Source organism: Bos indicus x Bos taurus, chromosome 15 (genome assembly GCF_003369695.1).
Source record: "Bos indicus x Bos taurus breed Angus x Brahman F1 hybrid chromosome 15, Bos_hybrid_MaternalHap_v2.0, whole genome shotgun sequence".
NCBI classification, from domain to species: Eukaryota; Metazoa; Chordata; class Mammalia; order Artiodactyla; family Bovidae; genus Bos; species Bos indicus x Bos taurus.
The window spans coordinates 39,490,554-39,562,642 of NC_040090.1; the positions used below are offsets into that span (position 1 = coordinate 39,490,554).

General features: G+C 39.6%; 4 protein-coding genes across 4 annotated transcripts; 3 read left to right on the top strand and 1 right to left on the bottom strand.

The window, feature by feature from the left end:
* Window positions 1-17,924: 17,924 nt before the first annotated feature.
* On the top strand, window positions 17,925-18,875 carry LOC113904866 (olfactory receptor 491-like). Its single transcript, XM_027561952.1, has one exon. It carries the CDS (start codon window positions 17,931-17,933, stop codon window positions 18,873-18,875), a length of 945 nt encoding a protein of 314 aa, XP_027417753.1. The 5' UTR covers window positions 17,925-17,930.
* A 13,721-nt stretch (window positions 18,876-32,596) lies between these two features.
* Window positions 32,597-33,529, top strand: LOC113904867 (olfactory receptor 491-like). The gene has a single exon (XM_027561953.1). It carries the CDS (start codon window positions 32,597-32,599, stop codon window positions 33,527-33,529), a length of 933 nt encoding a protein of 310 aa, XP_027417754.1.
* A 3,651-nt stretch (window positions 33,530-37,180) lies between these two features.
* LOC113904868 (olfactory receptor 491-like) lies at window positions 37,181-46,310 on the top strand. Its single transcript, XM_027561954.1, has 2 exons — window positions 37,181-38,088; window positions 46,283-46,310. Exons 1-2 carry the CDS (start codon window positions 37,181-37,183, stop codon window positions 46,308-46,310), a joined length of 936 nt encoding a protein of 311 aa, XP_027417755.1.
* A 22,704-nt stretch (window positions 46,311-69,014) lies between these two features.
* On the bottom strand, window positions 69,015-69,944 carry LOC113905036 (olfactory receptor 478-like). The gene has a single exon (XM_027562074.1). It carries the CDS (start codon window positions 69,942-69,944, stop codon window positions 69,015-69,017), a length of 930 nt encoding a protein of 309 aa, XP_027417875.1.
* Window positions 69,945-72,089: the final 2,145 nt, after the last annotated feature.

Below are 72,089 nucleotides of genomic sequence, written 5' to 3' on the forward strand. Positions count from 1 at the left end.
AGCATTGCAATTAATATGCTAACAGCATTCATGGTTCCATAACATGGACATATAAAAAATTAATACCCATTCATTAAACTAGAGGTGTTGCCAAGATTGTGAGACCAGAAGGGCAAAGAGGGCTTTTTTCTGGAGTTCAGGAGCTCCCAACTCAATGTAAATACTGACACAACTTTTTAGACCATCTGAAAGCAAGACAGATTATAAAAGTCCTTGACTCAGTATAATGGGGTGAAACAAGTAAGGATTAGGAAACATAGAAAGAAGCAAATGGGATATTATTTATAATACATTGCTAAGTTAATTCTGCTAAGTATTGGGGCTTTTCAACTGTGGTATTGGAGAAGACTCTTGAGAGTCCCTCGGACAGCAAGGAGATCAAACCAGTAAATCCTAAAGGAAATCAGTCCTGAATATTCATTGAAAGGACTCACACTGAAGCTGGAGTTCCAATATTTTGGCCACATAATGCAAAGAACTGACTCATTGAAAAAGACCCTGATTCTGGGAAAGATTGAAGGCAGGAGGAAAAAGGGGACAACAGAGGATGAGATGGTTGGATGGCATCACTGACTCAATGGACATGAGTTTGAGCAAGCTCCAGGAGTTGGTCATGGACAGGGAAGCCTGGTGTGCTGCAGTCCATGGGGTTGCAAAGAGTCAGACATGACTGAGAAGCTGAAGTTAAAATGTAGAGTATCTATCATAAAATCGCAAAATTAAGTGGAAACATACAAAGGCTAAATGAAACAAGGATAAATTAAACATGTGCAATGATCAAATAATGGGTAAAGAAAACTTTCCCTAACCACAACACTCTTGACACCAACTTTGTGGTCTTTTCCTCCCATACCAACCAGCTGGAATACTGGTATGTTCTAAATATCCAGACATCAAACTGATGCTTTATTCTTTCATTCAATTGTGACACCAACTGCCTGGAGGTAGGGCCAGACTCCACAGGCTTAAGGCTCAGTTCCACAACTCTGCCCTCCCTTCTGACACCAGTTGCAAGTAATGGGTCCCCAAGGTACCCACACTTTTGTCCAACTTGGCTACAAAGTCAAGGATTGCCACAGGCCTCTTCCAGGTGTGAGAGTTTGCTAGAATGACTCAACAAAATTCTCTGAAGCATCTGCTTACCTTTACCAGTTTAACATAAAATATATTATAAAGGATAAATTAACAGTCAGATGGAGAGACACACCACACCAGGTCTGGAAAGGTCTCCAGAGCAGGAGTTTCTATCACTAGGAAGCTGAAATGTATAATTTGGAATGTAGAAGGAAATGGCAACCCACTCCAGTACTCTTGCCTGGAGAATCCAATGGACAGAGGAGCCTGGTAGGCTACAGTCCATGGGGTCGCAAAAAGTCGGACACGAGTGAGCGACTTCACTTACTTTCACTTACTTAACCCTTCTAGCACATGAATCTGTTGACCAAATTGGAAACTCCCCACCTCATAGCTTAGGATCTTTATGGAGGCCATGTAAAAAGTCTCCAACCTCTCCAGCCTCACTGCAGAAACACATGTGAACATAAAGTTCCAAGTTTCTAATCATAGTTTGATCTTTTTGGTGACCAGTCCTCATCCAGAAGCTGTACAGAATCCCACCGAGGGTCTTTTCATTCAAACAAAGACACTCCTACCACCTAGGAGGTTCCAATGGATTCAGGAGCCCTGTGTCAGGAACCAGGTTTAAAGAACAAATATTTGAACAAAAGATGCTTCTAGCACCCCTGTCATTCAGGAAATTACAAGGGTGTAGAGCCCTGTGTTAGGATACGGGAGTAGAGACCACAGATATTTCTATTATGTCACATTCCACCCCCTGCTATGTGGCTACGGAACCCTCACATAGGGTTCCATAAATGACCATAAAAGAATGAAGCTACTGGCATATTATTAGAATTCTATTGGGTCATTAATAACTATTCAGTTCATCATCATAACATATGAAAAGGTCCCCCAAAGTTAGGCTATTCAGATTTGCAGGCTTCCATTTTATCTTGTCAGGTTCTAAACACAGCAATACATGGCTGCACTCTTTCAGGCATCTGTTTTAATCGAGCTAGAAGTCAGAATTATCACTTGCTTTGAGTCTCTTTCAAGGCTTTAGTAGAATACTGAATTTTTCATAAATAACAGTTGCAATTGTCCTGTAAAAATCCCAAGTGCATACTGACTCACATGACTTCTGGAGCTTTAATTATGTGAACTCTCAAGTCCTGAATACAAGACTAGCTTCCCTCTGGGCATTTTGGACCCATAATTCAGAGGTCAGTGTGTTCATAGGTCTTTTGTATTTTACCTGAGTTATCATGTGAGCATTGCTAATTGGGAATTATGTGACAAACAATTTTGAGATCTGTTAATATCTATAGATATCTCTTGTCATATTTATTATGGTAATTCTAGGGAAAAGTTAAAGAGGAGACCTCAAACACTGATAATTCCCTGCCACAGTGACCTCCAACTACAAGAGGAACATTTAATCTAGGGTTTTTGGTTACTTTACATGTATATATGGGATAGTCAGGCTTCCCTGGTAGCTCAGCTGGTAAAGAATCTGCCTGCAATGCAGGAGACCTCGGTTCGATTCCTGGGTCGGGAAGATCTCCTGGAGAAGGAATAGGCTACCCCCTCCAGTATTCTTGCCTGGAGAATCCTCATGAACAGAGAAGCCTGGTGGGTTACAGTCCATGGGGTCACAAAGAGTTGGACACGACTAAGCGACAAAGCACAGCACAGCATATGGGATAGTCATTCATTCATTTATTTCAAAAACACTAGTTAAGCTCTTATTATACTCTAGAAACTGAGTAAGCACTGAAGATATTTTGATAAACTGAACAGAGATATAATGTGTAACAGATCAGAGTTCTCATGTAGTTTAGATTTTAGTGGCAGAGACACTAGGGAATAAATAAACATTATAAATGTAGAACACATTAGTGGATGGAAGAGACAAATCAATTGGGTTGATATGACTTATAAAAGGTAACTGCTGGTATGGGTGGTGAATCCTTAGTGAGTGTGACAGGGAAGGCCACTGGGAGGAGGTAGCAGTTAAGTAGAATGCTGAAAGATAAGAAAGACATATTGACATGGATACTGGGGAGAAAGTTGCAGACAGAAAACAGCACGTGCAAAGATTCTGAGAAGCTCAAGAAATAAAGAGGCCATGGCAAACCAGGAGGAGAGATACACAGAAAGGATCAATCATGAGGTGCTCCATTAGCCATGGAAAAATATTTGAATTCCACTATAAAAGGAATGGAAAGCCATTAAATGTTTTTTAAATAGTTCCAATGTGAATGTTTTTTAAAGATCATTCTTGTTGTTAATCATGAGAGAGATAAGGGGGAACAGGAAGCAATAAAGTTATTAGTGAAGATCTGAGATGCTGCCGCATTGCACTAGGGTGGTTGCAGTTTTGCTGGAGAGGAATTCACCTATTCAACATAGTTTCTGTGAAGAACAACACTGCATAAGCAGAAAGTGAAAGCCGTTCAGTCGTGTCTGACTCTTTGTGACCCCATGGTTTATCCAGTCCATGGAATTCTCCAGGCAGAATACTAGAGTGGGTAACCTTTCCCTTTTCCAGGGGATCTTCCCAACCCCTGGATTGGACCCAGGTCTCCTGCATTGCAGCCAAATTCTTTATCAGCTGAGCCACAAGGGAAGCCCTCTTTACCTAAACTATATGTTTATCCCTGCAATGCAGGAGACCTCAGTTTGATTCCTGAGTCGGAAAGATCCTCTAGAGTAGGGATAGGCTATCCACTCCAATATTCTTGGGCTTCTGTAGTGGCTCAGCTGGTATAGAATCTGCCTGCAATGCAGGAGACCTGGGTTCGATCTCTGGGTTGAGAAGATCCTCTAGAGAAGGAAAAGGCTACCCACTCCAGTATTCTGGCCTGGAGAATTCCATGTAGTATAGTCCATGAGGTAGCAAAGAGTTGAACACCATTGAGCAATTCTCACTTTCACTTAGGTAAAGAATCAAAAAGGACTTGCTGATGTGTTAGTGTGAGAGGTTAAAATTAAAAGGAGTTTAGAACTCTGGAGTTTGGGGGTTTAGATTATTTGGTGAATGTGAATGGTATATCATTTATTAGCTGAAGAAAAGTAATATGTAGGTTATGACTGCATGACAAGTCACTCAAAGCCATTTTATTGTATTATATTGTGAGTCACTTCACCTGCCCCACATGCATTTATAGGAGTCACTAGGTGATATTCAAGTGGCATCTGGTCAAGAGTCCAAGTAGCTTCACTCAGATGCTTGGTATCTTGGCGGGAAGGCTTAAAAGCCTCTCATTCTCCACAACTCTTACAATCTCTCTCTATGGTCTTACCAGCAGAGTAGCTGAATTTCTCACATGGTGTCTTAGGACTCTAGCAAGTCTCCCAAGAGAATAAAAAGGAAGGTGCGGTGTTTCCTATGACCCAACCTCAGGACCCCAGATGTTATTTACACTGTCATCTATTTGTAAACAAATTATTAAAGCTAGTTCAGATTCTAGAAATGAGGTGTGTGGGGTGTTTCTAAAGGATGTAGGATTTCTTTATCAGGTGATGAAACTGTTCTAAAACTGACCATTGTGACCGTTGCATATATCTGTGAATATTCTATAAACTATTCACTTGTATTCTTTAAATCGGTTAATTGTTGGTATGTGAGTTATATCTCAAGAAAATTGTTTTTAAAAACTTAGATGGCTTTCAGTGTGTCAAATTATAACTCATTCAATTAGATAAAGCCCTAAAGCCCATGCTCTGCAACAAGAGAAGCCACCACAATGAAGAGTGGCCCCTGCTCGCCACAACTAGAGAAAGCCCATGCACAGCAACAAAGACCCAGCAGAGCAAAAACAAATACAGAAATTATATTTTTAAAATAAATAAGCTATACAGCATGGAAAATACAGTCAAGATCTTATAACTTCAAATGAACATATAATCTATGAAAATATTGAATCACTACGCTGTCCTAAAACTAATACAACATTATAAATCAACCATACTTTAATAAAAAATAATAAAGTTAAAAGTAAAATCTTTAAAGGAAATAAGACATCCAAATGACCAACAGTAACATGAAACATGCTGTTTGCTAATTACAAAGGTGATGTGAATCAAAACCACAATGAGATATTATCTCACATCTCTTAGAATGGCTATCAACAAGAGATAGCAGCTGTTGGCAAGAATATGCAGATAAGGAAATCTTTGTAGACTGCTAGTTGAAATGCACAGAGGTATAAAAAAATTTTTTAATTAGAACTATGCATGATTCAGCAATTCCACTTTGGGGTATATAAGAAAAAGGAAATGAAAAGAGGAGTTTGAAGAGACATGTGCACTCCTACGTTTATTGCAGCATTACTCCACAATAGCCAAGATATGAAAACAAACTGACCATCAGCAGAGAAGTAGAGCTAAGAAGAACTTCAAACTGATTCTTAACACAATCAGTCAAAAGGGATGTGCAAATTAAATTGAAAGATTTAATGTTACCCACATATTAGAACAGGGTTTTTTTTTTTTTTTTTTAACTGACAATAGCAATCCTGGAAAGGACCCAGAGCAAATAGAACTTAAATACAAACCTGGTAGGAATGCAAATGATACAGCCATTTTGAAAAAACAAGTTATGCAGTATGTTATAAACATATACTTGGAGAAGGCGATGGCACCCCACTCCAGTACTCTTGCCTGGAAAATCCCATGGACCGAGGGCCTGGTGGGCTGTAGTCTGTGGGGTGGCTAAGAGTCGGACACGACTGAGCGACTTCACTTTCACTTTTCACTTTCATGCATTGAAGAAGGAAATGGCAACCCACTCCAGTGTTCTTGCCTGGAGAATCCCAGGGACAGGGGAGCTTGGTGGGCTGCTGTCTATGGGGTCACACAGAGTCGGACATGACTGAAGTGACTTAGCAGCAGCAGCAGCATAAACATATACTAACGATAACACACATCAATTACAATCCTAAATTTTGTCAAAGAGAAATGAAAACACACGACTACACAATGACCTACATAGAGATATTTAGAGAAGCTTTATTCCTAATTGCCAAAACCTAGACAATCCTAGAAAATGTGCATCACTGACTAAACAGGTAAAGGTGCTGCTTTCATGCAATGACTATGTTTGAAGAATTATAACACAGTCCAGACTATAACCTGTCCTTCACAATAGCCAGCACATCATTCAAAGTTGCTGACAAATTACAGATAAGAGAGGGGATATATTGTCTATACTCAAGATACGGATGAAAACAAACCTCAAGGAAAGACTGAAATCAGAAATGTAAGCTTCCATCTCAGGAAGCTTGAAAAGGAACAACAAACAAATAAGAAGAAAGCATATGGAATTCCTTGGCGGCACAGTGGTGAAGACCCATGTTTCCACTGTTGGGGTTATGGGTTCACTCCCTAGTGGGGAAAGTTAGATCCACAAGCCACACAACGTGGCCAAAAAAACATGAGTAATGAATAAACAATATAAATCAAAGAAATAGAAAACATGCCCCACAGAGAAAATATATTTGTAATTTAATTCATTGAAAAGATTAATAAAATTGAAAAATCCATGGAAATATTAATTAAGGAAAAGGTAAAATATTATTCAAATAATACTTGCGAAGAGGGATATAGAAACACATTCTGCCCACATATTAAGATGGTTAAAACAGATATTGTGAAAAATTTATATTGATAAATTTAGTAATTTAGTAGGATGGCATCACCAACTAAAAGGGCATGAGTTTGAGCAGGCTCCAGCAGTTAGTGATGGACAGGGAAGCCTGGTATGCTGCAGTCCATGGGGTCACAAAGAGTTGGACACGACTGAGCAACTGAACTGAACTGAAATTTAGTAAACGATGAGAAGTAAATATTTTCACACTTAAATTCAGACTTAAAGATTCATTTTGATATTTGGCAAAACTAATACAATTATGTAAAGTTTAAAAATAAAATTAAAAAAAAAGAATAGAAAGGAGGAATATCTCGAATAAAAACCTGGTTAACAATCCCCCAAAGAAAAAAAAAATAAATAAAGCCATTCTTTTAAATTCTTGGAATGAACCCTTCTTGGCCATGTGTATTATTCTCTGTATCTACTGCTAGATTTGATCTATTTGAACCCTTTTTTTCTTTTTTTAGGTTTTGATATCAGTGTTATGTCAGCTTTGTAAAATAAATATTAAATTGTTCAAAAAAAAAAAAGAAAGAAAGTAGGGAAAACCACTAGACCATTCAGGTATGACCTAAGTCAAATCCCTTACGATTATACAGTGGAAGTGAGACATAGATTTAAGGGACTAGATCTGATAGACAGAGTGCCTGTTGAACTATGGTCAGAGGTTTGTGACATTGTACAGGAGAGAGGGATCAAGACCATCCCCAAGAAAAAGAAATGCAAAAAAAAAAAAAAAAAGCAAAATGGCTGTCAGAGAAAGCCTTACAAATAGCTATAAAAAGAAGAGAAACAGCAAAAGAGACACAGATGTATAGAACAGTCTTTTGGACTCTGTGGGAGAGGGAGAGGGTGAGGGTGGGATGATTTTGGAGAATGGCATTGAAACATGTATAATATCATATAAGAGACGAATCGCCAGTCCAGGTTCGTTGCAGGATACAGGATGCTTGGGGCTGGTGCACTGGGATGACCCAGAGGGATGGTATGGGGAGGGAGGTGGGAGGGGGGTTCAGATTGGGGAACACGTGTACACCCATGGCGGATTCATGTTGATGGATGGCAAAACCAATACAATATTGTAAAGTTAAAAAAAAAAAAAAAAGAATTCTATCTAAAATATATAAAGAATTCTCAAAACAAAAGCAGAGGAGAAAAGGAAAGATATACCCATTTGAATGCAGAGTTCCAAAGAATAGCAAGAAGAGATAAGAAAGCCTTCCTCGGTGATCAATGCAAAGAAATACAGGTAAACAGTAGAATGGGTACGACTAGATATCTCTTCAAGAAAATTAGAGATACCAAGGGAAACACTTCATACAAAGATGGGCTCAATAAAAGACAGAAATGGTATGGACCTAACAGAAGCAGAAGATATTAAGAAGAGGTGGTAATAATACACAGAAGAACTATACAAAAAAGATCTTCATGACCCAGATAATCATGATGGTGTGATCATTCACCTAGAGCCAGACATCTTGGAATGTGAAGTCAAGTGAGCCGTAGGAAGCATCACTACAAACAAAGCTAATGGAGGTGATGAAATTCCAGTTGAGCTATCAAATCCTAAAAGATGATGCTGTGAAAGTGCTGCACTCAATATGTCAGCAAATTTGGAAAACTCAGAAGTGGCCACAGGACTGGAAAAGGTCAGTTTTCATTCCAATCCCAAAGAAAGGCAATACCAAAGAATGCTCAAACTACCACACAATTGCACTCATCTCACATGCTAGTAAAGTAATGCTCAAAATTCTCCAAGTCAGGTTTCAACATTATGTGAACCGTGAACTTCCAGATGTTCAAGCTGAATTCAGAAAAGGCAGAGGAACCAGAGATCAAATTGCCAACATCTGCTGGATCATCAAAAAAGCAAGAGAGTTTCAGGAAAACATCTATTTCTGCTTTTTTGACTATGCCAAAGCCTTTGACTGTGTAGATCACAATAAACTGTGGAAAATTCTGAAAGAGATGGGAATACAAGACCACCTGACCTGCCTCTTGAGAAACCTATATGCAGGTCAGGAAGCCACAGTTCAAACTGGACATAGAACAACAGACTGGTTTCAAATAGGAAAAGGAATATGTCAAGGCTGTATATTGTCACCCTGTTTATTTAACTTATACGCAGAGTACATCATGAGAAACGCTGGGCTGGATGAAGCACAAGTTGGAATTAAGATTGCTGGGAGAAATATGAATAACCTCAGATATGCCAATGATACCACTCTTATGGCAGAAAGTGAAGAAGAACTGAAGAGCCTCTTGATGAAAGTGAAAAAGGAGAGTGAAAAAGTTGGCTTACAGCTCAACATTCAGAAAACACAGATCATGGCATCCAGTCCCATCACTTCATGGCAAATATATGGGGAAACAGCGGCTGACTTTATTTTGGGGGGCTCCAAAATCACTGCAGATGGTGACTGTAGCCATGAAGTAAAAAGATGCTTACTCCTTGGAAGAAAAGTTATGACCAACCTAGAAAGCATATTAAAAAGCAGAGACATTACCTTGCCAACAAAGATCTGTCTAGTCAAGGCTATGGTTTTTCCATTAGTCACGTATGGATGTGAGAATGGACTATAAAGAAAGCTGAGCACCAAAGAATTGATGCTTTTGAACTGTGGTATTGGAGAAGACTCTTGAGAGTCCCTTGGACTGTATGGAGATCCAAACAGTCCACTGAAGGAAATCAGTCCTGAATGTTCATTGAAAGGACTGATGTTGAAGCTGCAACTCCAAAACTTTGGCCACCTGATGCAAATAACTGACTCATTGGAAAAGACCCTGATGCTGGGAAAGATCAGAGGCGAGAGAAGGGGACGACTGAGGATGAGATGGTTGGATCACATCACCAACTCAATGGACATGAGTTTGAGTAAACTCCTGGAGTTGGTGATGGACAGGGAGGCCTGGCGTGCTGCAGTCCATAGGATCAGACACAACTGAGCGACTGAACTGAATTGAAATATTTTCTAGAGAAACACAGTTTGTGGGACTGAAAAAAAAAATCTTGTCATTCTTCAGTCTGTGAGGACATAGAATAATCTATCAAGAAGATTAGTAGAAAACATTATTACTTCAACTTTTATGCAACAATTTTAACAATGTCATAATGATCTAATTTTTCAGTAATTACTGCTTTCTTACCAACAATATACCCAAACCTGAAATGCTCTTCCCATCTAATACAAGAGACATTCAAATGTTAAACTGTCATAATTTCATGACAACTTTCAACCTCAGGTTAGTCCCTCCTCTTAATCTCACCACCGAATCATCAAACTGTCCAGAACTGAACTCCACGACACCTAATCCCTTCTTGGTATCCTTCAATAAGAATCCAAACCTTTCAAAAGGCCATGTGCCTTCTATCCATTGTCAGGAGACATGTGGTAATTATTTGGTGAGTTCTCCCTTACTGTGCTTCCCTGATGGCTCAAGTTGGTTAAGAATCCTGCCTGCAATGCAGGAGACCCAGGTCCAATCTCTGAGTGGGGAAGATCCCTAGAGAAGGAAATGGCAACCCACTCCAGTATTCTTGCCTGGAGAATCCCATGGACAGAGGAGGCTGGTGGGCTACAGTCCATGGGGTTGCAAAGAGTCGGACACGATTTATCAACTAAACCACCACCCTTGCTGTGCTGACCCAAAAAACTTGATTTGTTGCACTATCGGTTTATTTCTCGTGGCCTTTGGCTGGTTAAGCTTTAACATGGTCATCACACGTTTACACTCAAGTTGTGGAACAAAAAAGACAATTAGTGAAATTTATGAATATGATAGGTTTCATAAAGAGACTATGGATAAAATTATTAGAATCAAGAAATGAGAAGAAATTTGAGATCAAGTTGTCAGTTGAGATATTCAAATGATTAGAAGTTGCCATTGCTCATGACAAAGACAGAGATGGAGAGGAAAATGGTCACACAGGTGCTAAATTCTCAGGGGATGAGCAGCAGGGATATCAATTAGGGTTAGGTACCAGAGGTGCCAGAGTTGGAATGCCCTGAATCTCAAAGGAGGAAGTATCTGGGACTGAGGATAAAATAGAATAAGTTGCAAAATGTAACATATCCAGGAGCTTTGTTCCATTTGTCACATATGAGACACAACAATAACTTTAGGTAACTTTTCTAGATAATTATATGTTAACTCTGAAATCTCATGAATAGCCTATAAAATGTGAGCTTTAAACCCCATTTTACAGGTCATAAAATTGAGTCTCAAAGAAGTTAAAAACTTTCACTCAATTCATCCACCTCAAACTGACCCCAGGTCTCCTGGGTACAAAAGCCACATCTAGTGTTTCTCAAACTATTTAAAATAAATAAAGGATCATTTCCCCTGGGTGTCCATGGGTCAATACTTGTTAGGAAAATAGTAAAATGAGAACTACTAACAAAATAAGAAAAACTAAAATACAACAGAATAAACCAATTTTAAAAAGTTACTGGAGTCAACACACTTACTCTCTCAAATTGCTATAAAGAGTACAAATGGTTCCCCACAACCTCTGTTCTTATTTGGACCTGGACTGACAATAAATAATTTGCCAACCAGAACCTGCCCAGGGACTATTAGCATACTTTGAGTAAAGTGGACTCTGCTTTCTTCTGCTTACTTTCTGCTAACTGACCCATATTACTCCAGGGCTTTCCCCACTACCTGATGTTCTCAATTAAAGAAACTGTTTTGTCTATAGAGAGGAAATTGGAGCCCTGGTGACACTGACTGTGGTCCCCATTGCCCACCAAATTTCTATTTCAACAGTTTCTCCTCCTGGTCTCTGGACAAAGCTTCCATCAGGATCCTCAGAAATATACCTTTTGTTGGGAACTGGACCTTCCATTTATGCCACCTTAATGAGACACCTGGCTCCATGAGTCACTTCTGGAGAACAGTCCGAGGAATTTACCTCAAAGGGGCAAGTAACAATAGCCCTGGGAATTCCATTAGAGCCTTTCTTTTCCTCCCAATACACACAAAAGACACTCATCATCACAGAAAGTATGTAACTGTGTTCCTAAACGGAGGAGTGCATTCAATGGTTAACACTGTCAGAGATTCAGTGCACAACTGCTATACAAGTAAGTGGAAAACATCTGCTTTATAAAATTCTCTTCAAAATTCAGCATAAGTAAGTCTGGCTCTAAAAGGAGAATGCAGTAGTCACAGATTTTATTTAAATTTTTATTTTTCAATGAGAAACTAAAATAATAGAAACTCAACTTTATGATTCCTGTGGAAACTGTGGCCTCAGCAATATTTGCACTGCAGAGAATAGAGACACAGACATAGAAAACAGGCATGTGGACCCAGCAAAGGGAAGAAGACTGAGAGAGTAGCACTGAAACATATACACTACCATATGTAAAACAGATAGCTAATAGGAAGTTGTTGTATAACACAGGGGCCTCAGCTCAGAGCTCTGTGATAACCAAGAGGGGTGAGATGGAGTAGGGGATGGGAGGGAGGTTCAAGAGGGAAGGGACATATGTATACTTTTGGCTGATTCGTGTTGTTGTATACCAGAAACCACACAACGTTGTAAAGCAACTACCTTCAAATTAAAAAAAAAATTAAGAGCAAAAAAAAAAAAAAAAAAAAAGATTTTCACCATAGAATGATCATTCTGGGCACCCAAAGAAGACCTTCCCAGGAGAGCCCAGAGAAGTATGGATTGTCTTTGTCAGGCAAAGCCACTGCTAAGCTTGTGTAACTGTAGCTATGAAAAGGAAATAAGAAAGAAATGACTTGATATGCAGGTTTATGGGGCTTTTAGCCCTATGCCCACTGATCGTCTTCAAATGTGACCTATTTGTTGAGGGAAAGTATTGGAAAGAGTCAGAATCCCTGAGCCAGATAGGGAAGCATAAGTGGGATGCCACTGAGCTCTAGGAAGACCCATAGGCAGCCAGTAGAGAAGAAGGGAAGGGCAAGAATCAGCTGTTATATTATGCATATGACTACGAATGACATGGTCCAGAACCAAGAAAGCAACAGATGCTATACTTCCTGACTTCTTTTGGATTTGTGAAAAATCTTCTGACATGTGTTAAAAGAAATCTTATACTTCGCATAAATATTTTAAATAACTTAAAATCTATCCACTCTTCATTTTTACTTAATGAAAAATAGTTACTTAGCTCTAATGTATGACCAAACACCTTTAAATACTTTGCAGATGTCATTTCTTTTAATCTCACAACAATGATGCTATATGGGGACAATTATTCTCATGTTACAAATTGAAAAAAAACAAACTGGAAGTCAGGGAGATTTAAGTGTCATGTGCAAGTGTCACTGGGAGTATCCGAGTTTTCTTTCTCCAATATCCATGACTACTGTCAGCACAGATTGTGCTCACACTGTGTGCACAGTGAATGCAGGATTGGCCTCCCTTAACTCTGCTTGAGTCAGAAGGCAAAGAGCACACATGCTGCCCAGTGTTTGGCTCAATCCTCAGATAAGCGTATGTTCAGAGGCTAAGAGGAGAAATGTAACAGATGGGAAAAGCATGCCACAGGTAGAATGGGCAGAGATTCTATGAATGTTAATTTTGGAGAATGGAAGGCAGTGGAGGTGTGCCGGCTATATTCAAGTATATTGGTGTTTTGATACTGAAAGGAGATGATTTGTGCCATTAAAACTCATTGAGGATCAAATGATAAAACTAAAAACATATTTTTCATGATAGATCTAACACCCCTGGCAGTAAGCTTGCTTGTCACTAGAGTAATTTAAATGTGTTTAATGTAGACCAATCAGAACACATTCTTTAATGAGCCATAGATTCTCAACTATTGGTTCACTATATCTCACAATTCATTCTGTAAAACAACTGAGTTCTGCCACTTGAAATACAAAATACTTTCTTATTGTAAAGTAAGAAATTTTTAGGAAATTAAGAATTCTGAAGACATTTGTACTGATATTTATCATTTGTGTTAAATATTTAAATCTTTAAGAATTGAAATATTGTCAACAGAAAATTTTCTATGAAAATTAGAACCAATAACACTGAATAAAAAATGTCATTGTTATATGACTCTTAAAAGCACAAGTTAAAGGAAGCTAAAGGAGATGTTTTATTTATTTTTTAGATATTATTTATTTATTTAGATATTTATTTTTAAGCTTATCATTTGGATAAATATAACTTTCTTTTATAATTTTCACTCATTCTTTAGTAACCATGAAAATATTACAGTGGAGTGTAGTAATTTGTTTAGTCTCTTATAATTTATCATTAATTCTGTTTTCTCAAGACTATCTCAAAACACAAAAACTTTGCCTTTGTCACAACACAATGGCAAAACATGAGAAGGTACTAAGCTCTTTACTGAAACTACAGCCAAGAAGTCAACAAAACAATGAAGATAGTTTAACAGGTTGATTCAGTATTTTCATTATTGTAAATCATGGGGATACTCAAATTAGAGCACAGAATATACTTTTGAATTATGCCTTATATATCTAGGAATGTGTGTTTTGTAATGTTATCCTCCTGATGTTTATCCAATTTGTGGGATTGCAACAGTTTTGACAGTTAAAAGTTGTGAACAGTTACGTGTCCAAAATTAGTGGGTGATTAAATTAAGGGCTAGTAACTCATTATCATCATCTCTAGTAACTCACTATTACTAGTAACTTCATTATCATGAAGATCTCAAATATCATGTGAGGAATTATAATGTGATAAACTTTTTATGAGTTTCCCTGGTGGCTCATTGGTAAATAATCTGCCAGCCAATGCAGGAGACACAGTTTAGATCCCTGGGTTGGGAAGATCACCTGGAGAAGTAAATGACAACCCACTCCAGTTTTCTTGCCTAGAAAAGTCCTTGCACAGAGGAGCATGGCAGGCTACAGTCCATGGGGGCATAAAAGTGTCAGACACAACTTAGTGACTATACAACAACACACCTTTTACATGAAATGCAAAGAAAAATAATGACATTATACTTCCATATACAATATCATAGAAGTTGTATTAAAATATATTGTGTGTGTGTGTGTGTGTGCTCAGTCACTTCAGTCATATCCAACTCTTTGAGACCCTATGAACTGTAGCATACCAGGCTCCTCTGCCCATGGGATTCTCCAGGCAAGAATACTGGCATGAGTTGCCATGCCCTCCTCCAGGGGATCTTCCCAAACCAGGGATTAAGTGAAGTGAAAGTCAGTCATGTTCAACTCTGTGTGTCCCCATGGACTATATATAGTCCATCGAATTCTCCAGGCCAGAATACTGGAGTGGGTGGCCGACCCCTTCTCCAGCAGATCTTCCCAACCCAGGAATCAACCAGGGTCTCCTGCATTGCAGGCAGATTCTTTACCAACTGAGCTATCAGGGAAGCCCATCTAAATATACTAGAAGAAAAAATTCATAGGAATAAATACCAAGTTTGTAATAATTAACTTGTGTAATAGTAGCCAGATTTCAGATGAATGTTTCTTTTGAATTTTCAAGTGTTCACCTTCAATGTAATTATATGATTTTCATTTAGAAACAGCACAGTTATTTTACTTACACCTTTTATACATTAATAATATGTTTAATGTCTTTCTTCTCTACAAGACTTGGTTTCTCTCAACAAGGAACCTAAATTTTATTCATTTCTGGTTCCCCAGTGTGTTCATTGTATTGTACAAATCACGCATGAATTCATTTAGCAAGCTTTGCTTTAGCACAGTTTGTTCCCAAGCACTACTTATCTGTGACACACGGATAAAATGCATCATTGTTGAGGAGAATGTATATTAATTGGGGGTAGCAAAATGTAAAAATGCAAACAACAACAAAAACCATAACCCAGGTATAAACAGTGGCAAACTAGACAACTTCAAAGTGTGATATCAACACCAAGGGAAGTTTTCTGATTGTCCCTTAGAAGGCAAAGAAACCTTTGCAGATAAATGAATCTTAAGGATGAATGAAGTCATCCAGGGTAATGACAGTGGGAGACTGGAGAGCCATTCAAGTGAGAGAGCAAAGATTAAGGCCAGAGAGGGTAGAGTGCACTGAGGGGACTCTAAATAGTTCAGGAAGTTGGATTAGTGCAAGTGTTGGATGGAAACACCCTGAGAGACATGCAAAATGTTTGAGGCAGGGGACACACCAGAAAGTGTACACTGTCCTCTGCTAAGATGGTTAGGTTTCCTCCTGCAGGTTGGAGAAACCATGAGAGTCTTAAAAGCATGCCTTCGGTATCACCCTTTGATTTGAGCAAGAGATCACTTTGGCAGATGTATTGTGAATTATAAGGATACAAGAATGAAGACAAGGAGGTAAATAGATGAATAAAATAAAGAGGAAAAATGAACACAGTCTCAACTAAAGCAGGGACACTAGCAGTGGAAGTATGGAGATGGATAAATAAATGGGGAACAAAACTGTAGATAGAATCATTAGGATTTTATTACATGTGGTCCAATGTGAGGAATAAGATGAGGACCACTTGCATATTTCAGACACAAGAGATTGGGTGGATTGTGGTATCATTCCACAGATACAGAACACAGGAGGAGCGGTCCAAGGAAGGGATGGGTTTGGTCTGGAGGAGGCTGAGTTAGGGTATTTCTTGGATCCTCAACTGGAGACTTCCAAACAATTATTGAAACTATGTATCTGGATAGTAGAAGAGAGTTCTAAGATTCAGAGTTAGAGAGGTGTTTTAAAGTAAATGGTGGATAAATAAAAGAATAAAATTGAGACTGCCAGAGAGTGAGGTTAAATCATTCTTTTTATGTAAAAAGCAAAGAAACAAAAAATCAAAACATCATCTACAGCATCATAGTTACAGACCGGGCAGAGGAAGAAAACACTATGAATGGCTCCAAGGAATAACCAAATAAATTCAGGAACAGCTAAGGAAAACTGGAAATGTGTAGGAAGAAAGCATAAAACAAGTGAATAATGTCTTCCTATGGAGCAAAGTTAAGAATGCTTTTTTGTTTGTTTGCTTGTTTTGTTTTCTGGTTTTCTCTTTTTGGCTGCACTGGGTCATCATTGAGATGTGAGGTTTTCTCTAAATGTAACGCTGGGGTCTTCTCTAGTTACTGTATGCAGGCTCTCTAGTTGCCCTACAGCATGTGATATCCTAGTTCTTTTGATCAGGGATCAAACCTACGTCTCTTGCATTGGAAGACAGATTCTTTTTTTTTTTAGCATATTATTTTATTTATTTATTTATTTTTTGTAATTTTATTTTATTTTTATTTTTTTATTTTTTAATTTTATTTTATTTTTAAACTTTACATAATTTTATTAGTTTTGCCAAATATCAAAATGAATCCATCACAGGTATACATGTGCTCCCCATCCTGAACCCTCCTCCCTCCTCCCTCCCCATACCATCCCTCTGGGTCGTCCCAGTGCACTAGCCCCAAGCATCCAGTATCGTGCATTCTTAACCACTGGATCACTAGGGAAATCTCAGGCATTTTTTTAAAGTACTTTATGACTGGGGTCTATGAAGCACAGGTTTTTACGCTGTGAAGCCAAAGTACTACATGCATAGCATCCACCTTGGCCTACATCTCCCTGAGTCCCATAGGACTTCAAAAACACGAGTAACTGTTGGGAATAGAAAGTGGCTGCCAGCTATGCTGTGGGTAAAAGTTTTTGTCTCTGATCCAGGAGTTCTGTGTCTCCCGCATGAAACTACGACAGGTAGACTCTTTCTGTCCTTCAGACATAACACGGTCATTATGACATTGTGATAATTCACTGCCTTATAAATCTAATGCAAAGAATTGGTAATATTGATACTTTTACTGATTTTTAACCTAGCTTTCCTTCTTTCCTTCCTTTCTCTCCTTTCTTGTTTCTCCTTTCCTTCATTCCTTTATTGTTTCCTATTTGCAGAAGGAAATCTAAGTAGTATGAGCAGTTGTTTACCATCTTAGCTCCTAAAACAAAAGGAAAACAAGCCTTTTTATCAAATAATAGTGTTAACACAGAAGAATAAAATTCAATTCTGAGGGCTTGTGTGGGAGAGACAAGCATGTGCAGCTTTGATATATCTTTATTTGTAATTTCTCATTGGTAGAATCACCAGTAGTAAAGTAGGGGAAATTATCTTTAGCATTTCAACATTATTTCTCAATCTGGAATTATCAAACATAGTTACTGAACAACTTTTCCATCAAAAAAAAAAAACAAAAAACAAGTGAACATTCACATTTCCTTCAACAGGAACAATTCCTAGAGGACATGGAGGCTGGAAACCACACCAGTGTGACAGAGTTCATCCTTTTGGGGTTAACGGAGGATCCTACACTTTGTGTCATCTTCTTTGTGGTGTTTGTAGGCATTTATGTCATCACCTTAATAGGCAATATTAGCATAATCATTTTAATAAGAAGCTGTTCCCTCCTTCATACTCCCATGTACTTCTTCCTCAGTCATTTGGCTTTTGTAGACATGGGGTTTTCCACATCCATCACACCTATGATGATTATAGGACTTCTGAAACATAGATTGGCCCTCCCAGTTGCTGGCTGTGAAGCCCAGCTCTGTTCTGGGGTCACATTTGGGACAACTGAGTGCTTCCTGCTGGCTGCCATGGCCTATGACCGCTATGTGGCCATCTGCTTGCCCCTGCTCTATTCCACCCATATGTCCCCCAGAGTCTGTGTCGTCTTGGTTGGGGCTTGCTATCTGGGTGGGTGTGTGAATGCTTGGACATTTGGTAGTTGCTTACTGACTCTGTCTTTCTGTGGGCCAAATCAGGTAGACCACTTTTTCTGTGACTTCTTCCCTCTGTTGAAACTTTCCTGCTCAGATGTCTCCATCATTGAAATTATCCCTTCCATCTCTTCTGGCTCCATCATTGTGGTCACAGTGTCCGTCATAGCTCTGTCTTACATCTGCATCCTCAACACCATCCTGAAGATGTGCTCCACTGAAGGGAGACACAAGGCCTTCTCCACCTGCACCTCTCACCTCACTGCAGTCACTCTCTACTATGGAACGATTACCTTCATTTATGTGATGCCTAAATCCAGCTACTCAACTGAGCAGAACAAAGTGCTGTCTCTGTTCTACACAGTGTTGATACCCATGTTGAACCCTCTCATCTACAGTCTGAGGAACAGAGATGTAAAGAAGGCCCTGAGAAAGCAAGTGTCAGAATATATTCTTAGGATCTATTCTTAACATTTCAGATGACCTATAAATTTTTGTTTACCGGTAGCATACCAATTGCTTAAATTGAAAACACAATGCTGCTGCTGCTACTGCTGCTGCTGCTAAGTTGCTTCAGTCGTGTCTGACTCTGTGGGATTCTCCAGGCAAGAACACTGGAGTGGGTTGCTATTTCCTTCTCCAATGCATGAAAGTGAAAAGTGAAAGTGAAGTCGCTCAGTTGTATCTGACTCTTCGCAACCCCATGGACTGCAGCCCACCAGGCTCCTCCGTCCATGGGATTTTCCAGGCAAGAGTACTGGAGTAGGGTGCCATTGCTGTCTCCTGAAAACACAATACCTCTTCTTTAAAATTTTATTGAAGCATAGTTGATTTATAATATGTTAATTTCTGATGTGCAGCAGAGAGACTCACAGATATGTATATATATTCTTTCTCATATTCTTTTCCATTATGGTTTATCACAGGATATTGAATATAGTTCCCTGGGCTATACAGTAGGACCTTGTGGTCCTATATTCACTAGTTTGCATCTGCTTGCTAATCCCAAACTCCAAATCCTTCCCTCTCCCACTCCCCATCCCCTTGGCTAGCACACGTCTGTTCTCTATGCCTGTGAGTCTATTTTTGTTTCATAAATACATTCATTTATGTCATATTTTAGATTCCACATATAACTGATATATTTGGTATATATACTACATCATTATCTATTCATCTGTCAATGGACATTTACATTGTTGTCTTGGCTATTGTAAATAGTGCTGCTATGAACATAGGGGTGCATTATTTTATTGAATTATAGTTTTGTCTGGGTATATTCCCAGGAGTGGGGTTGATGTATCACATGCTGCTGCTACTGCTGCTAAGTCACTTCAGTCGTGTCCGACTCTGCGCGACCCCATAGATGGCAGCCCACCAGGCTCCCCCGTCCCTGGGATTCTCCAGGCAAGAACACTGGAGTGGGTTGCCATTTCCTTCTCCAACTGCATCATATGGCAACCTCCATACTGAGGAGGTTTTCAGAGGAACCTCTGTACTGTTTTTCATAATGGTTGTATGGAAAACATTATCACTTCTAACTCTCAATTTTATATACTTATAAATCAACTGGGAGACACCTTAAAATCAGTAAAATGATAGTAATAGTTATTACTATTATGTATTAACACCTGTAGTTACCTTGGATTTTTCTTTGTCTCTCAAACAAAAATTTGTACTTACAATGTGCCAGGCCCTATTTTAAGCACACTGGGATACTAACTGGTTGACTTCTCATAAAAATCCTATGAAGCAGTACTATTATTTCTATTTTACAAATGAATCATCTGGGGCACAGAGACGTCACATAGATTGCTCAAAATCATGCAGCTAAGAAGTTGTGGGACCACTGTCTGAATCCAGAAAACCTGGTTACAAAACCACTGTGCTTCTCCATTTAATTTTCATAGTAATCCCATGATGCCACTGTTATAAATTTACCTCAATTTACAGATGAGAATATCGAGTGCTAGAAAGTACCAATAGTTTCTAGCTGGAGAGATATGAACTCAACTGTTCTAAGTCTAACAGCATCAAGTCCTCTGATTCCATGCCCTTGACCTACTCTACAAGCCACAATCAGTCCAAAGACTTCAGCACTGTTATTGATCTAAAAGATCTGAGCAGGATCAGCAAGCCTAACCTGTTCCTTTGCTTCTGAACAAGCTCTACCCCCAAGAAGATCTAGGTTGTGAGGACTACAAAACAAGGAGAAGAATGTGAAGACTGTATTGATCTCTAGCTACCTATACAAAATAAGGTCTGGACCCCACAATCACATGATATGACTGGAAGTCCATCCCTATTTAAACACATTAAAAGCAAATACTTCCATTTTGCACAATGTAGTCTTCCTTATATATAGGAATTTTAAAGGGTATCTTTAATTCTAAGCATTGCAATTAATATGTAAACAACAATCATAGTTCCATAGTCTAGATTTATAGAGAGATTATAATCTAATTAAAAACTAGAAATATTGCCAAAGATTGTACTAATGTTATTTCTTGTATAATAATGCACCCTTATAAACATCACCACTGGAAAGGGTGAGGAGAGACTTTTCTGGAATATAGGAACTCTCAACAGAAGCAAATATGAGGCAACTCTTTAAAGCATCTGAAAGCAACACTTAGATCCTAAGTCCTTGTCTCAGCATAATGGAGTGAGAGAAGTGAGGCCTGGAAAACATAATTGAAAAATTAACAAAATGGAAAATATTTATAATATACTGCTATATATTATCTTGGAGAAGGCAATGGCACCCCACTCCAATACTCTTGCCTGGAAAATCCCATGGACAGAGGAGCCTGGTAGGCTGCAGACCATGGGGTCGCGAAGAGTCAGACAGGACTGAGCGACTTCACTTTCACTTTTCCCTTTCATGCATTGGAGAAGGAAATGGCAACACACTCCAGTGTTCTTGCCTGGAGAATCCCAGGGACAGGGTAGCCTGGTGGGCCACCATCTATGGGGTCGCACAGAGTTGGACACGACTGAAGCGACTTAACAGCAGCAGCATATATTATCTATATAAAACAAATATTAAAGGCCACAGAGATCATTAAAAACACATGACATTATTAAATGGGCAATGGGACCCATTATTCTCCACTCACAGCACACCTTACAAAATGTGTGGTGTTTTTGCCTTCCATAACAACCAATTGGAAAATAATATATAGTCTAAATATCCAGATACCAACCTACTGCTTTATTCTTCCATTCAGTTGTGAATTCTAACTGCCTGGAGGTAGTGTCAGACTTCAGAGATTTAAGGCTCAGTTCCAAAACTCTTCCCTCCCTTCGGACACCAACTGCAAGCAATGGGTCTCCATGGTATCCACACTTCTGTCCAACTTGGCTACAAAGTCAGGGAGTCCCACAACTCTCTTACAGCTTTGATCATTTGCTGGGATGGTTTACAAAACTCTTGAACACATTTGCTTACATTTTTCCAGTGTATCATAAAAGATATTATAAAGGAATAATAATGTCTTTATTAAGATAATTAAAACTTAACTGCCAGATGGAGAGACATGATGCACTGGGTCTGAAAGGGTCCCCAGGGCAGGAGCTTCCATCACCAAAAGTTGGAGTATATAGCCCTTCCAGCAAGTGGATCTGTTCACCAACTTAAAAGCTTTCCACCAGATAGTTTAGTATTTTATGGAGGCTATGTAATCAATCTCCAGCTTCTCCATTCTCACTGCAGAAATGGATATGGATGTAAAGTTCCATGACCAGCCCTCATCCAGAAGCTATACAGAATCCCACCAAGGGGGATTCCAATAAAAGACACCCACCCAGAAATTCAAAGGGGTTTAGCAGCCCTGTGTCAGGAACCAGGGTTAAAGAACAAATATTTGAACAAAAGATGCTTCTAGCACCATTGTCATTCAGAAAATTACAGGAGTTTCAAGCTCTATGTTAGGATCTGGGGGCAGAGACCAATGGTTTATTTATATTATGTCACAGTTCACCCCATGGTTTGTGGCTATGGACCCTTCACAAGAACAAATGACCAAAAAAGAATAAAATTTAATTCAGTTCAGTTGCTCAGTTATGTCCAACTCTTTGTGACCCCAAGGAGTGCATCATGCCAGGCTTCCCAGTCCATCACCATCTCCTGGAGCCTGCTCAAACTAATGTACATCGAATCAGTGATGCCATCCAACCATCTCATCCTCTGTCATCCCCTTCTCCTCCAGCCTTCAAACTTTCCCAGCATCAGGGTCTTTTCCAATGAGTCAGTTCTTCGCATCAGGTGGCCAAAGTATTGGAACTTCAGCTTCAGCACCAGTCCTTCCAATGAATATTCAGGACTGATTTCCTCTAGGATTGACCGGTTGGATCTCCTCACAGTTCAAGAGACTCTCAAGAGTCTTCTCCAACACTACAGCTCAAAAGCATCAATTATTCAACCTCAGCTTTCTTTATGGTCCAACTTACACATCCATACATGACTACTGGGAAGATCAAAGCTTTGTCTAGATGGACCTTTGTTGGCAAAGTAATGTCTCTGCTTTTTAATATGCTGTCTAGGTTGGTCATAGCTTTTCTTCCAAGGAAACATGTTTTAATTTCATTACTGCAGTCACCACCTGCAGTGATTTTGGAGCCCCCAAAAATAAAATCTCTCACTGTTTCCATTCTTTCCCCATCTATTTGCCATGAAATGTAGGGACCAAAAGCCAAGATCTTAGTTTTTTGAAGGTTGAGTTTTAAGTCAAGTTTTTAAATTTCCTCTTTCATTTTCATCAAGTTCATTTAGTTCCTCTTCACTTTCTGCCATAAGGGTGTTTGTGGAGTGGCCACAGGACTGGAATTTCTCCTGGCAATCTTGATTCCAGCTCATGCTTCATCCAGCCCGGCATTTCATATGACATGCTCTGCATATGAGTTAAATAAGCAGGATGACAATATACAGTCTCAATGTATTCCTTTCCCAATTTGGACCAGTCCGTTGTTCCATGTCTTGTTCTAACTGTTGCTTCTTGACCTGTATACAGATTTCTCAGGAGACAGGTCAGGTGGTCTGATATTGCCATCTCTTTAAGAATTTTCCACAGTTTGTTGTGATCCACACAAAGACTTTGGCGTAGTCAATAAAGCAGAAATAGATGTTTCTCTGGAACTCTCTCACTTTTTTGATGATCCAACACTTGTTGGCAATTTGATCTCCGGTTCCTCTGCCTTTTCTAAATCCAGCATGAACATCTGGAAGTTCATGGTTCATGTACTGTTGAAGCCTTACTTGGAGAATTTTGAGCATTAGTTTGTTAGCATGTGAGATGAGTGCAATTGTGCAGTAGTTGGAACATTCTTTGGCATTGCCTTTCTTAGGGATTGCAATGAAAACTGACCTTTTCCAGTCCTGTGGCCACTCCACAATAGCCAAGATTGAAAACAAACTTACCATCAACAGAGAAGTAGAGCTAAGAAGAACTTGAAATTGATTCTTAACACAGTCAAAAGGGAAGTAAATTAAAATAAAAGACTTAATGCTATGCACATATTAGAATAGCTTATCTTTTTTAAGTGACAATAGCAATCCTGTTAAGGACCCAGAGTAAATAGAACTGAAATACAAAGCAGGTAGGAATGTGAAATGGTATAGCCATTTTGAAAAAAAAAAACAAGTTTTGCAGTATCTTAAAAACATACACTAACCATAACACCCAGCAATTACAATCCTAAGATTTTGTCAAAGAGAAATGAAAACACGTGTCCACACAGAGACCTATATGGAGATTTTTCAGAAGCTTTACTCATAATTGCCAAAAAACAGAAAATCCTCAAATATGCATCACTGACTAAACAGGTATAGGTTCTACTTTCATGTAGTGAATATGTTTGAGAGGATTATAACACCATCCAGACTATCTGTAACCTGTCATTCACAATATTCATGACGTCATTCAAAACTGCTAAGAAATTAAAAAAAAAAAAAAAGCTGGAGAAGGGGAAATATGGAGGAGCCTGGTGGGCTGCAGTCCATGGGGTCACTAAGAGTCGGACATGACTGAGCGACTTCACTTTCACTTCTCACTTTCATGCATTGGAGAAGGCAGTGGCAACCCACTCCAGTGTTCTTGCCTGGAGAATCCCAGGGAAGGGGGAGCCTGGTGGGCTGCCGTCTATGGGGTCAACACAGAGTCGGACACGACTGAAGTGACTTAACATAGCTCAAGATAAAGGGTTGGAAACCAACCTCAAGGAAGACTGAGAACAAAAATATAAGCTTCATCTCAGGAAGCTTATAAAAGAACAACAATAAATAAGAAAAAAGCATATGGAATTCCCTGGCGGTTCAGTGGTTAGGACCTGTGCTGCTAATACAGGGAGCACAGTTTCAACCTCTGGTGGTGGAAGTAAGATCCACAAGCCACACAGCATGGGCAAAAAATATATGTGCATATATGAGTAATGAACAAATATAAATCAAAGAAAAAGAAAAATGTTCCATCAGTTCCGTTCAGTTCAGTCGCTCAGTCATGTCCGACTCTTTGCGACCCCATGAATCGCAGCATTCCAGGCCTCCCTGTCTATCACCAACTCCCGGAGTTCATTCAGACTCATAAATTTGCAGTTTCATTCATTGAAAAACCCGTAGGAGTATTTATCAAGGAAAAGCCAAAAATTTTAACTATCTAAATAACACATGCAAAAGGGGGCATAATTACACATTCTATATATATTAAGATGGTTAAAAACAGATATTATGAACAGTTTATATTAATAGATTTAGTAAATAATGAGAAGTAAATATTTTCTAGAAAAACACAATGAGAAAAAGAAAAAGACTAGAAAAGAAAAACAAATATGTCTTTCTTCAGGTTGGGAGGATGGACATAGAATAATCTAGCAATAAATTTAGTCCGAAACATTGTTTATTCAACTTTTATGCAGCAATTTTAACAATGTCATAATGATCTAATTTTTCAGTAATCAACAATATACCCAAACCTGAAATGCTCTTCCTACCTAATGCAAGAGGCACTCAATTGCTAAATTGCCAGCATTTCATGACAGCATTCAACTTCAGATTAGTCCCTCCTCTTACTCTCACCACAGAATCAGGAACCTGTTCAGAACTGAACCCCACAGCACTTAATCCCTCCTTGTTATCCTTTTTTTTTTAATTTTATTTTTTAACTTTATAATATTGTATTGGTTTTGCCATATATCAAAATCAATCTGCCACAGGTATACATGTGTTCCCCATCCTGAACCCTCCTCCCTCCTCCCTCCCCATACCATCCCTCTGGGTCATCCCAGTGCACCAGCCCCAAGCATCCAGTATCGTGCATCGAACCTGGACTGGTGACTTGTTTCATATATGATATTACACATGTTTCAATGCCATTCTCCCTTCATTAAGAATCCAAATCTTTCAGAAGGCATGTGCTTTCTGTCAACTGTCAGGAGACATGTGGTAGTTACTTAAGAGAGTCCTCCCTTTCTACACTGACTCAGTAAACTCAATTTTGTTGGACTGTACCTTTATTTCTAGTGACCTTTGGTTAAGCTTAAACGCAGTAATTTCACATGTTTAGATTGAACTTGTGGAACAAAAATGAAAAGTAGTGAAATTTAGGATAAGAATATGATAGGCTTCATAAGGAGACTATGGATAAATGAAAGTAATTGAAATCAAGAAAGTAGAAGAAATTTGAAGTCAAGTTGTCAGTTGAAATATTCAAATGATTAGAAGTTGCCTTCACTCATGACAAAGATAGAGATGGAAAAGAAAATGATCATGGAGGTGTTAAAGTCCTCAGGGGACGAGGAAAACAGGGAGATCAATAACAGACAGGAGGTCCCATAGCTGGAATGTCATGACTCTCAAAGGAGGAAGTAGTTGGGATTGAGGATAAAATAGAACAATTTGCAAAAGGTAACAGGGCTCCTCCCAAATCTGGCGAGTGTGACCTATCACAGTCTATACTTCTAGGCACTTCATTCCATTTGTCACATATTTGAGACACATCAATAACGTCAGATAACTTTTCCGGATAATTATGTGCTATCCCTTTGAAATCTCATGAATAGACTATAAAATATGAATTATTAACCTCATTTTACAAATCATAAAATTGAGTCTCAAAGAAGTAAAACAATTTTAAAGGATTCATACACCTCACACTGAACCCATGATTGTGTGCGCTCAGTTGCTCAGTCATGTTGGACTTCTTGTGACCCCATGGACTGTAGCCCGCCAGGCTCTTCTGTCCATGGGGATTCTCCAGGCAATAATACTGCAGAGGGTTGCCATGCCCTCCTCCAGGGGATCTTCCCAACCCAGGGATAAAACCTAGGTCTCCTGCATTGCAGGCGGATTCTTTATCATCTGAGGCACCAAAGCAGCCCAGGACTCCTGGATACAAAAGCCATACCTAGTATTTCTTAAGCTATTTAAATAAAGGATCAATTTTTACCAAGCATCCATGAGTCAGTACTTTTTAGGAAAACAGTAAAATGAGGACTATTGAAAAAAAAAAAAACTAAAATACAAATTATAAACCCATATTAAAAAATTACTGAAGCCAACACCCTTAAAATTACTTTCTAAAATTTCTATAAAGAATATAAATGGTTCCCCACAACTCCTGTTCTTATTGGGTCCTGGACTGACAATAAGTAGTTTGCCAACCAGCACCAGCCCAAGGACTATAAATACACCGAGTAATAGTGGACTGTGCTTTGCTCTGCTTACTTTCTTCTTGCATACTCATATTACTCCAGGACTTTCCCCACTACCTGATGTTCTCAACTAAAGGAAATTTTTTGCTACAGAGAGGAAATTAGAGCCCTGATAGCATTGACTCTGGTCCCCATCTCCCACCAAATTTCTATTTCAAACTTGGTTTTTTTCTCCAAGTTTCTGAACAAAGCTTCCAACAGGATCCTCAGAGATACACCTTTTGTTAGGAACTGGACCTTCCACTTATGCCACCTTAATGAGATACCTGGCTCCAAGAGTCATTTCTGGAGAACAATTCCAGGAATTCATCTCAAAGGGACAAGCAACAACAGTCCTAGGGGATTCTATTAGAGCCTTCCTTTCTCTCCCAACACACAAAAAAGGCACTCATCCTCACAGAATGTATGTAAGTAACCATGTTCCTTAATGGAGGAGAGCATTCACTGGTTAATTGACATTGTCAGATATTCAGTGCACAACTACTACACACGTAAGTGGAAAACATCTGCTTCACACAGTTCTCTTTGGAAATCAGCATCAGCAATTCCGGCTGTAAAAGGTGAGTGCAGTAATCATGGATTTTATTTAAATAATTTAAATTTTCACTTGTTCTATGAGAAATTAAAAATGAAAGAAACTCAACAACTTTGTTTTGTGACCCCTGTGGAAACTGTGGCCTCAGCAAGATTTGCACTGCAAGGAACAGAGACACAGACATGGAGACCAGACGTGCGGACACAGCTGAGAGTAGAAGAGGGTGGGACAGATCACGAGAGTAGCACTGAAACATATACACTACCAAATGTAAAACAGAAAGCTGGTGGAAAGATGCTGCATAACCCAGGGAGCTCCGCTCAGTGTTCCGTTACACCTAGAGGAGTGGAATGCATGGGGAGTGGGAGGGACGTTCAAGAGGGAGGGGACGTATGTATGCTTTTTGCTGATTCATGCTGTTGTACGGAAGAAACACATCATTGTAAAGCAGCTATCCTCCAATTAAAAAAAATTTTTAAGAGAAAAAAATATATTTGCACTGCAGAATTTTGGGTGTCATCTGGACACCCAAAGCAGACTTCCCATTAGAACCCCAAGTGCAGTGTGGAGGGTCTTTACAGTCAAAGCCACTGCTAAGCTTGTGTAACTGCAGCTATGAAAAAGAAATAAGAAAGAAATGACTTGATATTCAGGTTTATGAGGCTCTTAGCCCTATTCCCCCTGGTCATTATCAAACATAACCCATTCATTGAGGGAAACTTTTGGGAAGAGTCAGAATCCCTGAGCCAAATAGGGAAGCATAAATGGGATGCCACAGAGCTCTAGAAAGACTGGTAGGTAGTCAGTGGAGAGGAAGGAAAGGGCAAGAATCAGCTGCTAGATTATGCATATAACTATGAATGACATGGTCCAGAACTAAGAAGGCATCAGATACCATGCTTCCTGACCTCTTTTGGATTTGTGAAAAATTTTCTGACATGTGTTGAAAGAAAATTTATGCTTCTCATAAAAATTTTAAATAATTGAAAATCTATCCACTCTTCATTTTTACTTAATGAAAATAGTTACTTAGCTCTAATGTTTGGCCAAACACCTTTAAAGATTTTGCAGATGGATATCATTTCTTTTAATCTCACAGCAAAGTTGCTTTATGGGAACAATTATTCCCATTTTACAAAAAACAGAAACAAAAAAATGACAGAGAGATTTAAGTGTTATGTGGAAGTGACAACAGATGGACACTGGAAGGATCTGAGTTTTTCATCTCCAGTATCCATGACTGTTCTCAGCACAGACTGAAGCTCACACTCTGTGCACAGTGAATGCAGAGTTAGTCTCCTTGAACTCTGCTTGAATCAGAAGGCAAAGAGCACACGTGCTCAGCGCTTGGCTCAGTCCTCAGATGAGATTCTGTCAAAGAACTAAGACCCACCAATAGAAATACTAAATACTCTTCTATTCTAAAGCAAGAAATTTTCAAGAATTTTGAAGACATTTGTATTGATATTTGTCATTTTTGCTAAGTGTTTCACGCTTTAAGAATTAAAATAATATTTTAAGCAGAATATTGTCTCTTTACAAAAATTAGAACCAATAACACTGAATAGAAAATGTTAATGTTCATGACTCTAAAGCACAAGTTGAAAGGAAGATATAAGGACATACATTTTGAAAAGTTATTAGAGACTGAATATGAAGCTCCATGAACACCACACTTGAGTTGAACATATATTCTATCCAGCATTTCAATTATGAAGATTATTCAGGAAATTGGGACATCAGTTCAGTTCAGTTGTTCAGTCGTGTCCGACTCTTTGTGACCCCATGAATCACAGCACGCCAAGCCTCCCTGTCCATCACCAACTCCCAGAGTTCACCAAAACCCATGTCCATCAAGTCGGTGATGCCATCCAGCCATCTCATCCTCTGTCATCCCCTTCTCCTCCTGCCCCCAATCCCTCCCAGCATCAGAGTCTTTTCCAATGAGTCAACTCTTTGCATGAGGTGGCCAAAGTATTGGAGTTTCAGCTTTAGCATCAGTCCTTCCAAAGAACACCAGGACTGGTCTCCTTTAGAATGGACTGGTTGGATCTCCTTGCAGTCCAAGGGACTCTCAAGAGTCTTCTCCAACACCACAGTTCAAAAGCATCAGTTCTTTGGCACTCAGCTTTCTTCATACTTGATTGATACAACTAAGTGAATATGCAAATTACAAAATGTAATATATACATGATTACAAATATGTCAATGTGTGCCTGCATGCATGCTCAGTCATGTTTGACCCTTTGCAATACCATGGACTGTTGCCTTCCATGCTCCTCTGTCAGATTCCCCAGGCAAGAATACTGGAGTGGGTTGCCATTTCTTTCTCCAGGGGATCTTCCTGACTCAGACATCAAACCTGTGTCTCCCAAATCTCCTGCATTGGCAGGTGGATTCTTTACCAATGAGCCACCTCAGAAGCCCCAAATATGTCAATACTATTAACATATGCCTCATAATTAAAATAAATCCATATGGATTTTGATGATTGTTAAAGTTGAATAGTAGGTAAAATTCTCTTTTGTTTTTAACTATATGTGAAAAATTAAAAGAAAATGCAGGTAAAAAGAATTTGTAGATCTTCAGAATTTAACTACATTTAGCTGAAATTAATGGAAAGAAAAGTGTACATAAGTGAAGTTTTCAAATCTCGAGAGTAAATCTCAGATTAACTTATTTCATTTTATAATACTTTCTTACAGAAACATTTTAAAATTATTTCTATACTTCTCATTCTAATAAGTATAACCTTTTAATATTTTCATTGAGTCTTTAATACAGCTCCAAATGTTACATTGGACTGTAGTGATTTCTGTTTATTCTCTTAATAATTTATCATTAATTCTACTTTCTCAGGACTGTCTCAAAACAGAAGAACTTTGCCTTTGTCACAACACAATGGCAAAACATGGAGACAGTACTAAGCTTTTTAGTGAAACTACAGCCAAGAAGTAAACAAAACAATGAAGATAGTTTAACATGTTGATTTAATATTTTCATTACTGTAAATCATGGAGATACTCAATGGAGAACACAGAACATACTTTTGAATTATGCCTTAAATAAATAGGAATGTGTCATATTTTACAATATTTAGCCTCACTATTACTTTATCCAACATGTGGGATTACAATAGTTCCTATAGTTAAAAGTTAAGAACAGTTATGTGTCCAAAAACAGTGGGTGATTAAATTAAGGGCTGTAAGTAGAAGTCTTAGTCACTCACTCATGTCTCAGACTCTTTGTGACCTCATGGACTGTAGCCCATCAGGCTACTCTGTCCATGGGATTCTCTAGACAAGAATACTGGAGTGGGTTGCCATTCACTTCTTCAAGGGATCTTCCCAACTCAGGGATCGAAGCTGGGTCTCCTGCACTACAGGCAGATTCTTTACTGTCTGAGCCACCAGGGGGCTAGTGACTCATTATTATGAAGCTCTCAAACACTATGTGAGGAATTATAATGTAATAAACTTTTTATGGGCTTCCTTGTCTGCTCAGTGGTAAAGAACCCACCAGTCAATGTAAGAGACATGAATTTCCCAGTCTGGGAAATCCCATGGAGAGAGGAGCCTGTGGGCTACAGTCCACGGTGTCACAAAAGAGTTGAACATGACTTAGCAACTAAACAACAAAGTTTTTATATGAAATGCAAAGAAAAATAATGACATTAAACTTTCATCTGCAATGTTATAATAGTTATATTAAAATATACAAAGGAAAAAAGTTCCTGGAAATAATTACCAAATTTGTAATAGTTAACTTGTGTGACAGTAGCCAGTTTGAGAGGAATTTTTTTTTTTTAATTTCCAAGTGTTTTTCCCCAATATAATTATTCAATTTAGAAACAACATAAGCAATTATTTTATTTATGCCACACTAACAGACTTTCTATATACTAATACATATTTAATCTCTTTCTTTTCTATAAGACTTGGTTTCTCTCAACAGGGAACCTAAATTTTATTCATCTCTGGTTCCCCATGGTATAATCATTATATTGTATAAATCATGCATGAATTCATTTAACAAGTTTCTCTTCAGCACACTTTGCTCTCAAGCACTACTCATTTGTGACACAGGGATAAAACACACCATTGTTAAGGAGAATCTGTATTAACTGGGGGTGGTGAAATGTAAACACACAAACAACAACAACAACAAAACCCATAACTCTATTATAAATAATGTCAGTCTAGACATCTTCAAAGTGTGATATCAACACAAAGGAAAGTTTTCTGATTAATTCTTAGAAAGCAGAGGCAGATTTGGAGATAAATCAATCTCAAGGATGAGCAGAAGCCACCCAGGGTGTGACGGTGGGAGGTTTGAGGCCATCCAAGTGGGAGAACAAGGATTAAAGGCCAGAGAGAGTAGAGTTCACTGAGGGGACTCTAAAGAGTTCAGGAAGGTTGGATTAGTGCAAGGGTTGGATGGAAATATCCAGAGAAAGCAAAGAGTCATATGCAGAGGATACATCAGAAAGTGTACACTTTCCTCTGCTAGAGAGGTTAGGTTTCCTCCTAAAGCCTGAAAAAATCATGACATTCTTAAAAGAATCCCTTTGGCAAAACTTGCTCTTAATTTCATGAAGAGATTTCTTTGGCAAATACATTGTGAATTATAAGAACACAAGTATGAAGACAAGGAGGTAAAGAGATCAATGTAAAGGAAAAATGAACAGGATCTCAGCTAAAGTAGGGACACTAGCAGTGGAAGTATAAAAATGAATAAAGTGGGGAGCTAAATTGTAGATTTAGAAATAATCAAAAAATCATCCACAGTGCCATATTTACAGACTAGGAAGAGGAAATAATCAGTGTGAGTAGCTCTGAGGAATAACCAAAGAAATTTAGGAACAGCCAAAGAAAACTGGAAATGTGTAGAATGAATGCATTAAACAAATGAACATTCACATTTCCCTCAACAGGAACAATTCCCAGAGGACATGGAGGCTGGAAACCACACCAGTGTGACAGAGTTCATCCTTTTGGGGTTAACAGAGGATCCTACACTTTGCGTTCTCTTCTTCGTGGTATTTCTAGGCATTTATGTTGTCACCTTAATAGGCAATATCAGCATAATCACTTTAATAAGAAGTTTTTCCCATCTTCACACCCCCATGTACCTCTTCCTCAGTCATTTGGCTTTTGTAGACATTGGGTATTCCACATCAGTCACACCTATAATGCTTATAGGATTCCTCAGACATAGACTGCCCCTCCTTGTTGCTGGCTGTGAAGCCCAGCTCTGTTCTGTCGTCATGTTCGGGACAGCTGAGTGCTTCCTGTTGGCTGCCATGGCCTATGACCGCTATGTGGCCATCTGCTTGCCCCTGCTCTATTCCACCCATATGTCCCCCAGAGTCTGTGTCGACTTGGTCGGGGTATCCTACCTGGGTGGGTGTGTCAATGCTTGCACATTTGCTAGTTGCTTACTGACTCTGTCTTTCTGTGGGCCAAATCAGATAGACCACTTTTTCTGTGACTTCTCCCCTCTGTTGAAACTTTCCTGCTCAGATGTCTCCATCATTGAAATTATCCCTTCCATCTCTTCTGGCTCCATCATTGCAGTCACAGTGTCTGTCATAGCTCTCTCTTACATCTGCATCCTCAACACCATCTTGAAGATGCGCTCCACTGAAGGGAGACACAAGGCCTTCTCCACCTGCACCTCTCACCTCACCGCAGTCACTCTCTACTATGGAACCATTACCTTCGTTTATGTGATGCCCAAATCCAGTTATTCAACTGAGCAGAACAGAGTAGTGTCTGTGTTCTACACAGTGGTGATCCCCATGTTGAACCCCCTCATCTACAGTCTGAGGAACAGAGATGTAAAGGAGGTCCTGAGAAAGGCAAGTGTCAGAATATATTCTTAGGATCCATTCTTAACATTTCAGGTGATCTAGAAATTTCTGTTTGGCAGCATCACACCAATTGCTTAAATTGAAATCATAATACTTTTAAAATTTTATTGAAGTATAGTTGATTTACAATGTTATGGTGATTTCTGATGTACGGCAGAGTGACTCATGTATACATATATATTCTTTTCCATATTTTTTTTCTTTTATGGTTATCACAGGATATTATATATATTAATAGTTCCTGTGCCATACAGTAGGACCTTGTTGTTTACGCTTTCTATATATACTAGTTTCGATCTGCTAATCCCAAATTCCTAATCCTTCTCTCCTCTGCTCCCTTTCCCCCTTGGAAACCACAAATCTGTCCTCAATGTCTGAGAGTCTGTTTCTGCTTCACAGATATATTCATTTGTGTCATATTTTAGATTCCACATACAATTGATATTCAGTTCAGTTCAGTTCATTCGCTCAGTTGTATCCGACTCTTTGTGATCCCATGGACTGCAGCACGCCAGGCCTCCCTGTCCATCACCAACTCCCAGTGTTTACCCAAACCCATGTCCATTGAGTTGGTGATGCCATCCACCCATCTCATCCTTGTCATCCCCTTCTCCTCCTGCCCTCAATCTTTCCCAGCATCAGGGTCTTTTCAAATGAGTCAGCTCTTCACATCGGGTGGCCAAAGTATTGGAGTTTTAAGCTTTAACAACAGTCCTTCCAATGAACACTCAGGACTAATCTCCTTTAGGATGGACTGGTTGGATCTCCTTGCAGTCCAAGGGACTCTCAAGAGTCTTCTCCAACACCACAGTTCAAAAGCATCAGTTCTTTGGCACTCAGCTTTCTTCATACTTGATTGATACAACTAAGTGAATATGCAAATTACAAAATGTAATATATACATGATTACAAATATGTCAATGTGTGCCTGCATGCATGCTCAGTCATGTTTGACCCTTTGCAATACCATGGACTGTTGCCTTCCATGCTCCTCTGTCAGATTCCCCAGGCAAGAATACTGGAGTGGGTTGCCATTTCTTTCTCCAGGGGATCTTCCTGACTCAGACATCAAACCTGTGTCTCCCAAATCTCCTGCATTGGCAGGTGGATTCTTTACCAATGAGCCACCTCAGAAGCCCCAAATATGTCAATACTATTAACATATGCCTCATAATTAAAATAAATCCATATGGATTTTGATGATTGTTAAAGTTGAATAGTAGGTAAAATTCTCTTTTGTTTTTAACTATATGTGAAAAATTAAAAGAAAATGCAGGTAAAAAGAATTTGTAGATCTTCAGAATTTAACTACATTTAGCTGAAATTAATGGAAAGAAAAGTGTACATAAGTGAAGTTTTCAAATCTCGAGAGTAAATCTCAGATTAACTTATTTCATTTTATAATACTTTCTTACAGAAACATTTTAAAATTATTTCTATACTTCTCATTCTAATAAGTATAACCTTTTAATATTTTCATTGAGTCTTTAATACAGCTCCAAATGTTACATTGGACTGTAGTGATTTCTGTTTATTCTCTTAATAATTTATCATTAATTCTACTTTCTCAGGACTGTCTCAAAACAGAAGAACTTTGCCTTTGTCACAACACAATGGCAAAACATGGAGACAGTACTAAGCTTTTTAGTGAAACTACAGCCAAGAAGTAAACAAAACAATGAAGATAGTTTAACATGTTGATTTAATATTTTCATTACTGTAAATCATGGAGATACTCAATGGAGAACACAGAACATACTTTTGAATTATGCCTTAAATAAATAGGAATGTGTCATATTTTACAATATTTAGCCTCACTATTACTTTATCCAACATGTGGGATTACAATAGTTCCTATAGTTAAAAGTTAAGAACAGTTATGTGTCCAAAAACAGTGGGTGATTAAATTAAGGGCTGTAAGTAGAAGTCTTAGTCACTCACTCATGTCTCAGACTCTTTGTGACCTCATGGACTGTAGCCCATCAGGCTACTCTGTCCATGGGATTCTCTAGACAAGAATACTGGAGTGGGTTGCCATTCACTTCTTCAAGGGATCTTCCCAACTCAGGGATCGAAGCTGGGTCTCCTGCACTACAGGCAGATTCTTTACTGTCTGAGCCACCAGGGGGCTAGTGACTCATTATTATGAAGCTCTCAAACACTATGTGAGGAATTATAATGTAATAAACTTTTTATGGGCTTCCTTGTCTGCTCAGTGGTAAAGAACCCACCAGTCAATGTAAGAGACATGAATTTCCCAGTCTGGGAAATCCCATGGAGAGAGGAGCCTGTGGGCTACAGTCCACGGTGTCACAAAAGAGTTGAACATGACTTAGCAACTAAACAACAAAGTTTTTATATGAAATGCAAAGAAAAATAATGACATTAAACTTTCATCTGCAATGTTATAATAGTTATATTAAAATATACAAAGGAAAAAAGTTCCTGGAAATAATTACCAAATTTGTAATAGTTAACTTGTGTGACAGTAGCCAGTTTGAGAGGAATTTTTTTTTTTTAATTTCCAAGTGTTTTTCCCCAATATAATTATTCAATTTAGAAACAACATAAGCAATTATTTTATTTATGCCACACTAACAGACTTTCTATATACTAATACATATTTAATCTCTTTCTTTTCTATAAGACTTGGTTTCTCTCAACAGGGAACCTAAATTTTATTCATCTCTGGTTCCCCATGGTATAATCATTATATTGTATAAATCATGCATGAATTCATTTAACAAGTTTCTCTTCAGCACACTTTGCTCTCAAGCACTACTCATTTGTGACACAGGGATAAAACACACCATTGTTAAGGAGAATCTGTATTAACTGGGGGTGGTGAAATGTAAACACACAAACAACAACAACAACAAAACCCATAACTCTATTATAAATAATGTCAGTCTAGACATCTTCAAAGTGTGATATCAACACAAAGGAAAGTTTTCTGATTAATTCTTAGAAAGCAGAGGCAGATTTGGAGATAAATCAATCTCAAGGATGAGCAGAAGCCACCCAGGGTGTGACGGTGGGAGGTTTGAGGCCATCCAAGTGGGAGAACAAGGATTAAAGGCCAGAGAGAGTAGAGTTCACTGAGGGGACTCTAAAGAGTTCAGGAAGGTTGGATTAGTGCAAGGGTTGGATGGAAATATCCAGAGAAAGCAAAGAGTCATATGCAGAGGATACATCAGAAAGTGTACACTTTCCTCTGCTAGAGAGGTTAGGTTTCCTCCTAAAGCCTGAAAAAATCATGACATTCTTAAAAGAATCCCTTTGGCAAAACTTGCTCTTAATTTCATGAAGAGATTTCTTTGGCAAATACATTGTGAATTATAAGAACACAAGTATGAAGACAAGGAGGTAAAGAGATCAATGTAAAGGAAAAATGAACAGGATCTCAGCTAAAGTAGGGACACTAGCAGTGGAAGTATAAAAATGAATAAAGTGGGGAGCTAAATTGTAGATTTAGAAATAATCAAAAAATCATCCACAGTGCCATATTTACAGACTAGGAAGAGGAAATAATCAGTGTGAGTAGCTCTGAGGAATAACCAAAGAAATTTAGGAACAGCCAAAGAAAACTGGAAATGTGTAGAATGAATGCATTAAACAAATGAACATTCACATTTCCCTCAACAGGAACAATTCCCAGAGGACATGGAGGCTGGAAACCACACCAGTGTGACAGAGTTCATCCTTTTGGGGTTAACAGAGGATCCTACACTTTGCGTTCTCTTCTTCGTGGTATTTCTAGGCATTTATGTTGTCACCTTAATAGGCAATATCAGCATAATCACTTTAATAAGAAGTTTTTCCCATCTTCACACCCCCATGTACCTCTTCCTCAGTCATTTGGCTTTTGTAGACATTGGGTATTCCACATCAGTCACACCTATAATGCTTATAGGATTCCTCAGACATAGACTGCCCCTCCTTGTTGCTGGCTGTGAAGCCCAGCTCTGTTCTGTCGTCATGTTCGGGACAGCTGAGTGCTTCCTGTTGGCTGCCATGGCCTATGACCGCTATGTGGCCATCTGCTTGCCCCTGCTCTATTCCACCCATATGTCCCCCAGAGTCTGTGTCGACTTGGTCGGGGTATCCTACCTGGGTGGGTGTGTCAATGCTTGCACATTTGCTAGTTGCTTACTGACTCTGTCTTTCTGTGGGCCAAATCAGATAGACCACTTTTTCTGTGACTTCTCCCCTCTGTTGAAACTTTCCTGCTCAGATGTCTCCATCATTGAAATTATCCCTTCCATCTCTTCTGGCTCCATCATTGCAGTCACAGTGTCTGTCATAGCTCTCTCTTACATCTGCATCCTCAACACCATCTTGAAGATGCGCTCCACTGAAGGGAGACACAAGGCCTTCTCCACCTGCACCTCTCACCTCACCGCAGTCACTCTCTACTATGGAACCATTACCTTCGTTTATGTGATGCCCAAATCCAGTTATTCAACTGAGCAGAACAGAGTAGTGTCTGTGTTCTACACAGTGGTGATCCCCATGTTGAACCCCCTCATCTACAGTCTGAGGAACAGAGATGTAAAGGAGGTCCTGAGAAAGGCAAGTGTCAGAATATATTCTTAGGATCCATTCTTAACATTTCAGGTGATCTAGAAATTTCTGTTTGGCAGCATCACACCAATTGCTTAAATTGAAATCATAATACTTTTAAAATTTTATTGAAGTATAGTTGATTTACAATGTTATGGTGATTTCTGATGTACGGCAGAGTGACTCATGTATACATATATATTCTTTTCCATATTTTTTTTCTTTTATGGTTATCACAGGATATTATATATATTAATAGTTCCTGTGCCATACAGTAGGACCTTGTTGTTTACGCTTTCTATATATACTAGTTTCGATCTGCTAATCCCAAATTCCTAATCCTTCTCTCCTCTGCTCCCTTTCCCCCTTGGAAACCACAAATCTGTCCTCAATGTCTGAGAGTCTGTTTCTGCTTCACAGATATATTCATTTGTGTCATATTTTAGATTCCACATACAATTGATATTCAGTTCAGTTCAGTTCATTCGCTCAGTTGTATCCGACTCTTTGTGATCCCATGGACTGCAGCACGCCAGGCCTCCCTGTCCATCACCAACTCCCAGTGTTTACCCAAACCCATGTCCATTGAGTTGGTGATGCCATCCACCCATCTCATCCTTGTCATCCCCTTCTCCTCCTGCCCTCAATCTTTCCCAGCATCAGGGTCTTTTCAAATGAGTCAGCTCTTCACATCGGGTGGCCAAAGTATTGGAGTTTTAAGCTTTAACAACAGTCCTTCCAATGAACACTCAGGACTAATCTCCTTTAGGATGGACTGGTTGGATCTCCTTGCAGTCCAAGGGACTCTCAAGAGTCTTCTCCAACACCACACTTAAAAAGCATCAATTCTTCAGCACTCAGTCTTCTTCACAGTCCAACTCTCACATCCATACATGACCACAGGAAAAACCACAGCCTTGACTAGATGGACCTCTGTTGACAATGTAATGTCTCTGCTTTTTAATATGCTGTCTAGATTGGTTATAACTCCCTTCCAAGGAGTAAGCACCTTTTAATTGGTATTATTTGGGGTGTGTGTGTGTGTGTGTGTGTGTGTGTGTGTGTACCCACACACATCACATTTTAATCTATTCATGTGTCAATGGGCATTTAGGGTTTTTCCATGCCTTGGCTATTATAAATAGTGCTGCTATGAACAGAGGGATGCATTATCTTTTTTATTTATAGCTTTGTCTGGATATATGACCAGGTGGGGGATTGCTGGATCATATGCCAACTCTATTTTTAGTTTTCTGAGGAACCTCCATACTGTTTTCCACAATAGCTGTACTAAAAATATATTACTTCTAACTCTCAATTTTATACACTTGTAAACCAGCTGGGAGAGACTTTAAATCAGTAAAAATGATATTAATAATTATCAATATTATGTATAATTATAATAACCCACCTGTGGGTTTCTAGGATTTTTTCTTTCATTTATTTAGCAAACAAAATTTGTACTTAACTATGTGCCAAACCCTATTCTAAGCACATGGGATGTTAACTGGCTGACTTCTCATAGAAATCCTTTGGGAACTCAGTTGGTTCAGTCATGTCCAACTTTTTGTAATCCCATGGACTGTAGCACACCAGGCTCCTCTGTCCATGAGATTTTCCAGGCAAGAATACTGGAGTGGGTTGCCATGCCGTTCTTCAGGGGATCTTCCAGACCCAGGATTTGAACCAACATCTCCTGCATACTGACAGAGCCACTAGGGAAGCCCCCAAAACCCTGTGAAATAGTACTATTATTTCTATTTTACAAATGAATCATCTGTGGCACAGAGACATCATGTAGATCACTCAAAATCATGCAGCTAGGAAGTTGTGGGACCACTGTTTGAATCTAGAAAGCCTAGATCCAAAAGCACTATGCTTCTCCATTTAATTTTTCACAGTAATCCCATGTTCCTGGTGTCATAAATTTGCCTCAATTTACAGATGAGTATATTGAGTGCTAGAGAGTACCAAGAGTTTGGAGAGATGTGAACTCAATTCTTCTAGATTTAACAGCATCAAGTCCTTGGATTCCATGCCCTTGATCTAAAATCTGAGCCACAATCAGTCCAATGACCTCAGCACTGTCACTGATCTAAAGGATCTGAGCAGGATCAGCAATACTAAACTGTTCCTTTCTTAAGTCTTCTGAACAAACTCTACCCCAAGAAGATCTAGGTTGTGAAGACTCCAAAAAAAAAAAGGAAATGAATGTGAAAACTGGATTGATTTCTATCTATCTATAGAAAATAAGGTCTGGACACCACAATCACATGATTTGACTGGAAGTCTACTCATATTTAAACACGTTAATAACAAACACTCCCATCTGGTACAATGTAGTCTTCCTTATCTGTAGGAATTTTAAAGAGCATCTTTTAATTCTAAGCATTGCAATTAATATGTTAACAACAGCTATAGTTCCACAATCTAGATTTATTAAGAGATTAGAATCTATTTTAAAGGCTAGAAATGTTGTCTAAGATTGTACTAAAGTGTATTTCTTATATAATAAGCCACCCATATTAACATCACAACTGGAAAGGTGAGGAGAGATTTTTCTGGAGTATAGGAATTCCTATCAGAACAAATACTGAGGCAACTCTTTAAAGCACCTGGAAGCAACACTTTGATCATAAAAGCCCTTGTCTCAGCAAAATGGAGCAAGAGAAGTGAGGCATGGAAAACATAATTTAAAAACTAATAAAATGGAAAATATTTATAATGTACCACAATAAAGTGTATTCTATCTATAATATCACAAATTTTAAGTGGAAAATATATAACAAATAATAAAAGGTAACAAAGATCATTTAAAACACATAAAATTATTAAATAATGGTTAATGGGATCCATTATTCTCCACTCACAGCACATTTTACAAAAATATGTAGTGATTTTGCCTTCCATACCAACCAGTTGAAAAATAATATGTAGCTTAAATATCTAGATATGAACTTGAAGCTCTATTCTTTCATTCAGTTGTGACATGACTGTCTGGAGGTACTGTCAGAGTTCACAGATATAAGGCTCAGTTCCACAACTCTGCCCTCCCTCCAGACACCAGCTGTAAGCAACAGGTCTCCAGGTCTCCCACTTCTGTCCAACTTGGCTACAAAGCCAGGGAGGCCCACAACAATCTTTCAGGTTTGATCATTTGCTGGGATGGCTTCACAAAACTCTTGAAAACATTTGCTTACATTTTCTAGTTTATCATAAAAGATATTATAAAGGACAAATTAACAGTCAGATAGATATAATGCATCGGGTCTGAAAGGGTTTCAGGGTAGGAGCTTCCATCACCAGAAAGTCAGAGCGTACAACCCTTCTGGCATGTGGATCTGTTCAACTTGGAAGCACAACACAGTTTAGTATTTTCGTGGAGGCTATGTAATCAGTCTTCATCCTCTCCATCCTCCCTGCAGAATAGGGTGTGGACATAAAGTTCAAAGCTTCTCATCATGGTTTGGTCTTTTTGATGACCAGCCCTCATCCAGAAGCTATACAGAATCCCACCGAGGGTCTCCTCATTCAAACAAATGATACCCACTAGAAGTTCCAAGGGTTTGGAGCCCTGTGTCAGGAACCAGGGTTAAAGAACAAATATTTGAACAAAGGATGCATCCAGCACCCCTGTCTTTAAGGAACTTACAAGAGTTTTAGAGCCCTGTGTTAGGAACTGGGGATAGAGACCAAAGATTTATTTCTATTATGTCACATTCCACACCCTTGTATGTGGCTATGGACCCCTCACAGAAATGATCATAAACGAATGAAGTTAGAATTTCACTGGGTCATTGATAATTATTCAGTCCATCACCATAACATATGAAAAGGTCCTCCAGGGTAAGGCTATTCAGGTTTACAAGCTTCCATTTGATCTTGTCACATTCTAAACACAGGAGTAGTCTCAGCAATATATGGCTTCACATTTTCACCTTTAATCGATATCATCTCTTGCCCTGAGTGTCTTTTGAGGTGTAAATGTAATATTGGATTTATTATAAACACCATTTCTAATTGTCCTGTAAAAATCCCAAATGCATCCTGACTCCCATGACTTTTTGGAACTTAGTAACATAACTTATGTTACATAACTTATGTTACTTATGTAACATAACTAAGTTCCAAAAAGTCATGGGAGTCAGGATGCATTTGGGATTTTTACAGGACAATTAGAAATGGTGTTTATAGTAAATCCAATATTACATTTACACCTCAAAAGACACTCAGGGCAACAGAGGGATGGTATGGGGAGGGAGGAGGGAGGAGGGTTCAGGATGGGGAACACATGTATACCTGTGGCGGATTCATTTTGATATTTGGCAAAACTAATACAATTATGTAAAGTTTAAAAATAAAATAAAATTAATTAAAAAAAGAAAATAATAGCAAAAATAAAATAAAATAAAAGTCCTGAATATAGAACCAGTTTCCCTCTGGATATTTTGGACCCATATCTCAGAGCGTTCATGCTGCTGCTGCTGCTAAGTCACTTCAGTCGTGTCCGACTCTGTGTGACCCCATAGACGGCAGCCTAGCAGGCTCCCCCATCCCTAGGATTCTCTAGGCAAGAACACTGGAGTGGGTTGCCATTTCCTTTTCCAATGCATGAAAGTGAAAAGTGAAAGTGAAGTCGCTCAGTCGTGTCCGACTCTTAGCGACCCCATGGACTGCAGCCCATCAGGCTCCTCTGTCCATGGGATTTTCCAGGCAAGAGTACTGGAGTAGGGTGCCATTGCCTTCTCCGCAGAGCGTTCATAGGTCTCTGTATTTCATATCAGATATCCGAGCTTTGCTAAATGGGAATTACTGTGACAAAAAATAATTTCCTGATCAGTTAAAATTTACATATATCTCTTGGCATCTTTAGGAGAAATGCTGGGGGGAAGTGGAGGAGGGACCTCAAACATTGATAATTTCCTGACATTGTGACCTCAGTATACAAAAGGAGCATTTGATCAAGGTCTTTAGGTTATTTTATGTGCAGATGTGGGATAGGCATTCATCCACACTTGCTGAGCCTTTATTATATTCTAAGAACTGAGTAAGCACTGAAGATATGTTGATAAATTGAACAGATATATAATGTGTAATGGCACAGAGTTCTCATGCAGTTTAGATTTTGAAGGGAGAGACTCTAGAGGATAAATAAACCATATAAATATAGAACATATAAGTGGTTGGAAGAAACAAGTAAATTGGGATGGTATAATTTATAGACGGTAATTGTAACGGTGCGAGTGATTTCCTAGAGAGTATGACAAGGAAGGCCACTTGCAGGTGGTAGTTGAGTAGAATGTTGAAATATAAGAAAGACCCACTGATATAGAGACCAGAGGAAAAACTGCTAGACAGAAAACAGCTAGTGCAAAGATTCTGACAATCTCAAGCAATAGAGAGGCCATGGTAAACCAGGAGGAAAGAGATACACAGAAACAGTTCATGGAGAGCTTCATCAACCATGGCAAAGTGTTTGACTTTTGTTGTAAAAGGAACAGGAAGCCAATAATTTTTTTAAAAAAGAAACTACTAACCTAATGTGAATATATTATTAAAGTTTACTCTGGTTGTTTTCAAAAGTTGATTGTAGGGAAGTGGAAGTAGAGGACCAATAAGGTTAATGGTCAAGATCTGAGATGATGATGCATTAGGCTAGGGGGGTTGCAGTGTACTTAGAGAGAAATTCACCTGGTCAAGATCCAGTTTATGTAAAGGACCAAAAAGGAATTGCTGATGAATTAGTGTGGAAGTTTAAAAATAAAAAGAGTTGAAGATATCTCTGAAATTTGGAGGCTTTGGGAATTACATTAGCTGAAGGAAAGTGATGTACTATAGTTGTGTAACAAGTCACTCAAAATCATATTATTATACGCATTATTTTGCGAGGCAGAAATTCTGGTTCCATTTGTCTCATTTCTTCAATAATGACTTCTGTGTGTATGTGGTTACTTGCTCATTCATGTCCAACTCTTTGCGACCCCTGGAAAAGGAAGAGTGATTCAGAGGACAGAATTAAAAGCCCAAAAGGAAGAGCTAAGAGCCACAGAGACTTATTACAGGGAGTAGGATTGGACTCTGATCAGAAAAATAGCAACATGTGTCTTGTGGATTTTAAAATTTCTATGGGCCGGTGTTTCTATGTGACTCCTGTATTCCATCTTTATGAACAGAAGTATTTACTGCAGATTTTCTACCCTGTATCAGTAGAGTCTTATAGATAGGTGGCACAGTGGTGAAGAACCTACCTACCAATGGAGACACAATAGATGCAGGTTTGATCCCTAGGTCGGGAAGATCCCCTGGAGGAGGGCATGACAACCCAGTCCAGTATTCTTGCCTGGAGAATCCCATGGACAGAGAAGCCTGGCAGGCTACAGTCCATAGGGTCGCACAGAGTCAAACACTACCCACTGAAGCAACTTAGCATGCATACAAAAGGAAGAAACATCAATTTAAAAAATTAATTAAAAAAAAAGGAAGAAACAAGTCAAAGGTCTATCAACTTAAGAGTAGATAAACAAAAAGTGGTCTTATGCAACGGGACATTTTTCAGCCATTCAAAGTGTTGAAGTACTGATGCATCCTACAACATAAATAAACCTTGAAAACATTATGCTAAGTGAAAGAAGCCAGTCACAAAAGACCACATATTATAGGATTCTACTCACATGACATGTTCATAATAAGGAAATATATAGAGACAGAAATAGATTGTGGTTGCCTATGGCCAGGGGCATCTGAGATGACATTAAAAGATACAGGATTTCTATAGAAGGTGATGAAGGTGTTCTAAAATAGGCCATGATGATGCCTGCATATATCTGTGAATATTTAAAAATCATTGACTTGTACACTTTAAATTGGGGACTAGCATGGAATGTGAATTATATGTCAACACAGCTATTAAAAACAACTTTGTGGGCTTTCTGTGTATCAGATTTAAATTGATTCCATTATACAAAATCCATACCCATAAATCTCTTTCAAATAACTCTTCCTCTGGTATTTTGTGAGAAAATCCCCTTGAGATTTTTTAAACTGCTTTAAAAAAAAAAGTCTATGAAACATGCCATTAAGATTCTTAGAATGACTTTCGTATAGCTGAGTCAGTGAGGTCTTAGATCTTTCTGAAGTCTTAACAAAGGCTCTTACAGCTCAAACCAGATCTGATCTTTGATCTAAAGCCATTTCTTACCTTGAGAATATTTTTCTGGAAGATAATGGGAGTAAGAAATAGCCTTATTTTCAAACTCAGCAAGATATGGCTCCCTTTTATGTTTTTAAATTTTTTCAAAAGAACCAAAAAATCCTTCTGTAGTTCACAACTCTCTTACATTTTAGCACAGGCAACTATAAGACACTAGATAGAATTTTTTACATTCTTCCTAGAAATCTTCTCAGTCAAATTCAAGAGTATATAAGGCATCCTTTATATTTTCCATTTAAGCTCAAGTGACTATACTGACAAATACTCCACCACTACCTGTCAAGTGTCTTTTCTTTAATGCTTAAAATATTTTCCTCACTATTTTTCAAACCCACACTATCTATAAGAACCTTCCAGATGTCAATAAAAGTCTCCCCAAGGCTCTTTCCACTTCTACCCTTAGTTCAGTCCCAAAGCTAATGACACAATTTTGGTTTCTGTTACAACAAAATCTCTTTCAGGTGAAATTTTACATAGACTTGGACTGCATTTACTATTTTCCCATTTAAAAAACAGGAAACATAATCTTTATCTATTCAGTATATTTTAAGAATGAGTTAGATTTAAGTGATGATAGTTGCATAGATTTTATTATCTAGGCAAGTTGGTTAGTGAATTATGTGGCAGGAGCTCATACTGAGAAGAGACAGTAAAATTGCCTTCAAAATGATTATTAAACTGGTTGATTCAGGTCAGTCTTCAGAGGTGCTGTGGAAATAGCCAAGAAGCACATGAAAAGATGTTCAACATCACTAACTATTAGAGAAATGCAAATCAAAGCTATAATAAGATAGCACCTCATACCAGGCAAAATGGCTACCATCAAAAAATCCACAAAAAATAAATGCTGGTGAGGGTGTGGGGAGAAGGAAACCCTCCTACACTGTTGGTGGAAATATAAATTGGTATAGCCACTATGGAGAATAGTATGGAGGTTCCTTAAAAAACTAAAAATAGAGCTACCTTATGACCCTACAATCCCACTCCTGGGCACATATCCAGAGAAAAACATGTTCCTAAAGGATACATGTATACCAATGTTCATTGTAGCACTGTTTACAATAGTCAATACATGGAGCAACATAAATGTTCATTGACAGAAGAATGTATAAAGAAGATGTGGTACATATAGACAATGGAATATTAGTCAGTTCAGTTCAGTTCAGTTGCTCAGTTGTGTCTGACTCTTTGTGACCCCATGAATCGCAGCACGCCAGGCCTCCCTGTCCATCACCAACCCCTGGAGTTCACTCAAACTCACGTCCATCAAGTTAGTGATGCCATCCAGCCATCTCATCCTCTGTCGTCCCCTTCTCCTCCTGCCCCCAGTCCCTCCTAGCACCAGAGTCTTTTCCAGTGAGTCAACTCTTCGCATGAGGTAGTCAAAGTACTGGAGTTTCAGCTTTAGCATCATTCCTTCCAAAGAAATCCCAGGGCTGATATCCTTGAGGTCCAAGGGACTCTCAAGAGTCTTCTCCAACACCACAGTTCAAAAGCATCAATTCTTCGGCGCTCAGCTTTCTTCACAGTCCAACTCTCACATCCATACATGACCACATCCATACATGACCACAGCCTTGACTAGACAGACCTTTGTTGGCAAAGCAATGTCTCTGCTTTTCAATATGCTATCTAGATTGGTCATAACTTTCCTTCCAAGGAGTAAGCGTCTTTTAATTTCATGGCTGCAGTCACCATCTGCAGTGATTTTGGAGCCCCAAAAAATAAAGTCTGACACTGTTTCCACTGTTTCCCATGAAGTGATGGGACCAGATGCCATGATCTTCATTTTCTGAATGTTGAGCTTTAAGCCAACTTTTTCACTCTCCACTTTCACTTTCATCAAGAGGCTTTTTAGTTCCTCTTCGTTTTCTGCCATAAGGGTGGTGTCATCTGCATATCTGAGGTTATTGATACTTCTCCTAGCAATCTTGATTCCAGCTTGTGCTTCTTCCAGTCCAGCGTTTCTCATTATGTACTCTGCATATAAGTTAAATAAACAGGGTGACAATATGCAGCCTTGACAAACTCCTTTTCCTATTTGGAACCAGTCTGTTGTTCCATGTCCAGTTCTATCTGTTGCTTCCTGACCTGCATACAAATTTCTCAAGAGGCAGATCAGGTGGTCTGGTATTCCCATCTCTTTCAGAATTTCCCACAGTTTATTGTGATCCACACAGTCAAAGGCTTTGGCATAGTCAATAAAGCAGAAATAGATGTTTTTCTGGAATGCTCTTGCTTTTTCCATGATCCAGTGGATGTTGGCAATTTGATCTCTGGTTCCTCTGCCTTTTCTAAATCCAGATTGAACATCTGAAAATTCATAGTTCACGTATTGCTGAAGTCTGGCTTGGAGAATTTTGAGCATTACTTTACTAGCGTGTGAGATGAGTGCAATTGTGCGGTAGTTTGAGCATTCTTTGGCATTGCCTTTCTTTGCAATTGGAATGAAAACTGACCTTTTCCAGTCCTGTGGCCACTGCTGAGTTTTCCAAATTTGCTGGCATATTGAGTTCAACACTTTCACAGCATCATCTTTCAGGATTTGAAATAGCTCAACTGGAATTCCATCACCTCCACTAGCTTTGTTCATAGTGATGCTTCCTAACGCCCACTTGACTTCACATTTCAGGATGTCTGGCTCTAGGTGAGTGATCACACCATCGTGATTATCTGGGTCGTGAAGATCTTTTTTGTACAGTTCTTCTGTGTATCCTTGCCACCTCTTCTTAATATCTTCTGCTTCTGTTAGGTCCATACCATTTCTGTCGTTTATCGAGCCCATCTTTGCATGAAATGTTCCCTTAGGATCTCTAATTTTCTTGAAGAGATCTCTAGTCTTTCCCATTCTGTTGTTTTCTTCTATTTCTTTGCATTGATCGCTGAGGAAGGCTTTCTTAACTCTTCTTGCTATTCTTTGGAACTCTGCATTCAGATGCTTATATCTTTCCTTTTCGCTTCTCTTCTTTTCACAGCTATTTGTAAGGCCTCCCCAGACAGCCATTTTGCTTTTTTGCATTTCTTTTCCATGGGGATGGTCTTGATCCCTGTCTCCTGTACAATGTCACGAACCTCATTCCATAGTTCATCAGGCACTCTATCTATCAGATCTAGTCCCTTAAATCTATTTCTCACTTCCACTGTATAATCATAAGGGATTTTATTTAGGCCATACCTGAATGGTCTAGTGGTTTTCCCTACTTTCTTCAATTTAAGTCTGAATTTGGCAATAAGGAGTTCATGATCTGAGCCACAGTCAGCTCCTGGTCTTGTTTTTGCTGACTGTATAGAGCTTCTCCATCTTTGGCTGCAAAGAATATAATCAATCTGATTTCGGTGTTGACCATCTGGTGATGTCCATGTGTAGAGTCTTCTCTTGTGTTGTTGGAAGAGGGTGTTTGCTATGACCAGTGCGTTCTCTTGGCAAAACTCTATTAGCCTTTGCCCTGCTTCATTCCACGGAGAAGGCAATGGCACCCCACCCCAGTACTCTTGCCTGGAAAATCCCATGGATGGAGGAGCCTGGTAGGCTGCAGTCCATGGGGTCGCTAAGAGTCGGATATGACTGAGCGACTTCACTTTCACTTTTCATTTCCATGCATTGGAGAAGGAAATGGCAGCCCACTCCAATGTTCTTGCCTGGAGAATCCTAGGGACGGGGGAGCCTGGTGGGCTGCCGTCTGTGGGCTCGCACACAGTCGGACACGACTGAAGTGACTTAGCAGCAGCAGCAGCTGCTTCATTCCATATTCCAAGGCCAAATTTGCCTGTTACTCCAGGTGTTTCTTGACTTCCTACTTTTGCATTCCAGTCCCCTATAATGAAAAAGACATCTTTTTTGGGTGTTAGTTCTAAAAGGTCTTGTAGGTCTTCATAGAACTGTTCAACTTCAGCTTCTTCAGGATTACTGGTTGGGGCATAGACTAGGATTACTGTGATACTGAATGGTTTGCCTTGGAAACGAACAGAGATCATTCTGTCGTTTTTGGGATTGCATCCAAGTACTGCATGTCAGACTCTTTTGTTGACCATGATGGCTACTCCATTTCTTCTAAGGGATTCCTGCCTGCAGTAGTAGATATAATGGTCATCTGAGTTAAATTCACCCATGGAATATTACTCAGCCCTTAAAATGAAAGAAATAAGACCATTTACAGCAACACTTATGGACCCAGAGATTGTTATAGTAAGTGAAGCACGACAGAGAAGGGGAAATATCATATGGCATCCCTTTTATGTGGAATCTAAAAAGAAATGATAGAAATGAACTTATTTAAAAAATAGAAATAGATTCACAGACTTAGATAATGAACTTATGGTTGCCAGGGAGAAGAGTCAGGGGAAGGGACAGAGAGTTTGGAGTGGACATGTACACACTGCTATATCTAAAATAGACAAACAACAAGGACCTACTGTATAGCACATGGAACTCTGTTCACTGTTGTGGAAGCCTGGAGGGGAAAGGAGTTGGGGCAGAAGGGGTACATGTATTAATATATACCAGGCTGGATCCCTCCACCGTTCACCGGAAACTATCACTACGTTGTTAATTGGCTATATCCCAACACAAAATTTAAAGTTTTCACATTTTCATGGTAGAGTCTTATGGTTTTCTTTATATTTCATATCATCTGCAAACAGTGACAGTTCTGCTTCTTCCTTTCTGATTTGGATGTCTTTTGTTTCTTTTTCTTGCCTAATTACTCTGGGATTCACCATTACTCATAATACTATCAATATCCACCAATCTGTACTTACATCCACTTTTACCTTCCTTGTATTGGTTATTTAGACTTTCTATTCTTTAAAAAAAATTAGCACAATAAGTCTAATACAGCACCATAAAAATCGAATATTTAGCATTTTTGGTCCTCTCTATTGTGTGGTTGATTTTGTTTAAAGGACCTACAAATGCATCCCTCTTTTTTTGTTTGTTTGTTTTGGTCACTGTATGGCATGCTGGATTTTAGTTCCCTGACCAGAGATTGAACTGATGTCCCTTGCAAGTGTGGTGTCTTAACCACTGGACCACCAGGGAAGTCTCATTGTGTTGATTTTTCTTTTAATATCTGCTGTTTTATCATTTTTTTATGCTACAATCCTGGGTTTTATTTTTCAACTAATGAAAATTAACACAGATGTTACTGATTTTAATTTTTTTCTTGTCTAGTATTTCTATTAAAACTTTCCTTCCAAGAACTGATATATATATATATATATATAGTAATATATCTAAATATATATGTTTTATATGTATGATTCAGTTGTTTTCTAATTTCCATTTGATTTTTTCTTTGATTGAGGTGTTCTTTAATGGTATGCTAATTCATTTACAAATATATGAGTGTTTTCTAGTTGTCTTTTATTGTTGATTTCCAGCTTTATTGCATTACATTTAGAGAATGCTATTGAAAGCTATTAAAATAAGTTGAGTCTTGCTTTATTTCCTAATTTCTGCTCAATTTGAAAAATATACTGGTAGCATGTAGAATTGTGCTCAATATGTTATGTGGCAACCTGAGTGGGAGGGGAGTTTGGGGGTGAATGGATACATGTGCACATAGGGCTGAGTCCCTTAGTTGCTCACCTGAAACTATCACATTGCTTGTTAACTGGTATTCTTCAATACAAAAAAAAAGTTTTAAAAATATATATATACTGGTTCTTGATTAATGCTCTCTTTCCATTTCTAGGAAGATGGTTAAAAGTGTTAGTTAAAAAATCTGACATACACATTTCCTCATAATTGGGAAGAATTACATGACTGTAGTTCCATTTTCTAACAGGAAATGACACTGTTATTCCTATTACCCTTCCTGTAGCTAACTTACATTGCATTTGGAAGAGTAGTGGCTGAAAATAACAGCAAAAATAGACTGATGATCTAAATAGAGAGACAAAACAGCCACAACATGCAGCCTCCTCTGCCTTCAGCAGATCATATCACAGACATCCATAGAAAATCAGTTATATTAATTCAGAATTCATAACTGTCCTCTGAATAGATGCATAAGAAAAAAGTACCAACTCTACTAATTAGAGCTATTTAGCTGGAGGCAGAAATCCTAGCACCACAAAAGATACATGCAGTTAGTCTCATAGACAGAAATTCAGTCTGTATGACTGGCAATGATAGATAAGGGTTTCAACTAGCTCCTCACTGAGAAGGAATCTGGGCCAGTAATCAGAACCCAGTGCTTATATTTGAAATGGGACCTAATTAACCTTAAAAGCTTCTGCACATCAAAGGAAACTATTAGCAAGGTGAAAAGACAGCCTTCAGAATGGGAGAAAATAATAGCAAATGAAGCAACTGACAAACAACTAATCTCAAAAATATACAGGCAACTTCTACAGCTCAACTCCAGAAAAATAAATGACCCAATCAAAAAATGGGCCAAAGAACTAAATAGACATTTCTCCAAAGAAGACATACAGAGGGCTAACAAACACATGAAAAGATGCTCGACATCACTCATTATCAGAGAAATGCAAATCAAAACCACTATGAGGTACCATCTCACACCAGTCAGAATGGCTGCGATCCAAAAGTCTACAAATAATAAATGCTGGAGAGGGTGTGGAGAAAAGGGAACCCTCTTACACTGTTGGTGGGAATGCAAACTAGTACAGCCACTATGGAGAACAGTGTGGAGATTCCTGAAAAAACTGGAAATAGAACTGCCTTATGATCCAGCAATCCCACTGCTGGGCATACACACTGAGGAAACCAGAAGGGAAAGAGACACGTGTACCCCAATGTTAATTGCAGCACTGTTTATAATAGCCAGGACATGGAAGCAACCTAGATGTCCATCAGCAGATGAATGGATAAGCAAGCTATGGTACATATACACAATGGAGTATTATTCAGCCATTAAAAAGAAAACATTTGAATCAGTTCTAATGAGGTGGATGAAACTGGAGCCTATTATACACAGTGAAGTAAGCCAGAAGGAAAAACACCAATACAGTATAGTAACGCATATATATGGAGTTTTTTTTTTTTTTTTTTAGTTTTCTCATCTTTATTTTTTTTTAATTTTACTTTATTTTTAAACTTTACATAATTGTATTAGTTTTGCCAAACATCAAAATGAATCCATCACAGGTATACATGTGCTCCCCATCCTGAACCCTCCTCCCTCCTCCCTCCCCATAGCATCCCTCTGGGTCGTCCCAGTGCACCAGCCCCAAGCATCCAGTATCGTGCATCGAACCCGGACTGGAATTTAGAAAGATGGTAACAATAACCCTGTGTACGAGACAGCAAAAGAGACACTGATGTATAGAACAGTCTTATGGACTCTATGGGAGAGGGTGAGGGTGGGAAGATTTGGGAGAATGGCATTGAAACATGTAAAATATCATGTATGAAACGAGATGCCAGTCCAGGTTCGATGCATGATACCGGATGCTTGGGGCTAGTGCACTGGGATGACCCAGAGGGATGGTATGGGGAGGGAGGAGGGAGGAGGGTTCAGGATGGGGAACACATGTATACCTGTGGCGGATTCATTTTGATATTTGGCAAAACTAATACAATTATGTAAAGTTTAAAAAAAAAATTTGGCTGTGAATAATGAAGTGCATGCTGTCGTCATTCCTATGTATGCACTGAGACTGTCCCTGGACAAATTCTCCAAAACCAGAGTTTTAGCCAGCAATTGTATGCAAGTTATTTGGTGAGGAATAATCTCAGAGAAAAACTGTAAGGAAGAGAGAAGCAGGATAGGTAAAGGAATTTTCAGACATAACAGACTTCAGAACAAGGAAGGTGTAGAATTTAATCAGGAGATGGTACATTGAGTGGCTTGCCACAACTTTGAGGTTATGAGAGCAGATATTAGAGACAAGACTTGATAGTACATTAGGCAGAAGATAACACATGGTGGTGGGGAAGACTCTAAAAGCCAAAGCTGATGATAAAGGCAAACAGGAGCAATTTGTGGATGTCACACAGGCAATCAATAACTGAGTATTTTCTTTTTCAACAAGGTCTTTCCCAGCAGAGCCACCTCATTAGAAAGTGCTCAGATTGTGTGTTCATTCTCTTCTACTTTCTTTTTTTGAATGTTTCCCCCAGCAATAGCTTCTCATGCCATGCCATTCCCTTGCCCTGTGTGTTAGGAAGAGGAAACCTGAGAGATGGCAAATTTTTAGAATTATAACATAAACAATATTGTGTAGGAGACAAAATATCCCTGAGGGAACCATCTACATCCCAATATTTTTTTAAAAACAAGTTGAGTTTCCACCACTTCAATTGTTATTCAGGATCGTAAATGAAGCATCACTAAAAAATTCTCTATGGTATGTCAGGATTTAAAAAACATTTTTGACAACATCACATGAGATAACAGATCGCCAGAGCACAAGATGCCTGGTATCTAAAGCAGTAGTCTCAAAATAATGGTCTCTGATGGCCTGAGGAATCTCTTTAAAATCTTTTTTAAGGAATGCAAAATACAACCTTTATGTTATACGGGCTCTAATGTCAGAGGGAATACTCACAGACATTCAAAGGAAAAAAGCAGCCTTAAAACTTTCCCCTGAATTACGGAATACATGAAATCACAAGAACTGCAGAAAGCCACACCTGAATTGCAAGACTGTCAGTTCTTCCTCCAGCTTAATAAACGCATGATTTTAAGGAATTGGAAGGTGATTATCCTGCTGTGAAAGGTGGGAATTTTAGAGCTTTTTCTCTTTAGGATTATTGTATATCTTCTAATTTTTATTCTATTGAAAAGGAAAAGTTAAAATTCTGCATAATCTCCTTCTCCCTCTGCCTCTGTAACTCAGCTTGCCCCTTGCAAAGTCTAGATCACGTAGGTCACGTAGGTCACGTAGTCTCAGAAAGTGGGGACTTGCAATACTAGGAGCTGGAGTTTATCTCACTCATCCTTGTCCTGCTCTTTGCAATCGCCTGGCCCCTGCAAACTTGCTTAATCATGCCTGTCTGTGTAAAGGTCAGGCATTCCCCTCCCATCTTGATTGCTGTTCTCACACACTCAAAACCCCTTAGTTTAAACCAACCTATTAACATCTAGTGTTGCCCACTATAGTCTGTCTATAAAAACTCTGTAATCCCTTTGTTTGGGGCTCAGAGCTTGGAGTGTTAACTCCTCTGGGCCTGCCAGTGTAAATAAACCTGAGTTCTCCAACTCTCTGAGTGTGGTGCTTGGTTTCTTGAGTACTGGTTTCTGTAACACTGTATCTTCTAAAGGAACATTTCATGCAAAGATGAGCTCCATAAAGGACAGAAATGGTATGGACCTAACAGAAGCAGAAGATATTAAGAAGAGATGGCAAGAATACACAGAAGAACTGCACAAAAAAGATCTTCACGACCCAGATAATCACAATGGTGTGATCACTCACCTCGAGCCAGACATCCTAGAATGTGAAGTCAAGTGGGCCTTAGAAAGCATCACTACGAACAAAGCTAGTGGAGGTGATGGAATTCCAGTTGAGCTATTTCAAATCCTGAAAGATGATGCTGTGAAAGTGTTGAACTCAATATGCCAGCAAATTTGGAAAACTCAGCAGTGGCCACAGGACTGGAAAAGGTCAGTTTTCATTCCAATCCCAAAGAAAGGCAATGCCAAAAAATGCTCAAACTACCGCACAATTGCACTCACCTCATATGCTAGTCAAGTAATGCTCACAATTCTCCAAGCCAGGCTTCAGCAATACGTGAACCGTGAACTTCCTGATGTTCAAGCTGGATTTAGAAAAGGCAGAGGAACCAGAGATCAAATTGCCAACATCCACTGGATCATGGAAAAAGCAAGAGAGTTCCAGAAAAGCATCTATTTCTGCTTTATTGACTATGCCAAAGCCTTTGACTGTGTGGATCACAATAAACTGTGGAAAATTCTGAAAGAGATGGGAATACCAGATCACCTGATCTGCCTCTTGAGAAATTTGTATGCAGGTCAGGAAGCAACAGTTAGAACTGGACATGGAACAACAGACTGGTTCCAAATAGGAAAAGGAGTTTGTCAAGGCTGTATATTGTCACCCTGTTTATTTAACTTATATGCAGAGTACATAATGAGAAACGCTGGACTGGAAGAAACACAAACTGGAATCAAGATTGCCGGGAGAAAAATCAATAACCTCAGATATGCAGATGACACCACCCTTATGGCAGAAAGTGAAGAAGAACTAAAAAGCCTCTTGATGAAAGTGAAAGTGGAGAGTGAAAAAGTTGGCTTAAAGCTCAACATTCAGAAAACAAAGATCATGGCATCCGGTCCCACCACTTCATGGGAAATAGATGGGGAAACAGTGGAAACAGTGTCAGACTTTATTTTTTGGGGCTCCAAAATCACTAAAGATGGTGACTGCAGCCATGAAATTAAAAGACGCTTACTCCTTGGAAGGAAAGTTATGACCAACCTAGATAGCAAGTTCAAAAGCAGAGACATTACTTTGCCAACAAAGGTTCATCTAGTCAAGGCTATGGTTTTTCCTGTGGTAATGTATGGATGTGAGAGTTGGACTGTGAAGAAGGCTGAGTGCCGAAGAATTGATGCTTTTGAACTGTGGTGTTGGAGAAGACTCTTGAGAGTCCCTTGGACTGCAAGGAGATCCAACCAGTCCATTCTGAAGGAGATCAACCCTGGGATTTCTTTGGAAGGAATGATGCTAAAACTGAAACTCCAGTACTTTGGCCACCTCATGGGAAGAGTTGACTCATTGGAAAAGACTCTGATGCTGGGAGGGATTGGGGGCAGGAGAAGAAGGGGACAACAGAGGATGAGATGGCTGGATGACATCACTGACTTGATGGACATGAGTCTCAGTGAACTCTGGGAGTTGGTGATGGACAGGGAGGCCTGGCGTGCTGTGATTCATGGGGTCGCAAAGAGTCGGACACAACTGAGCGACTGATCTGATCTGATATCTTCTAATATTCTATATCTTCTAATAATCAAGTGCCCATTTGGTATTAACATCCTGTTATATTAAAGAAACTATAAGCAAGGATAAGCTGGAAACTTACAGTGTTGAAATTTACAGTGTTTACAATTCCCTGTAAAATTACAGGGAATTTTCAATTCCCTCCTCCTGGTAGAGACATAACCCAGAAAATTGTATGGGGGAGGCTTTCAAGAACAAAAAAGAGAACAGAATGGTAAACTCAAGGCAAAAGCCAGGTGAATAGAGAGGGTAAAACTTGGTTAAACAAACAGAAAGACTGAGAAAACCTATAAATCTTGTTCTCCAGTGCCTGACAGGGTGATAGGGGAGAATGGAAACAGTGCCATGCTGACATAACTTTCTATTATTACTGTTGTAAAATATATGAAAAAAAAATGTTATCAGCATATTTGAAAAGATCAGATCAGATCAGTCGCTCAGTCATGTCTGACTCTTTGCGACCCCATGAATCGCAGTACGCCAGGCCTCCCTGTCCATCACCAACTCCCGGAGTTCACTCAGACTCATGTCCATCGAGTCAGTGATGCCATCCAGCCATCTCATCCTCTGTCGTCCCCTTCTCCTCCTGCCCCCAATCCCTCCCAGCATCAGAGTCTTTTCCAATGAGTCAACTCTTTGCATAAGGTGGCCAAAGTACTGGAGTTTCAGCTTTAGCATCATTTCCTCCAAAGAACACCCAGGGCTGATCTCCTTTAGAATGGACTGGTTGGATCTCCTTGCAGTCCAAGGGACTCTCAATTTGAAAAGAAGAGCATGATAAAAGTCAAAATTTCTCATCCAAAATTAATAAAGATTATGCAGAGTACCTAACCCTCATTCTGCAGACATTTCCCCTTGGAGAGGCTTGCAAAAAACTTGTAACGAATATGGGTGGCGATGCACTGTTTGCATAAAACTCCCCTAGCCATTCTTTCTATGGCCCTTGGTGATGACCACTTATACAGGTCAATTGTAATTTGATACTACAGTAAATGGGGATCATGTATAGAATTCAAAAATGGTAGTTTCTTTCTCCCAGATTTTAAACAACCATAGCTGGAGTTTTGAGAAGTGGTTGTAAATCAAGTTCAGCAAGAATGCAGAAAGCATCTATACATGTATTCACGATGCTACGTGACAGTATTCTTAAAACCATTTAGAAAGAAATCAACGATCTTTAGTACTAAGTAGAGCAAGTGGTGTATTGAAGAGGAGTTAATAAATGCTCTGAAGTATAAGACTGGAGGCTTTCTGAAGAATATGGTTGTTCCTGACCCACACCTCCGCCCCCGCACCCCCACCCTGGCCCTGTAGCCTCCGAATTAACCTTAGTAAAAATTCTACAGTCACTAGGCTCTAGATGCAGTTGGGGCATACAAAATTTTAAAGCAACTCTCTGCTCTGTCTAAGCATACATGCAGACACACGTGCACAAACCCCAAACAGCAAAAACCTAACCTCCTCACAATAAACTGATGTGAAGAAGAAGAAGAAATGGCTAACACACATAGGAAGGTTTGAGGAGAATTTCAAGGGAAGTGACATTTTAATTGTCTTTCTAAGAATGCTCTTTTAGCAGTCAGAAAAGGGCAGGAAGAACACTATAAGAAAACATGTGCATAGTAGAAGAGTCATGAAGCATATACAATTTTTTTTTTTTTTTGGAACAGGGGGATGGTCCCCACGTAGGAGAGGTTGGAGGCAGATGAAGTGAGGGCATTTGCACTGAGGGAAGCCTAAAAATTAATTAGCCACACAAGTAAGTGACTCTCTAGGTTCTCACTGCCTCTCTGCGTTTATGTAAAACATGTGCACTTACCAGCTGTATCACTTCTGGCAACTTAAGTAACTTGCTAAGGCCATAGTTTCTTCACTACAAACATCATAATTGGAGAAGGCAATGGCACCCCACTCCAGTACTCTTGCCTAGAAAATCCCACGGACGGAGGAGCCTGGTAGGCTGCAGTCCATGGGGTCGCTAGGAGTCAGACATGACTGAGTGACTTCACTTTCACTTTTCACTTTCATGCATTGGAGAAGGAAATGGCAACCCACTCCAGTGTTCTTGTCTGGAGAATCTCAGGGATGGGGGAGCCTGGTGGGCTGCGGTCTATGGGGTCGCACAGAGTCGGACATGACTGAAGCGACTTAGCAGCAGCAGCAGAATTACCTAGTTTGTAAGCAGACGATATCTAAAAATCTAAAATGTGATGTACAGTGATTGCAGATTGAACATAGAAAAGCTGGTAAGAGGTGAAGGACCAGGAGAGGGAAAGAATAGAGATTGTGGCAAAAATCCATTTGAGTGATGGAGTAGAAAGCAGGAGACATTTTTTAGTTAGGCTCCTGGAATCTAGAAAATGTGAACAAGAGAGGATGAAAAATCAAAGTAACTCAGGCTAGTTTCTGAAAAATGAGCAAAAGTCTAATAGAAGTAAAATAGAAGAGGGGAGGCTGAGGCAGAGGGGACACCACACGCAAAAACAGAGCAGCGTGAAGGATCGTGGTGTGTTTGGAAGACAGAGGGCACTGCTGTCTGGTTTGAGTGTGGAGTAGGCAGGGGGATGTGGTGGCAACAGCCAGGAGCAGTATCTAGGGATCCATTTGTGCTGAGCATCAGATATCATACTGGGGTGTTTGGTTTCCTCTTATAATCAGTGTGTATCTATTCACTATTTTGGATACCATTAGTGACTTAATATATCCTCTGTTTAGGAATCGAATATCTGGTCATGATGCAGTGAATAAAAATGCAACAAATTTGTGACTAATGGAAAACTACCTAGGTATCATATTTACCCTATTGGATACTTCTAGGACAAGAGCAGAGAGAATAAAAACAAAGAGCAACAACAGAAAGGTGATGGCGAAAGGACACCTGGAATTTTGGCCCTGAATTTAAATACAGAAATATGAGAAAGAAACCAAAACTGGGGTCTGATGGAGTTCTCTGATGTTTGCAAGTAACTCACTCAGGAAGTGCAGGAGGGAACTCTGACATGTGGGGGAAATATGACCAATTCTGTTCTGAAAATCTTACATTCAATACATGAAGGACATTTTGGCCTGGAAATGTGTCAAAGGAAATGGGAGCTTCCTATACGGTAGAAGTGAGAATTAGAGAGTCGTACAAGGTAAGTGATAGTTAAAGCAATAAAGGAAAAATGTTTCCTTTGGAGGTAAACAGACAAAAACCTTCAGAGGAGACTGGAAGGGTCTCAGAGACAAGCCATGGGTCTAGAAAGATTGCTTGGGTAGATGAGTTTCCCACCTTAGGGTGTTTGAATTGGTTGTGAACCATGCGGTTAATGCTCTCAAGGGCTTCCCTGACTCCACAATCCAAAGTAGCCATTCATTTTTTCATCATAGAGATCCTACGTGTTTGGTTACATTTTGTGTTTCATGTGTGTAAATTCTGGCCCATCATAAGCATGTAATCAATATGTGTTGAATAAATTCACAACTTCCATAATCACTTAACCACTCTAAAACTCATTTTATGTTTATAAAATCAAGATAGAAATTCTAAGCTCCCAGACTTGTGAGGACTATGTCAGGCAGCTCTGTCTAGCCCCAGCATATTGTCTGACATATTATGGATATTAAGTGGGTGCTGGTTACCTGTCCTTTGCCCATAGCTACAGTGCAAAAAAAAAAAAAAAAAGTAACTCTTCAAATGTGTTAGTCTTATAGAATAATCCAGTTGGTGTTTCTCTATTTCTCTTGCACACTCCTTCATTTTCCACCATTGATTCCTCCCTTTTTTCCCCTCCCCTTCCCCTTCAACAATGACTGAAGTTAAAATCAAAATTCTACAGAGTGTTTTCATGTCTGTCTTCACCTCTTATGAGAGCAAATGTTTAATGAAAAATTGAAATAGAAATATTATTTACAAAATTGATCTGAGGAATTTGAGTTTATTCCATTCTGGTCTGCACTTCAAAGCAAACCACTTTGCTAGAAAATGTCCTGGAGATTTTGCTTAAAAAGCCAAAATTTGATTAGAACATTATGACCAGAATACGCCACTCTGAGACATTACCTTCAAAATCATTTTGACTCCAAGCTAGTCCATTAATATTGTATTGCTGCTGCTGCTGCTAAGTCTCTTCAGTCGTGTCCGACTCTGTGAGACCCCATAGATGGCAGCCCACCAGGCTCTGCCGTCCCTGGGATTCTCCAGGCAAGAACACTGGAGTGGGTTGCCATTTCCTTCTCCAGTGCATGAAAAGTGAAAAGTGAAAGTGAAGTCGCTCAGTGGTGTCCGACTCTTAGCAACCCCATGGACTGCAGCCCACCAGGCTCCTCCGTCCATGGGATTTTCCAGGCAAGAGTACAGGAGTGGGTTGCCATTGCCTTCTCCAATATTGTATTAGGAATCTGGAAAAAACCTTCAATTAGAAATTATTAAGAATTTAAAGTTATTGATATATATTTGATATATATTAAGAACTAATGATATTTTAAATATATTTCAAGTTTTAAATATTACCATGAATGGAAGCCCAGTAGAAGTCACAATATGTTAAATTCATTTATGTGGTCAGGTCATTGTCACAATCATTACTTTCAGAGTCACTGCATGGTGAAACTGATGGGAGAGGATTTCATTGAAGGAAAACTCAAAGTTCTTTTGGAAAATTTTCACTTATCTCCCTAATTTTTTTAAGTTATATTATAAGTGATTTAAATGCTTTAATTATTCATTCAGTCAATAGTTTATGAAGCACTCCTGAGTTCCAGGTTACCATTCCATCTGACAGAGCATTTGCAAAATGTAGCATTACAAAATCCTGTGGGTGAGAACAAAGTAATTTTATTATATTTCCCTCTTACATGCAGATACATTTTGGAAAAGAGAGAGAAGAATGCTTTTGTGAGTATAATCCAAGAAGACATTTGGGCTCACTCTATGTCATTTATGCAGATTCCCACACTAGAATCAGTCTCACTACTCTAATTCCTGAACTTGACTTCAGTCAACTGCATTTAGCATCACATTCTCAAGACTCTCCCACGAAGAGGTGCCCTGAAGCTCAGGTCCCTCCCCTTGATTAAAGTCTAGGTGACGTTGGTATATAGGATAGTTTCTATTCATCTCAGAGTCTTCATCTCAATAATCCTGTAACTTTAGAGGAAAGTTGCTGTGTGCACCAGGAGGATGGGTGATCAAACCACACTGAGCACATTCCTTCTGTGGGGAATCTTCCAGTTTCTCAGACATGCAAAATCTCCTCTTTGTGATGACTTTCTTCTCCCATATGACCATCCTAGCCACAAATGCATCCATAATGGTGGCCATAAAGCTCAATCACAACCTTTAAACCCCCATGTATTTTTTCCTCTGTGGTCTCTCATTTTCAGAAACCTGTACCACTTACATATACACAATGGAATATTACTCAGCTACAAAAAATAATGCATTTGAGCCGATTCTAGTGAGGTGGATGAACCTAGAGCTTATTATACAGAATAAAGTAAGTCAGAGCAAAAGACAGATATTATATATTAAAGCGTATATATGGAATCTATTGGAGAAGGCAATGGCACCCCACTGCAGTACTCTTGCCTGGAAAATCCCATGGACTGAGGAGCCTGGTAGGCTGCAGTCCATGGGGTCACTAAGAGTCGGACATGACTGAGCGACTTCACTTTCACTTTTCACTTTCATGCATTGGAGAAGGAAATGGCAGCCCACTCCAATGTTCTTGCCTGGAGAATCCCAGGGACGGGGGAGCCTGGTGGGCTGCCGTCTATGGGGTCGCACAGAGTCGGACACAACTGAAGTGACTTAGCAGTAGCAGTAGCAATGGAATCTATAAAGATAGTACTGATGATCCTGTGTGCAGGGCAGCAAAGGAGACACAGATATAAAGGATGGGCTTTTGGACACAGTAGGGGAAGGAGAGGGGGGTGAGAGAATAGCATTGAAACATATACATTACCATGTATAAAATAGCCAGTGGGAGTGTGATGTATGATTCAGGGAGCCCAAAATCGGTGCTCTGTGACAACCTAGAGGGATGGAGTGGGGAGGGAGCCAGGAGGGGGGATCAAGAGGGAGGGGACACATGTATACCTATGGCCAATTCCTGTTGCTGTATGGCAAAAACCATCACAATATTGTAAAGTAATTACCCTCCAGTTAAAAAAAAATTTTTAAAGAAACCTGTATCACTACGGTAATCATCCCCTACATGCTGGGCTTGCTATCAGACAGCAAGTCCATTTCCCTTCCTGAGTGTGCCACACAGGTGTTCTTCCTGTCCGGCAATAACTGCTTCATCATGGCTGCCGTGCCTATCACTGGTACACTGCTATTTACAACCCATTCCACTACTCCATCCTCATGACCAGTAAGATCTACTTTCAACTGATGTTGGCAGACTGGGTAGTGGTTAGGTTCCTGGTTTCTGTGTGCATCATCACCATTGTATTCAACTTGTCTTTCTGTGACTCCAACACCATCCTGCACTTCTTTTGCGATGTCTTGGCTGTGGTCTGCCTTGCTTGTGACTACACTCTCTCGTGAAATGGCTACTTTTATGCTGACTTTGTGTTGGTGGGCAGCTTTGTTTTAATTATGATTTCCTATGTCTTCATTGGGTTCATAGTCATGAAGATGCCTTCTGCCAAGGGGAGGTATAAGGCCTTCTCAACTTGCTTCTCACTGTGGTGTGCACACACTATGGATTTGCTGGCTTTGTCTATTTGAGGCCCAGGGCAGTGACTCAGTCTGTGAAGATATGCAGATGGCATATACAGTACTGACACTTCTGCTTAATCCCATTGTTTCCTTTTAACTTTAGTGATTATGTTTTTCAGATCTAGAAATTTCCCTTGGTTATATTTTATAATTTTATTTCTTTGCTGAAATGTTTTAAACAAAGAAATAGAATTTCAATGATTGCTTGTTGAAGCTTTGTTTACTGCCGCCTTGAAATCCTTGTCAGATAATTTCAGCATCCTTTTCATTTTGATGTAGGCATACATTGCCTTTCCTCATCCAACTGTGATTTTTCTAGTTCTTGGTATGACAGTGACTTTTATTGTAACAGAGACATTTAGGATATCATATTAAGAGACTCTGGATCAGATTCAGTCTTTTTATAGAAGGATGTCCCCCATCACAGCAGCTACTAGGGTGTGGGTATGTGTGTGTGACTTCAGCTTCCTGCTGAGCACACAGATTTGGCCAAAAATGGAGTGCTGACCCCACTGCCTCCTGGCAGTTGAGTGAGAGACAAGCTCAGCTTTTCCCACTGCCCTGTTGTCTCCTTCCCCATTATAGGGTAACACCCCCTGCCTTGCACATCTCCTCTCTCCCAAGTAAGGTCAGTTCCTCGCTGGACTCCCTGCGTCTAGGGAAGGGAGGATGTGGAGAGCTGGTTCACACTGCTCTGTTGTTGAAGGTAGTGGTGGAACTCAGATCCCCATTCAGCCCTCACTTACAAGGGTAGGGTCATCATTATAGGGAAGTAGAGTACCAACTAGTACCCCCTCACATTTTTTCACTGCTGCCAGATGACCAGGCGAGGTTCATTTCCCTGTTGGATCCCCATGACAATACCCCAGCAGACAAATCAAAGGTTGGGGAGGCGGGTAAAAAATAGCTCCCTACTTGGCCCCAGTGAATCCTGCAGGTAGGAGACAGGTATGGTTTTCCTCTCATTTGTCTACAGTAGGGCAGGTATTGCCAAAAGGTTTTCTATTCTGTTAGGTCACCCTTTTCCCAGTTCCTTGGCTAGCAGGAACAGACTTATCTTTGAACACTTTTTGTCTTTTTGTGGTTCTGGGTTGGAGGCTTGTGCAGCATCCTGTCCAGGATGTATGCAAGCAATAGGAAAACACAGGGACTCAGGCCTATGGGATTTCCTCGGGTGTAAAGTCCCTAGGAGTCTGCCTCCTTCTCCATCTTCTTTATGATCTTCCTAAGTTTGTTTGTTGTTTTATCTAGGGATGTTTTTAATAAGAGGGAGAACCTAAGGGGTATACAGCAACTTCATCTTCTATGAAATGGGAAGTTTATGCCTTCAAACATTTAACAATATTTTTCTAGCTTCTTATTGATTTTGTGACAGAAATTTGGTCTAATACAAGTTCACCTGACATATCCAGATGTAGAAGTCTGCATACTTTGAACAGAAAGAAATGAAATGTGTCACAAATGAAAGTCCCTCTAGCGGTGAAGTATTTTTCAAAGAGCCCCTCATTCTGCCTGACTACAGAAAGTATGTACCTTAAAAGAAATCAGAATATTAAGAGGATATTTGTAACCCTGAAATTTTGCTTAACCTTTATGTGTCTCAGTTACAGCTTCTAAAAAGGATGAATTAAAAAACACCTTTTGGGGTTATTCTGAGGATTAATTGGGTCACTACTTGTAAATTACTAAGAACCGTAACTGGAAGGTAATGAACAATCTCCTATTGTTAGCTCCTTTGCTAACACTCTTGCTACTGCTACGCTAACATTTGCCTTGTACAAATTCTAACTCTCCTCTGTGTCTCCAACCATGCCAAGACAAAAGGGAGACACTACTCAGCAGAGTGATTACATAGCTTTTACTAAGACAGGCTGAAACGATAGTTGCCAATCTGAGTTAAACAGGGTCAAGGCAGTGGTGTAATTGTGGTGCGCATGGGTTTGTGTAAAGGCCTATTATAGGTGTAGCAGGATCTGACACAAACATTCAGTCAATTTGAATCAGGCTGACATTCAATTGATTCAAAGGCTGCCAAGTCAGTGGTTCATGTTAGGGCAAAAACCTCATTCATCCATTCATTTATTAATGTTTTATTCATGCATTTTAAATATACATTGATGCTTACTATGTTCCAGAAATCATGTAAAAACAGACACAGAGGAAAAGCAAGACATTAAAGGTGTCGGTATGAAGAGTCCAGCATTTTGGAGAAAACAAATACTGAGTCTGTAGCTGCAAGTGCACCAAGTATTCTTAAAAATATGCAGCGTGCTTCAGAGGGGTAACAGGTGTATTTAATTTGGTCTGAAGCCTGAGGAAGGTTTCCAGGAGGATGGAAAACATTTAAGTGGGTATGGATAGCCTAAGTAGATGTTACCCAGGTGAGGGGGAAAATGCATTCAAGTAGAGTTACTGCACGTGAGAGGGTCCTATGGTGGCAAAGAATGTGGATATATTTATGGGTTTTAAAAGAAGATCAATAATACATAGAGTCTGAGAGTCTGGGGAGTGCAGGAAGAGTGTTGAGAGAGAAGTGTAACAGGGGCCACATTCAGGACTTTGTAAGACATGTTAAGAATTGTTGCCTTTACTTAAAGTCTTTGGGGGATATTAACAAAGGAATTAATCTGTTAGATTTATGCCATGGTTGGAATATGGAGAATGAGTAGTAAGACAATAAGAGAGGGGAAAGGAGAGATGGTTAGAGTTCTATTAGCTGGGATTATCCAGAGAAAACAGAGCCACTGTGATGGTGGTGGTTTTAAAGGAACTGGCTCACACATTTATGAGAGCTGACAATTCCAAAATGCAAGGGACAGTCCAGGAAACTGGAAATTCCAGAAAGAGTTGATGTCACAGTCTTGAATCCAGAGGCAGCCTGGAGACAGAATCCCTCTTTTTAAGAGGACTTAAGTTTTTTCTCCTAAGGTTTTCGACTGATTGGATGAGGGCCACCCACATTTTGGACAGTAATCTGCTTTATTCAAAGTCTAAATGTTAGTCACACCTAAAAATTACCTTCCCAGCAATATCTAGACTCATGTTTGACCAAACAACTGGTCACTGTAGCCAAGCCAAATTGACACATAAAATTAGGCTGTGCATTTGACCACAAACAAGTCACTTAAAGAGCTTGTTTATCACTCCCTAGGAATTCAGGAACCCTGCTTATTTCCACGAAGAAATCACCTGTTTTTGACCTGGCAGAATTCACAGCAGGTTTGGTCAGGAGCATCTACTCTGTTCTTGATGAAGTCTCCTATAACTAGGCTGGAGTCAGACCTAAGAACACAGAACAGATTTTGGGGGGGTCCAAAAACACCATCTCCAACAGATATCCATGCAAAAAGAATGTCTCTAATAATTTCACTGTCTGGCTCCACTTGGTTGTCTCCTCTCAGAATATACTCAGTCATAACTATAACTTTCATACTCATTCCAGGACAAGCTACTTTTGAAATGGACCCAGTCTTAAAGTTTTGACAGTCCAATAGCTTTCCTTGACTTGTACCAGAATACAACTTTTGAAAAAATATGAATAAAACTTTAAAGAATTTTCAAAGGATTATTTTTTCATGTTAACCAGTTTGGGTTACTAATTAAGAATTAAATTTCAGTTTATTTAAGGGCCTCTAGTTTACTCTCTGATATGGGAAAAATCTAGCCCCGACCTTTACTAAGAGCCTTCACATTAGCTAATAACATATAGACCAATATGTTTTGACCAGAGACACTCTTTGTCCTTTCATTATTATTTTATGGTACATCATTATATCAAATACTAAAAAAAAAAAAAAAGAAAAAACAAATTAAGAACACACATTTCTAGCAAGCTCTCTCTTCACCCCCAAGCTGAGTTGTCAGCACAGCAGAAACTGTGGTCTGAGGGGCTAGGTACAAGGTCTCTGGACTATAAGTAAGTGGAGAGAGGCTAAGCACAAAGGAAAACAAAGCAGTCTTCATCACACAGGAAAAGATGACTTCAAAGGTCATTTCAACCTTAGGGAGAGCAGCCAGGACAGCAAAGTAAAAGGACCCTGAGCTCACTTCCATCTCAGGAGCACACCAAAATCACAACTATCTGCACAACAGCCATCAGTGAGAAAGACTAGAACTTACCAGAGAAGATCTTCTACAACTAAAAGTATCAATATAAAGAAAGCACCAAAATAGGTAAAAAGGGCAGACTCAAAATATAACCAAACACCATCACCCCCCAAGCTGAGCGACGACCCACAAACTGGAGAATAATTATATTGCAGAGGTTCTTCCACAGGAGCGAGAATTCTGAGCCCCAGCCTAGGGGTCCAGCACCAGGAAGATGAGCCCCCAGAGCATTTGGTTTTGAAGGTCAACAGGGTTTAATTTCAGGAGCCCCTCAGAGCTAGGGAAACAGAGACTCTTCTCAGGGTGCCCACAAAATTCCACAGGACCCCAGGCAAGAGCAGTAATTGTAAGAGCCTGGACCAGACCTACCTGCAGATCCTGGAGAGTCTCCTGGAGGCGGTGGAGGCAGCTGTGGCTCACTCTGGGGACAAAGACACTGGCAGCAGCCTCTCCTGGGAGCAGACGCTATCATGTAGATGCTGGTGCTGGTAGTGGCTGATGCTGGCGAGCGCCATCTTGGAAATTTTCCTCCAGCTCATTAGCCCAACAGCCTACAGGTGCTGAGACACCTGAGTTCAAGCAGCTAGCTGGGTGGAGACACAGCCCCAGCCTTCTCCAGACAGGCTGCTTAAAGACTAAAGAGCCCACAGCTGCCTCTAGATGCAGCCCAGGACACAGCTCCACTCACCACTAGCCCCTCCCACAAGAAAGTCCGCATAAGCCCCTAGACTAGCCTCACCCATGGATACAGACATGAGAATGTAGACCAGATCCTAACCTGAGACAAGCTAGGCCATGGCCCTGCTCATTAGCTGACCAATGCAAACTTCAGGACCCCCAAATCCCCCTACCAATGATTTGAAATCAGATCCAGGACCCCTGGACCCTGGAGTGTGGCTGCCAGTAGACCAGCACTAACCCAGGGCCTGGTTTCACCTCCCAGTGGGTGGACAACAGTCCCAGAGTCTTCAGGACCCTGGATCCACCCACCAGTGAGCCACTGCTAGCCCTGGGGCCCCATAGGGTTCCACAGCCAGCCATCTCATGACCAGATCCTGCTAAACAGCAGCCAGCAGCCTCCATACAAGGCTGAACCTGGCAGCCAACCAGACTATTGGCATAGTCAGCCCACCACAACAGAAGGACTCACGCAACCCTCTTAGGGGGATTCCTAGAGCATATAGCTTGGGGAATGAGAGGAGCATGCACTGCTGGGATGTGTAGGATGCCTCCTACAGAGGGCCAGTTCTCCAAGGTTCAACCACAGATATGGGCTTCCCAGGACGCACTAGTAATAAAGAACCTGCCTGCCAATGAAGAAGACCTAAGAGACATGGGTTCGACCCCTGAGTAGGGAAGATCCCCTGGAGGAGGGCATGACAACCCACTCCAGTCCCATGGGAAAATCCCATGGACAGACAAGCCTGGCAGACTATAGTCTACAGGGTTGCATAGAGTCAGACACGACTGAAGGAACTTAGCATACACACATGCACTACAGATATAAAAACATAAATAGCAGCTTAAAATAAGGCAGCAGAGGAATATGTTTCAGATGAAAAAACAAGATAAAACTGCAGAAGAAGTGATGTGAAAATAGGCTGCTGCTGCTGCTAAGTCGCTTCAGTCGTGTCCAACTCTGTTCGACCCCATAGACGGCAGCCCACCAGGCTCCCCCGTCCCTGGGATTCTCCAGGCAAGAACACTGGAGTGGGTTGCCATTTCCTTCTCCAATGCATGAAAGTGAAAAGTGAAAGTGAAGTCACTCAGTCGTGTCAGACTCTTCGTGACCCATGGATTGCAGCCTACCAGGCTCCTCCGTCCATGGGATTTCCCAGGCAAGAGTACTGGAATGGGTTGCCATTGCCTTCTCCAGTGAAGATAGGCAATCTACCCAAAAAAGAGTTCAGAGTAATGATCCTAAGAATGATTAAAAAACTTAGGAGGATGGATGCACAGAGCAGGAAGTGAGAAGTTTTTTAACAAAGCTCTCTCTTCAGAGCCCCCTTAATCTCATTGTTCCTGAGGCTGTAGATGAGGGGGTTCAACATGGGGATCACCACCATGTAGAACACAGACACCACCTTGTTCTGGTCAGTTGAGTAGCTGGACTTGGGCATCACGTAAATGAACGTGATGGTCCCATAGAACAGAGTGACTGCTGTGAGGTGGGACGTGCAGGTGGAGAAGGCTTTGTGGCGCCCCTTGGTGGAGTGCATCCTCAGGACGGTGATGAGGATGTAGGTGTAGGATACAGCTATGACAGTCACTGTGATCACAACGATGGAGCCAGCCGTAAATGAGGGGACAGCTGCAGGGATACTGATGTCAGAACAGGAGAGTTCCACCAAAGGAGCAAAATCACAGAAAAAATGATTGATTTGATTTGGTCCACAGAAAAGTAAAAAATAGAAGCAAATAGTAACAGAGCAAGCATTGAGAAAACCAGCTACATAAGCCACTGTGAGTAACTGAACATAAACTTGTGTGGACATTTTGGTAGAATATAGTAGCGGGCTGCAAATTGCCACGAAGCGATCATATGCCATGGCAGCCAAAAGGAAGCACTCAGATGACCCAAAGAAAACAACGGAACCAAGCTGGACTGCACATCCAGGATAGGAGATGGTATTTGTCTCCACCAGGAAGTTTACAAGCATATTGGGTGTAACAGAAGATGAATAGCCTATGTCAGCAAAGGCCAAGTGGCTCAAAAAAAAATACATGGGATGATGGAGCTGAGAAGAGATTCTGATAAGAATGATTGTGCTGAGATTCCCACATATGGTCACCAGGTAGATACAGAGGATGATCATGAAGAGGATGATTCGAAGGACTGGATCATTTGTTAAGCCCAGTAACATGAACCCTGTCATTGCAGTACTGTTCCCATGCCCCAGGGAATCCATGAGAAAAAGTAGCTCCTATTGTAATGAACCTGCGATGAAACATTACATTAAAGACATTTTTAACTGGATGGTTTCCTTGTTCTTAATACACAGAGGTTATTATCGAAATAAATTATTTTCAAGATGGTTTTGGACGAATTTTTTTACCTTAGAGTAAAAAAAGTATATTCTTTTATCTTTATATAAATTTTAGAGTAGAAAAGTTTATTTATTTATATAATGAATATTCTATACGCTAAACATTGTTTTCAGTAGTAACACTGGAAAACCTGCTTCAAATAATGTGTATCTTTTTCTTTTTATATAATAGTTAACATTTATTGAATATTTACTAAATGGCAGGGCTTGGGTTAATAATTTTCTATATAGCTCTATTTTAATTTATATAAAATAATATGTATTTTTATCTCATGTATAGATGATGAAACTGACTTTAGCAATATAACAGCTAAGTTTGCACAGCAAGTGGTAAAATCAAGATGTGACTCTCATCTTGGTAGTTTGAATCCAGTCCATTCCTTCAGTAACTATATAGTACACTATAAATGAAATTAGAGAATACTTACGATGAAGTCAAGTCTCTTGGATATGGGTGGATAGCAAATTACTTTCCTACTTTCAGAAAGGTAAAGTATAAATGAGATACCTAGTTAATTACAAAGTTTACAGTTTCTCTCAAAACAAGACCACATTTTTAAATGGAGAAACACAATTTTCTTAATAGGACAAAGAAGAAATGGAAAGGAAATTTAAAGTTATAAATGAAATCAGCTATTATAAATGTATTATGTTTATTTAACATTTATAATTAAGAACTAAATGTTTTAATTAGTTTGAAACATCATTATAATCTCTATGCAAAATGTTACATGTTTAATATCTAGGACATAATTAAACTACACACATTCAAAGAAATCTGATTATTTCCTAATGTCATGATGTTACATTGGAGTAAAATAGAACAAATAATATGTTTCAACATAATATACTGCTGAATAAGTTTCCAGGTTAGATAAGAAGTGTACTCAGTTTCACCCAGCAAGTTGCCAGCTTGAAACTCATCTGCAAGTTCTTTGACTTTATATTTCCAACTTTGTCTAAAGCCTCTGGTTGCCTCTAAGCTTACGTCTTCCAAACAATAAATAAAGGAAGTTTTTCCAAGATATTTACAAACAGTAAGTCCTCAAAGCATCTTAAAGTTAGTGAAATTTATAGTATAATACTTATTGGCTAAATACCAAGTTTAAATATCACTGAAAGACTATGTAATTTTCTGGTCTTATGGGTGAAAAAATGAGGAATCATTATCACTTGAATTAAGCCTATTTATATACTAAGTGGGCTTTCCAAGTAGCTCAGCTGGTAAAGAATCTACCTGCAAAGCAGGAGACCCTGGTTTGATTCTGTGGTAAGGAAGATCCCCTGGAAAAGGGATAGGCTACCCACTCCAGTATTCTCAGGCTTCCCTGGTGGCTCAGGTGGTAAAGAATCCACCTGCAATATGGGAGACCTGGGTTTGATCTCTGGGCTGGGAAGATCCCCTGGAGCAGGGTATGGCAACCCCAGTATTCTTGCCTGAAGAATCCCCATGGACAGAGGAGCCTGGTGGGCTACAGTACATGGGGGTCTCAGAGAATCAGACACTACTGAGTGACTAAGCACAGCACAGCACATACACTAAGTAGATGACTGAAACTTAGATTAATTCAACTAACATTATTTGCTGGCTTCCCTGGTGGCTCATCTGCTCAAGAATCCACCTGCAATACGGGAGACCTGGGTTCGATTCCTGGGTTGGAATGATCCCCTAGAGAAGGGAATGGCGACCTACTCGAGTATTCTGGCCTGGAGAATTCCATGGACTGTATAGTCCATGGGGTCACCAAGAGTCGGACACAACTGAGCAACTTTCACTCAAGGTTATTTGCTACATTACTGCTGGATAACATCTGCCCAATTTCTCCACTGTGATTTGTAAGTACAGACACAACTTCAGAGAGTAAAATGTTCTCAAGTGGGTATTGAAAAATCAGTTCATGCGTGCTAAGTCAGTATAACTGATTAACTTACAAAAGCCAAAAATTTTACCTCTTAAAATGAGAACTCATTCATCTTGCAGTAATAAATTCAAACTCATTGCTGTAA

Bases quoted from the DNA above. Each gene is read 5' to 3' on its own strand.
- LOC113905036 (XM_027562074.1), bottom strand. From the start codon at position 69,944: ATGGATTCCCTGGGGCATGGGAACAGTACTGCAATGACAGGGTTCATG.
- LOC113904868 (XM_027561954.1), top strand. From the start codon at position 37,181: ATGGAGGCTGGAAACCACACCAGTGTGACAGAGTTCATCCTTTTGGGG. The intron at 38,089-46,282 runs GGCAAGTGTCAG...CCACTCCTGGGC, and splicing joins GTAAAGGAGGTCCTGAGAAA to ACATATCCAGAGAAAAACAT.
- LOC113904867 (XM_027561953.1), top strand. From the start codon at position 32,597: ATGGAGGCTGGAAACCACACCAGTGTGACAGAGTTCATCCTTTTGGGG.
- LOC113904866 (XM_027561952.1), top strand. From the start codon at position 17,931: ATGGAGGCTGGAAACCACACCAGTGTGACAGAGTTCATCCTTTTGGGG.